The sequence below is a fragment of the Cavia porcellus genome, unplaced genomic scaffold (genome assembly GCF_034190915.1).
Source record: "Cavia porcellus strain 051 isolate PalLab524CR breed Dunkin Hartley unplaced genomic scaffold, mCavPor4.1 scaffold_23, whole genome shotgun sequence".
Lineage (NCBI taxonomy): Eukaryota > Metazoa > Chordata > Mammalia > Rodentia > Caviidae > Cavia > Cavia porcellus.
In genome coordinates this window covers 16,108,106-16,169,811 of record NW_026947506.1, presented here as the reverse complement: position 1 = coordinate 16,169,811, position 61,706 = coordinate 16,108,106, and the positions used below count along the sequence as shown (strand labels likewise).

Below are 61,706 nucleotides of genomic sequence, written 5' to 3'. Positions count from 1 at the left end.
GTGCTTGCCAAATGCAGTTGGTGATTTCCTTGTTTCAGAATGCCTGTAAAGTTATGGCAAATTCTTGTTCATCTTCTGTCATATATTTTTCTTAGAATTAAGCAGTCAAACAAGTGGTTTCTTCAAAAAAGTCTTCTGCTAGTAATGTTGGATTAGCATTAACCCCCATCGAATCCCAACATCGCAGAGGGATGATTGTTTTCTGGGAACGGGAGCACTTCAGCCTTCAAGAGTTCACAACTGTGACACCAACTGAGGGAATGAACAGGCATTCTCAGTCCTAACTCCTAATGCTTAACAGCTGGCATGTCATTCTCACAAGAGTGTTAATATAGCGCCATATCTCACTGGTTGCCCTTCAGCCACTTAAGCTGCAATTCTTGCCTGGTTCCTCTGTAGAATTGCAAGGAAAACATTCTTTTGGTCAATTTGTACATTCAATATAACTTCTGTTTCTATGAAGCACTTGACAATAAGTCACTGTAACACATATTTGTACTCAGAGAAGCTGAGAAGACCTGTGCTTGCCCTGAAAAATCTTCTGCCCTAATCCACTTTGCTCCATTCATTTCACTATGAGGAAATTACACTTTGTAAGTTATTTTCAATGTTTTTTGTTGTTCATTTGATGCAGTGATAGAAACTCATACTTTTTAATTTCCACATTTCATGTAAAAGATAATAATTATTTACATATTTTGAAAGAAAAAAATTAACATTTGAATGTTCTCCCTTGTAGGATGAACAGCGATTCCCAAGCAACTGGGATGACTCCTACATAATCAGCAAGTCAGGTATGGACAGCTGAGGAATCTGTGTTCTGAAAGTTTTCACACAAAAAATTAATAAAAATTTTCCTTTTTTCCTCCTTTAAAGCTTTTCCTGTTTTATTCTCTTTAATGAGGAGGAGAGAATGGACGTGAAATAAAACTTGAGGGTGATAATACCAAAACACATATTCCCAAAAACATCTAAGAACCATAGTTCTTTTCAAGAAATATGCACACAGAGTGAATTATTTTGTCTCATTTTCAACAATCTCAGCCGGCTTGAGGTGAGAAAGGGACACTTCTAGGAGTAAGGACACAAGAATAGGACATATGTATGCCAAATATCTGCAAAAGTCAGGCAGTAAACTGAGCCAAAGAAGCACTTGCCTGGCAATAACCAGGTTGTGAGTTGTGAGTTCAAGCCATGATAAAGACTGAGAGAGATAGAGATAGATAGACAGACATACAGACAGACAGATAGACATATATATATATATATATATATATATATATATAGAGAGAGAGAGAGAGAGAGAGAGAGAGAGAGAGAGAGGGAGAGAGAGAGAGAGAGAGAGAGACAAAACTCTTAGTGATTTTACTGCATAGTTGTTATACAGGTTGTTATCCCATATTGACATTCATGAAGATTTACACAACCAGCACATAAAGGGTTACCAGCTGTAAGCCCTGATTAAACAAATGTTTTGAAACCTGTACCTGTTCAAGACAAGGGGATCCATTTCTTTATATATTTTTAGAAGCTCTGAGCCATTACATATTCTAGGTGATTCCAGAGTAACACCACTAATGATTTTTACAAAAGCCCAAACTTAGAGATGAAACCCACTACGTTTTCATTTTTAATTTTAATTCTATTCTTCATAATACCATAGAAACATGTATTCTATTCTTATGAATATTAAATGTTCACAGTGAGAAAGCTCTTTTTGAGATTTATAGTGTGAATTTGCCAACAGCCATTTCTCAGTGCATTTGTAAGTAATAAATTTTGCTTCCTCAACATGAATTCCTCTGAAATACATAAAACACTTCTACTTTTAATTCTCTTTCATGCCATTTTCGTAAATCTGAGCATTTTCCTCTCTTTTTTCTCCAGGACCATGATTGGACTGCTCGCTCAGAGGCCTAGATTTTGCGGGAATGTGCTGTAGTGCTTGTGCTGCCTGTCTGTGTCACTGGGACAGGACAACATGAGCAAAGACTTGCTTTGTGTGATTGTCCTTTGGCTTCAGCAGCCTGAGTTCTGGGTCATTTATTTCTGCCATCTACTATGTTAATTAGTGACATTGTACATCCACTGTGTTCATCCCGTGGATGGGCCTGAAATCATCAGCACACTGAAATTTTTCTTAGCTTCTGAATCTAACATACAGAAAAAGGATGAGGAGCCAAACAACTGTACAAAGTAAGATTCAGGTTTATTTACAGAGAAAAGTGAGGGACAGCAAAAAGCCCGTGTTACAAGTGGGGTGCCCAGGGATGCATGATGGTGCAGAAAGCCAGGAAGGAGTCTTGCATTTACAGAGTGAAGTTCATGGTCCCTGCCTCTAAGGGTAGCCCCACCCCAGGTCTGCCTTCAACATTGACAGGAGTTTTGGTTTCCGTTTGGCATCGACACTGTAAAAACCCACTTTGCTCAATATTATAAAACACAGATTTGAAAATGCATGATACACGACTTCTAAATTCTCAGTATCGCATTTCCTTTTTCTGACCTTAAGACGGTGGTCCCTTCTCTCCCCTAGAGAGGCACAATTTAATATTTCCACATAGAAGAGAGAAGTTTCCACGGATTGCCCTAGCATATTATGGTTCAGGGGCAGCAAATGTGGCCAGGGTTTGGGAAGATAAATGGACATGTGGGATCTTAGGACAGTCTCACACGCTTGCATGGGGGTACCATGAATGCACACTGCATGGAAACCAGAGAGTGATAGGCTTCGGCCACCAAGTGAGGGTGGGACACCACCATGGCCTTCCACTCAGAGGTCTCCAGGATGTCAGAAACATGAAAATTGATGAAATCCAGTGTCCGGGTTTTCAACTGATGTGCACTGTGGAGGTCAGCCAAGATGAGGATTTCCACGGCATTCTCCACAGAGAGGTTGCTGCACAGGTGGTTCTCACACATGAGCTTCAGGCGCTCCAGACCAAACCTGCTTGCAGCCTCCAGCAGTTCAGTTGCCATGATCCCTAGGTTTGGTGCCTTTCCAGTGTACATAAAGTATATCATTTCCTTAAAAACTTCAGGATCCATGTCACTGATTTCAACACGATTCTTTTTGCTTCCTTGCTTTTCATGTTCCAACAACGCCATGAAAACTGGAGAGCGAGCTGCTAAGATGGCTTTGTGAGCCTGGAATTCCTGGCCAGCCACACACAAGCAACAGTCTGAGAGCTGGGATCGCTCCCACAGTCCTCCTAGATCCTCTGCCAAGCAGCCCTCAGGAACCTTAACCAGCTTCATAATATTCTGGCTGGAATGATTGGTGGGATCTTGTGCTACTTTCACTTCACAGAAGAAGGAAAGCTTGTCATTGGAGAGAAGCCCATTGTTTGGATCCAAAAGAAACTCTCTAAGGATGAAATGTTTGAATCCCCAGTCCTTTCCTCGCACAAATGTATAAGCTTGTGGACTTGAGAGCACCTTGGTTTTCTCTCCTTTGGCATTCAGAATGGAAAAGGTGAATTTTGCATGAGATACCCTCCTTGGACAGCAGATCATTCCCAGGTATAAGCACACATAATCTTTGCTTTGTTCATCAAGACCATTTGGGTAGAGTCGTAAGCACCATTTCACTTGATCATTTCCTTCAGCTGAAAAGATTGAACTTTGAATGCAGTCATCTATTTCCTTTAGGCAAAATCTAATGTTATCAATGGTCCACAAAAAGGACACGTTCACTACTTTGATGTCTGTGGTGTACCTGCTGTCCACTGCTGGCCCCTGTGACATTTCTGCTGGGCCTGCGGTACTGGAAACCCTTAACATCAGCAGAGTGAAAGTGCAGCAAGCTTGTCAAGTCACAGGAATCAAATTTCTTCTTCACCAGATGGCACAAATTTCACTGCAGTCAGCAGTTCCAAGACAGGCAGGGCAGTATGGCAATCACAAGTAGAGAGCCTAGTTTATAGATTAAAAGAAATACTTATTTAGAAATAAGCTGACTGAGATTTCCTAGTATATAAGTCAATTCTGAAAAGTTTCTTGATCACTCAAAGAAATAGCTCACCAAAATGCACAGACCTTAAAATACGAAGCCTTGTTGAGTCCCGTCTGAGTTCCTTTCAGGAGGCTAATTCATCTGGGCTGGAAGCAAGGATATGAATTCCAAGTTTCAAGCAGGGAACCACCTCATCATGGAAACAGAAAGGATTCTTCCTTCTTGGTGTCCCTTTTATAACTCTTAGGACAGGATCCACCCTATGGTGGTTCTTCCCACCCTATTCTAATCCAATTGCCCTAGGTGTGTCTCACTCAAAATGTGAGAGTCAGTCAATTTTCATCCTACCTGTCTTTTCTATATGTTTATGAAAACAGTCTGTTTGACTAGCCCAGAATTTCTTTTGTCTCATTCATATGGGGGAGTTCTCTGGTCTATCGTCTTCCTGCCATTTCCAGAAGATGAGAGGCTAGGGTGGAGGATAGTAATTCCAGCATGCCACTGTTCTCAGTAGGCCCTCTGTGTTTATACCTTTCTGGTGGTAAGGAGCAAAGCAGGACAGATCGGTCAATAAGGCACCTTTTCCCTTGGGATCACATGTGGGTGAAAGCCAGTTGCAGGGAAGTAATGTGAAGGGAGCAGATTCAAGGCTCCATGAGAAATAGGTGTGCTGGGAGTGAAGAGGTGGTTCTTCTGGGTAATCTGATACAGTGTCGGGAGCAAGGGACATGGATTTGGGACAGGCACAAACAGTGAATATTGGCAGAATGTCTCTAAACCTAAAGTCTAGTGTGGGACAACTGTAAATGCTACTTCCTCAGAGCTTTTAGATCTCCTACTAACCTAGTTCACTCCTTGGACCCAATGTTTGGAAACAGTAATATTACTGAGTTCCACTGGCATTTCCTGGGACATGGGTCATGCTGGGAGTGCCAGGAGTCCAGGCAAACCCTCTCCCCACCATGAGCAGCTGTGAGTCTGCCAGCCTGCAGGCTGAGAAACAAACATCACATCTTCTCCCCCTATCCCATTAGCATGTCGGAGCCAGTAATCTGGACGTCCCTTGAGAGGTTGACCCTAGGCAATGTAGTAAGGAGGGGATTTCCTTCGATCATCTCTTTGAAGCCCAATACTTTTATCCATGTTTTGGTTTGTTCTATAAAATATGGTCTTTTTTTTTAAAGCTGGTTGTGTTTAACTGAGTTTCCACATACATGAAAGTATGCATAGGCATTTTGAAGCAAACAACCGATTCTAGCACAGCCATTAGTGACTTCCTTTTTGTCTGATTTTAAAGACCTAAAACTCCTTTCTCAGACTGTTTGGATTAATTTTATACTAGGTTTCTCAGTATGAATTCTGTGTGGCAAGACATGGACAACTATTTGGAAGAAAAAAATAGACAACATGATAGATAGGGAAGATTTCAGATTATCTAGTTTTGAAATTTATATCTCTTACATTGCGTTATTATGTCCAATTTTGCTCTGTTTTGTTGTGTTTAATTTTATCTCCTTTCACAAAAAATAACAATGCTGATTTGCAGGGTGTGGGCGAACACATCATTAATCCCAGCACTCTCAAAGCTGAGGCAGGAATATCATTGCAGTTTCAAGGACATGTGGGATTAAATACTAACTTGAATTAAAAACCAAAAGAATGAAAGGACAGAGGGAATGAGGGATGGAAGGAAGCAAGGAACGAAAGAAGGAAGCAAGAAAGGAAGGAAGAAAGGAAGGAAGGAAGGAAGAAAACAAGGAAGGAAGGAAGGAAGGAAGGTAGACAGTAAGAAGGGCTACCACTTCAGGGATAGATATCACTGGCTTTCTTCCAAAGCTTCTCTTTTTTCTGTTTTACATACTCAGAGTGTGATCCAGTTTTCCTCCAGCCTCACAAGTGTTACATACCCTCATGTACTTGGGGACCTTATTGGAAGGAGCACAACAGTCCTCATCCCTAACAGATTTTTTTTTTCTCTTTTTCATTTTTATTGTTACCAGGGATAGAACTCAGGACTACAGCTTGCCAGGAAATTGCTTATGCTACTGAGAGAAATCCCCAGCCCATCCCTAACAGATTTTAATACTCTATTTTTATTTGAATGTCTGCAAACTTGTCTATTACACATGGGCAGGTAGAATTCTTTTAATCAGTGCTAACTGGAGAAATAATTGCCTCAATTATTGGTAGGTTAAATTCCTCTTCTGTACCAGGAAAGCTTTCTGTCATGATGTCTACAAAGTGCTTTTAATGTCATTTGTTGTCTCTCCTCGTCACTAAGTGCCAGCCTGTACTCAGTATGTGAAGTCCTTTCCTCAAACTGGCCTAAAGTGCTCTGAATTTTTAAAATGGATTTTTTTCTCTTGCATATCGGCTTGAATCTATTTAATGGGTTCATTTATTTCTTAGGTTGTGCTTCAACAGTTCTTGTAAGCTCGCCTTTTTTTTTGGGCTGTGTCTGAACTAACATCACTAAGAAGGTTGTGTATTTTGGTAATCTCTGTAGTTAGTTGTGGTTACTTGAGAGATTACTTCTGTTTTAATATATTCCACAGCCTCATTCAATTGCCTTGTTGCCACATTGAAGTAACCTACTATTGGGTTTATTGGGTTTTCAAATTTTGCAACCTCATTTCCCCCCAGGTTTGCTTTATTGGCCTGGGTGCCAGAGGATTAGTCTGATTTGTGTGTTCTCATGTCTTTTCTGTTTCAGTTGAATTCTTGGAGTGATACTTGCTAGTTTCCTAACAGTATGAACTGAATTCGGGAAGATAAAACAGAATGCAAACAATCATAAACAATATATGGATTCATGATATGTCCAATCTGTCCTCAAGGGTTAAGATTCAAAATATATTTCAGAGGAAGAAGAGTAATGGCCAAAGGGAAAGAGATTACAATACAACGGAGATGGTAGATGGATCCCACCTACTGGGGGAAACTAATGCAGAAGACTAAATGAGATTTGAAAGAGAAAAATTGAAATCCAAACAAAAGCATACCCACAGGGAAGTTAGGAATCACAGTCACCCGCAGAAATTAAGAACAAAATAAAGGAGAAATTAAAAGCAGATGAATAAAACAAGAAAATACCAAACCAAAAAGAAAAATGAATGAAAAAAAAATCGTTCTCTTCCAGGATTCTCTCTGGATTCATTATTAGATGCCCTATGGATACAGTGTTCTGAGTTCCGCCATTCTTTCCCTTCAAACCAGGCACTGCCTTATGATGGAGTAGTAGACAGCATTAACCAGCCTGCCTCAAGAGGAGGCTCATTTGAATAAGCTCATTCCAATCAATTTCCATGTGTCTGCACCCAACTAGGGTCTTCTAAAGGAAGCCAGCAGCTGTTCTGGTTAAGGTTCATCTGGCTTCACTTCAACATGGCTCCCGCCAAACATTCCCTCCCGCTGAATGACAAAATCCTTCTCCATTCTGTGCCAGACAGTAAAGACCTCGATGTCTGCTGCTTACCTACACTGCTGAGCCTCTCAGCATTGTCCACTGGCCTCACTAGCTATCACTGTTACCAGGAACAAGAGTCCCCAGGTCCAAACATCTCCCCTCACTAGTGTTGATGATTTCCTGATTCTGCAATAACTAGCATAACCAAAATAGGTTCAATGCCCCTATCAGTGCAATACCCAACAATCATCATTGCTGTGCTCTCTTAGTTAATTTTAGGTTCTGAATTTTATACAAAATATGTGCACTAGTTGTAATTCAGTTGTGTAGATTTTGATACTTCTACATTAAGAAGATACTTTCTTGTACAAAATGACAAGAAAAATAGAAATCATGGGTAATTTGTAATAAATTTTCTTCTCTATAGCTACTTTTACAAATATGAGCATAACACTCACTATTAGAGATACACACACACACACACACACGCACACAAACACACACACAAAATGTAGTAAAGCTAATGAAATGCAAGCTCTTGAATTTCCTTTTAAATAGGGTAAAATTTTTCCAAAATTAACCCTTCTTAGAATATTGTATAAGTTTCTTCCTTGGATACACTGTGGAATTCCATTTGCATGGAAAATGTCATCAGCCTTGTAGGAACATTTTGTACATTTTTTCACTAATTCTCTTTGTGTAGCAATGCCTTATAAACCAGGCTGATGAAAGGTGGGAAAATGCTGCTTTTGTTTCTAATCCAGCCCTAGAGCTGTGTTAGAACTGAATGGGCAAAAATTTTTCCACATTCTTGTGTACACATACAAGAGTATTGCCTGGCATATACCTTGTGAAACGTAGCAAGTTGCTGTTTATTGAGATTGCAAGATGACAGCATCAAGAGTAGGATGAATTACAAGTGCAAAATGGAAAGTAAAGAGGAATAGAGTCTTTAAAGATTCAGGGTTACAGTACCTAAGAATTTAGACCGAGATGTCTTCCACAGAGGTGTGATAAGGCTAATCCATGTGCCTGCTTTCAAGGTCAGGTACATTTGGCTCCTGTTGCTTCCCATTTTGGTTAGAAAACTCTAAATCTGTTCCATGTTTTCCTAGGGTTGTTGATTTTCTGAGTGAGAGATCACTACATGCTAACTATACACATAAATAATCAGTCATATTGTGATTAGACTTGAATGAAGGAAACGAAATGGTTCATGCAAGTTTACTATTTGTCACTAGTCTCCTACCACTTTCATCATCCGGGACTCCTGGATAGATATTTTATTTATTAGTGTGTTGTTTGCACATAAGAGTTGGAAGTGTCACAAGATGCCTTCACTAGTAGCTCGAGAATGTGTGACACACAACTTTGGATGATACAGGTAAATTGGTGCCTCCGGGGACTTTGGCAGGCCTTTCAGTGCTTGCCAAATGCAGTTGGTGATTTCCTTGCTTCAGAATGCCTGTAAAGTTATGGCAAATTCTTGTTCATCTTCTGTCATATATTTTTCTTAGAATTAAGCAGTCAAACAAGTGGTTTCTTCAAAAAAGTCTTCTGCTAGTAATGTTGGATTAGCATTAACCCCCATCGAATCCCAACATCGCAGAGGGATGATTGTTTTCTGGAAACGGGAGCACATCAGCCTTCAAGAGTTCACAACTGTGACACCAACTGAGGGAATGAACACCGATTCTCAGTCCTAACTCCTAATGCTTAACAGCTGGCATGCCATTCTCACAAGAGTGTTAATATAGCGCCATATCTCACTGGTTGCCCTTCAGCCACTTAAGCTGCAATTCTTGCCTGGTTCCTCTGTAGAATTGCAAGGAAAACATTCTTTTGGTCAATTTGTACATTCAATATAACATCTGTTTCTATGAAGCACTTGACAATAATTCACTGTAACACATATTTGTACTCAGAGAAGCTGAGAAGACCTGTGCTTGCCCTGAAAAATCTTCTGCCCTAATCCACTTTGCTCCATTCATTTCACTATGAGGAAATTACACTTTGTAAGTTATTTTCAATGTTTTTTATTGTTCATTTGATGCAGTGATAGAAACTCATACTTTTTAATTTCCACATTTCATGTAAAAGATAATAACTATTTACATATTTGGAAAGAAAAAAAATTAACATTTGAATGTTCTCCCTTGTAGGATGAACAGCGATTCCCAAGCAACTGGGATGACTCCTACCTAATCAGCAAGTCAGGTATGGACAGCTGAGGAATCTGTGTTCTGAAAGTTTTCACACAAAAAATTAATAAATTTTTCCTTTTTTCCTCCTTTAAAGCTTTTCCTGTTTTATTCTCTTTAATGAGGAGGAGAGAATGGACGTGAAATAAAACTTGAGGGTGATAATACCAAAACACATATTCCCACAACATCTAAGAACCATAGTTCTTTTCAAGAAATATGCACACAGAGTGAATTATTTTGTCTCATTTTCAACAATCTCAGCCAGCTTGAGGTGAGAAAGGGACACTTCTAGGAGTAAGGACACAAGAATAGGACATATGTATGCCAAATATCTGCAAAAGTCAGGCAGTAAACTGAGCCAAAGAAGCACTTGCCTGGCAATGACCAGGTTGTGAGTTGTGAGTTCAAGCCATGATAAAGACTGAGAGAGATAGAGATAGATAGACAGACATACAGAGAGACAGATAGACATATATACATATATATATATATATATATATATATATATATATATATATATATATATATATAGAGAGAGAGAGAGAGAGAGAGAGAGAGAGAGAGCCAAAACTCTTAGTGATTTTACTGCATAGTTGTTATACAGGTTGTTATCCCATATTGACATTCATGAAGATTTACACAACCAGCACATAAAGGGTTACCAGCTGTAAGCCCTGATTAAACAAATGTTTTGAAATCTGTACCTGTTCAAGACAAGGGGATCCATTTCTTTATATATTTTTAGAAGCTCTGAGCCATTACAAATTCTAGGTGATTCCAGAGTAACACCACTAATGATTTTTACAAAAGCCCAAACTTTGAGATGAAACCCACTACGTTTTCATTTTTAATTTTAATTCTATTCTTCATAATACCATAGAAACATGTATTCTATTCTTATGAATATTAAATGTTCACAGTGAGAAAGCTCTTTTTGAGATTTATAGTGTGAATTTGCCAACAGCCATTTCTCAGTGCAGTTGTAAGTAATAAATTTTGCTTCCTCAACATGAATTCCTCTGAAATACATAAAACACTTCTACTTTTAATTCTCTTTCATGCCATTTTCGTAAATCTGAGCATTTTCCTCTCTTTTTTCTCCAGGACCATGATTGGACTGCTCGCTCAGAGGCCTAGATTTTGCGGGAATGTGCTGTAGTGCTTGTGCTGCCTGTCTGTGTCACTGGGACCGGACAACATGAGCAAAGACTTGCATTGTGTGATTGTCCTTTGGCTTCAGCAGCCTGAGTTCTGGGTCATTTATTTCTGCCATCTACTATGTTAATTAGTGACATTGTACATCCACTGTGTTCATCCCGTGGATGGGCCTGAAATCATCAGCACACTGAAATTTTTCTTAGCTTCTGAATCTAACATACAGAAAAACGATGAGGAGCCAAACAACTGTACAAAGTAAGATTCAGGTTTATTTACAGAGAAAAGTGAGGGACAGCAAAAAGCCCGTGTTACAAGTGGGGTGCCCAGGGATGCATGATGGTGCAGAAAGCCAGGAAGGAGTCTTGCATTTACAGAGTGAAGTTCATGGTCCCTGTCTCTAAGGGTAGCCCCACCCCAGGTCTGCCTTCCATTGACAGGAGTTTTGGTTTCAGTTTGGCATCGACATTGTAAAAACCCACTTTGCACAATACTATAAAACACAGATTTGAAAATACATGATACACGACTTCTAAATTCTCAATATCGCATTTCCTTTTTCTGACCTTAAGACGGTGGTCCCTTCTCTCCCCTAGAGAGGCACAATTTAATATTTCCACATAGAAGAGTGAAGTTTCCACGGATTGCCCTAGCATATTATGGTTCAGGGGCAGCAAATGTGGCCAGGGTTTTGGGAAGATAAATGGAGATGTGGGATCTCAGGACAGTCTCACACGCTTGCATGGGGGTACCATGAATGCACACTGCATGGAAACCAGAGAGTGATAGGCTTCGGCCACCAAGTGAGGGTGGGACACCACCATGGCCTTCCACTCAGAGGTCTCCAGGATGTCAGAAACATGAAAATTGATGAAATCCAGTGTCCGGGTTTTCAACTGATGTGCACTGTGGAGGTCAGCCAAGATGAGGATTTCCACGGCATTCTCCACAGAGAGGTTGCTGCACAGGTGGTTCTCACACATGAGCTTCAGGCGCTCCAGACCAAACCTGCTTGCAGCCTCCAGCAGTTCAGTTGCCATGATCCCTAGGTTTGGTGCCTTTCCAGTGTACATAAAGTATATCATTTCCTTAAAAACTTCAGGATCCATGTCACTGATTTCAACACGATTCTTTTTGCTTCCTTGCTTTTCATGTTCCAACAACGCCATGAAAACTGGAGAGCGAGCTGCTAAGATGGCTTTGTGAGCCTGGAATTCCTGGCCAGCCACACACAAGCAACAGTCTGAGAGCTGGGATCGCTCCCACAGTCCTCCTAGATCCTCTGCCAAGCAGCCCTCAGGAACCTTAACCAGCTTCCTAATATTCTGGCTGGAATGATTGGTGGGATCTTGTGCTACTTTCACTTCACAGAAGAAGGAAAGCTTGTCATTGGAGAGAAGCCCATTGTTTGGATCCAAAAGAAACTCTCTAAGGATGAAATGTTTGAATCCCCAGTCCTTTCCTCGCACAAATGTATAAGCTTGTGGACTTGAGAGCACCTTGGTTTTCTCTCCTTTGGCATTCAGAATGGAAAAGGTGAATTTTGCATGAGCTACCCTCCTTGGACAGCAGATCATTCCCAGGTATAAGCACACATAATCTTTGCTTTGTTCATCAAGACCATTTGGGTAGAGTCGTAAGCACCATTTCACTTGATCATTTCCTTCAGCTGAAAAGATTGAACTTTGAATGCAGTCATCTATTTCCTTTAGGCAAAATCTAATGTTATCAATGGTCCACAAAAAGGACACGTTCACTACTTTGATGTCTGTGGTGTACCTGCTGTCCACTGCTGGCCCCTGTGACATTTCTGCTGGGCCTGCGGTACTGGAAACCCTTAACATCAGCAGAGTGAAAGTGCAGCAAGCTTGTCAAGTCACACGAATCAAATTTCTTCTTCACCAGATGGCACAAATTTCACTGCAGTCAGCAGTTCCAAGACAGGCAGGGCAGTATGGCAATCACAAGTAGAGAGCCTAGTTTATAGATTAAAAGAAATACTTATTTAGAAATAAGCTGACTGAGATTTCCTAGTATATAAGTCAATTCTGAAAAGTTTCTTGATCACTCAAAGAAATAGCTCACCAAAATGCACAGACCTTAAAATACGAAGCCTTGTTGAGTCCCGTCTGAGTTCCTTTCAGGAGGCTAATTCATCTGGGCTGGAAGCAAGGATATGAATTCCAAGTTTCAAGCAGGGAACCACCTCATCATGGAAACAGAAAGGATTCTTCCTTCTTGGTGTCCCTTTTATAACTCTTAGGACAGGATCCACCCTATGGTGGTTCTTCCCACCCTATTCTAATCCAATTGCCCTAGGTGTGTCTCACTCAAAATGTGAGAGTCAGTCAATTTTCATCCTACCTGTCTTTTCTATATGTTTATGAAAACAGTCTGTTTGACTAGCCCAGAATTTCTTTTGTCTCATTCATATGGGGGAGTTCTCTGGTCTATCGTCTTCCTGCCATTTCCAGAAGATGAGAGGCTAGGGTGGAGGATAGTAACTCCAGCATGCCACTGTTCTCAGTAGGCCCTCTGTGTTTATTCCTTTCTGGTGGTAAGGAGCAAAGCAGGACAGATCGGTCAATAAGGCACCTTTTCCCTTGGGATCACATGTGGGTGAAAGCCAGTTGCAGGGAAGTAATGTGAAGGGAGCAGATTCAAGGCTCCATGAGAAATAGGTGTGCTGGGAGTGAAGAGGTGGTTCTTCTGGGTAATCTGATACAGTGTCGGGAGCAAGGGACATGGATTTGGGACAGGCACAAACAGTGAATATTGGCAGAATGTCTCTAAACCTAAAGTCTAGTGTGGGACAACTGTAAATGCTACTTCCTCAGAGCTTTTAGATCTCCTACTAACCTAGTTCACTCCTTGGACCCAATGTTTGGAAACAGTAATATTACTGAGTTCCACTGGCATTTCCTGGGACATGGGTCATGCTGGGAGTGCCAGGAGTCCAGGCAAACCCTCTCCCCACCATGAGCAGCTGTGAGTCTGCCAGCCTGCAGGCTGAGAAACAAACATCACATCTTCTCCCCCTATCCCATTAGCATGTCGGAGCCAGTAATCTGGACGTCCCTTGAGAGGTTGACCCTAGGCAATGTAGTAAGGAGGGGATTTCCTTCGATCATCTCTTTGAAGCCCAATACTTTTATCCATGTTTTGGTTTGTTCTATAAAATATGGTCTTTTTTTTTAAAGCTGGTTGTGTTTAACTGAGTTTCCACATACATGAAAGTATGCATAGGCATTTTGAAGCAAACAACCGATTCTAGCACAGCCATTAGTGACTTCCTTTTTGTCTGATTTTAAAGACCTAAAACTCCTTTCTCAGACTGTTTGGATTAATTTTATACTAGGTTTCTCAGTATGAATTCTGTGTGGCAAGACATGGACAACTATTTGGAAGAAAAAAATAGACAACATGATAGATAGGGAAGATTTCAGATTATCTAGTTTTGAAATTTATATCTCTTACATTGCGTTATTATGTCCAATTTTGCTCTGTTTTGTTGTGTTTAATTTTATCTCCTTTCACAAAAAATAACAATGCTGATTTGCAGGGTGTGGGCGAACACATCATTAATCCCAGCACTCTCAAAGCTGAGGCAGGAATATCATTGCAGTTTCAAGGACATGTGGGATTAAATACTAACTTGAATTAAAAACCAAAAGAATGAAAGGACAGAGGGAATGAGGGATGGAAGGAAGCAAGGAACGAAAGAAGGAAGCAAGAAAGGAAGGAAGAAAGGAAGGAAGAAAAGAAGGAAGGAAGGAAGGAAGGTAGGTAGACAGTAAGAAGGGCTACCACTTCAGGGATAGATATCACTGGCTTTCTTCCAAAGCTTCTCTTTTTTCTGTTTTACATACTCAGAGTGTGATCCAGTTTTCCTCCAGCCTCACAAGTGTTACATACCCTCATGTACTTGGGGACCTTATTGGAAGGAGCACAACAGTCCTCATCCCTAACAGATTTTTTTTTTCTCTTTTTCATTTTTATTGTTACCAGGGATAGAACTCAGGACTACAGCTTGCCAGGAAATTGCTTATGCTACTGAGAGAAATCCCCAGCCCATCCCTAACAGATTTTGATACTCTATTTTTATTTGAATGTCTGCAAACTTGTCTATTACACATGGGCAGGTAGAATTCTTTTAATCAGTGCTAACTGGAGAAATAATTGCCTCAATTATTGGTAGGTTAAATTCCTCTTCTGTACCAGGAAAGCTTTCTGTCATGATGTCTACAAAGTGCTTTTAATGTCATTTGTTGTCTCTCCTCGTCACTAAGTGCCAGCCTGTACTCAGTATGTGAAGTCTTTCCTCAAACTGGCCTAAAGTGCTCTGAATTTTTAAAATGGATTTTTTTCTCTTGCATATCGGCTTGAATCTATTTAGTGGGTTCATTTATTTCTTAGGTTGTGCTTCAACAGTTCTTGTAAGCTCGCCTTTTTTTTTGGGGCTGTGTCTGAACTAACATCACTAAGAAGGTTGTGTATTTTGGTAATCTCTGTAGTTAGTTGTGGTTACTTGAGAGATTACTTCTGTTTTAATATATTCCACAGCCTCATTCAATTGCCTTGTTGCCACATTGAAGTAACCTACTATTGGGTTTATTGGGTTTTCAAATTTTGCAACATCATTTCCCCCCAGGTTTGCTTTATTGGCCTGGGTGCCAGAGGATTAGTCTGATTTGTGTGTTCTCATGTCTTTTCTGTTTCAGTTGAATTCTTGGAGTGATACTTGCTAGTTTCCTAACAGTATGAACTGAATTCGGGAAGATAAAACAGAATGCAAACAATCATAAACAATATATGAATTCATGATATGTCCAATCTGTCCTCAAGGGTTAAGATTCAAAATATATTTCAGAGGAAGAAGAGTAATGGCCAAAGGGAAACAGATTACAATACAACGGAGATGGTAGATGGATCCCACCTACTGGGGGAAACTAATGCAGAAGACTAAATGAGATTTGAAAGAGAAAAATTGAAATCCAAACAAAAGCATACCCACAGGGAAGTTAGGAATCACAGTCACCCGCAGAAATTAAGAACAAAATAAAGGAGAAATCAAAAGCAGATGAATAAAACAAGAAAATACCAAGCCAAAAAGAAAAATGAATGAAAAAAAATTGTTCTCTTCCAGGATTCTCTCTGGATTCATTATTAGATGCCCTATGGATACAGTGTTCTGAGTTCCGCCATTCTTTCCCTTCAAACCAGGCACTGCCTTATGATGGAGTAGTAGACAGCATTAGCCAGCCTGCCTCAAGAGGAGGCTCATTTGAATAAGCTCATTCCAATCAATTTCCATGTGTCTGCACCCAACTAGGGTCTTCTAAAGGAAGCCAGCAGCTGTTCTGGTTAAGGTTCATCTGGCTTCACTTCAACATGGCTCCCGCCAAACATTCCCTCCTGCTGAATGACAAAATCCTTCTCCATTCTGTGCCAGACAGTAAAGACCTCGATGTCTGCTGCTTACCTACACTGCTGAGCCTCTCAGCATTGTCCACTGGCCTCACTAGCTATCACTGTTACCAGGAACAAGAGTCCCCAGGTCCAAACATCTCCCCTCACTAGTGTTGATGATTTCCTGATTCTGCAATAACTAGCATAACCAAAATAGGTTCAATGCCCCTATCAGTGCAATACCCAACAATCATCATTGCTGTGCTCTCTTAGTTAATTTTAGGTTCTGAATTTTATACAAAATATGTGCACTAGTTGTAATTCAGTTGTGTCGATTTTGATACTTCTACATTAAGAAGATACTTTCTTGTACAAAATGACAAGAAAAATAGAAATCATGGGTAATTTGTAATAAATTTTCTTCTCTATAGCTACTTTTACAAATATGAGCATAACACTCACTATTAGAGATACACACACACACACACACACGCACACAAACACACACACAAAATGTAGTAAAGCTAATGAAATGCAAGCTCTTGAATTTCCTTTTAAATAGGGTAAAATTTTTCCAAAATTAACCCTTCTTAGAATATTGTATAAGTTTCTTCCTTGGATACACTGTGGAATTCCATTTGCATGGAAAATGTCATCAGCCTTGTAGGAACATTTTGTACATTTTTTCATGAATTCTCTTTGTGTAGCAATGCCTTTTAAACCAGGCTAATGAAAGGTGGGAAAATGCTGCTTTTGTTTCTAATCCAGCCCTAGAGCTATGTTAGAACTGAAGGGGCAAAAATTTTTCCACATTCTTGTGTACAGATACAAGAATATTGCCTGGCATATACCTTGTGATACATAGTAAGTTGCGGTTTATTGAGATTACAAGATGACAGTAGGATGAATTACAAGTGCAAAATGGAAAGTAAAGAGGAATAGAAACTTTAAAGATTCAGGGTTACAGTACCTAAGAATTTAGACCGAGATGTCTTCCACAGAGGTGTGATAAGGCTAATCCATGTGCCTGCTTTCAAGGTCAGGTACATTTGGCTCCTGTTGCTTCCCATTTTGGTTAGAAAACTCTAAATCTGTTCCATGTTTTCCTAGGGTTGTTGATTTTCTGAGTGAGAGATCACTACATGCTAACTATACACATAAATAATCAGTCATATTGTGATTAGACTTGAATGAAGGAAACGAAATGGTTCATGCAAGTTTACTATTTGTCACTAGTCTCCTACCACTTTCATCATCCGGGACTCCTCGATAGATACTTTATTTATTAGTGTGTTGTTTGCACATAAGAGTTGGAAGTGTCACAAGATGCCTTCACTAGTAGCTCGAGAATGTGTGACACACAACTTTGGATGATACAGGTAAATTGGTGCCTCCGGGGACTTTGGCAGGCCTTTCAGTGCTTGCCAAATGCAGTTGGTGATTTCCTTGTTTCAGAATGCCTGTAAAGTTATGGCAAATTCTTGTTCATCTTCTGTCATATATTTTTCTTAGAATTAAGCAGTCAAACAAGTGGTTTCTTCAAAAAAGTCTTCTGCTAGTAATGTTGGATTAGCATTAACCCCCATCGAATCCCAACATCGCAGAGGGATGATTGTTTTCTGGGAACGGGAGCACTTCAGCCTTCAAGAGTTCACAACTGTGACACCAACTGAGGGAATGAACAGGCATTCTCAGTCCTAACTCCTAATGCTTAACAGCTGGCATGTCATTCTCACAAGAGTGTTAATATAGCGCCATATCTCACTGGTTGCCCTTCAGCCACTTAAGCTGCAATTCTTGCCTGGTTCCTCTGTAGAATTGCAAGGAAAACATTCTTTTGGTCAATTTGTACATTCAATATAACTTCTGTTTCTATGAAGCACTTGACAATAAGTCACTGTAACACATATTTGTACTCAGAGAAGCTGAGAAGACCTGTGCTTGCCCTGAAAAATCTTCTGCCCTAATCCACTTTGCTCCATTCATTTCACTATGAGGAAATTACACTTTGTAAGTTATTTTCAATTTTTTTTGTTGTTCATTTGATGCAGTGATAGAAACTCATACTTTTTAATTTCCACATTTCATGTAAAAGATAATAATTATTTACATATTTTGAAAGAAAAAAATTAACATTTGAATGTTCTCCCTTGTAGGATGAACAGCGATTCCCAAGCAACTGGGATGACTCCTACATAATCAGCAAGTCAGGTATGGACAGCTGAGGAATCTGTGTTCTGAAAGTTTTCACACAAAAAATTAATAAAAATTTTCCTTTTTTCCTCCTTTAAAGCTTTTCCTGTTTTATTCTCTTTAATGAGGAGGAGAGAATGGACGTGAAATAAAACTTGAGGGTGATAATACCAAAACACATATTCCCAAAAACATCTAAGAACCATAGTTCTTTTCAAGAAATATGCACACAGAGTGAATTATTTTGTCTCATTTTCAACAATCTCAGCCGGCTTGAGGTGAGAAAGGGACACTTCTAGGAGTAAGGACACAAGAATAGGACATATGTATGCCAAATATCTGCAAAAGTCAGGCAGTAAACTGAGCCAAAGAAGCACTTGCCTGGCAATAACCAGGTTGTGAGTTGTGAGTTCAAGCCATGATAAAGACTGAGAGAGATAGAGATAGATAGACAGACATACAGACAGACAGATAGACATATATATATATATATATATATATATATATATAGAGAGAGAGAGAGAGAGAGAGAGAGAGAGAGGGAGAGAGAGAGAGAGAGAGAGAGACAAAACTCTTAGTGATTTTACTGCATAGTTGTTATACAGGTTGTTATCCCATATTGACATTCATGAAGATTTACACAACCAGCACATAAAGGGTTACCAGCTGTAAGCCCTGATTAAACAAATGTTTTGAAACCTGTACCTGTTCAAGACAAGGGGATCCATTTCTTTATATATTTTTAGAAGCTCTGAGCCATTACATATTCTAGGTGATTCCAGAGTAACACCACTAATGATTTTTACAAAAGCCCAAACTTTGAGATGAAACCCACTACGTTTTCATTTTTAATTTTAATTCTATTCTTCATAATACCATAGAAACATGTATTCTATTCTTATGAATATTAAATGTTCACAGTGAGAAAGCTCTTTTTGAGATTTATAGTGTGAATTTGCCAACAGCCATTTCTCAGTGCATTTGTAAGTAATAAATTTTGCTTCCTCAACATGAATTCCTCTGAAATACATAAAACACTTCTACTTTTAATTCTCTTTCATGCCATTTTCGTAAATCTGAGCATTTTCCTCTCTTTTTTCTCCAGGACCATGATTGGACTGCTCGCTCAGAGGCCTAGATTTTGCGGGAATGTGCTGTAGTGCTTGTGCTGCCTGTCTGTGTCACTGGGACAGGACAACATGAGCAAAGACTTGCTTTGTGTGATTGTCCTTTGGCTTCAGCAGCCTGAGTTCTGGGTCATTTATTTCTGCCATCTACTATGTTAATTAGTGACATTGTACATCCACTGTGTTCATCCCGTGGATGGGCCTGAAATCATCAGCACACTGAAATTTTTCTTAGCTTCTGAATCTAACATACAGAAAAAGGATGAGGAGCCAAACAACTGTACAAAGTAAGATTCAGGTTTATTTACAGAGAAAAGTGAGGGACAGCAAAAAGCCCGTGTTACAAGTGGGGTGCCCAGGGATGCATGATGGTGCAGAAAGCCAGGAAGGAGTCTTGCATTTACAGAGTGAAGTTCATGGTCCCTGCCTCTAAGGGTAGCCCCACCCCAGGTCTGCCTTCAACATTGACAGGAGTTTTGGTTTCCGTTTGGCATCGACACTGTAAAAACCCACTTTGCTCAATATTATAAAACACAGATTTGAAAATGCATGATACACGACTTCTAAATTCTCAGTATCGCATTTCCTTTTTCTGACCTTAAGACGGTGGTCCCTTCTCTCCCCTAGAGAGGCAATTTAATATTTCCACATAGAAGAGAGAAGTTTCCACGGATTGCCCTAGCATATTATGGTTCAGGGGCAGCAAATGTGGCCAGGGTTTGGAAAGATAAATGGACATGTGGGATCTTAGGACAGTCTCACACGCTTGCATGGGGGTACCATGAATGCACACTGCATGGAAACCAGAGAGTGATAGGCTTCGGCCACCAAGTGAGGGTGGGACACCACCATGGCCTTCCACTCAGAGGTCTTCAGGATGTCAGAAACATGAAAATTGATGAAATCCAGTGTCCGGGTTTTCAACTGATGTGCACTGTGGAGGTCAGCCAAGATGAGGATTTCCACGGCATTCTCCACAGAGAGGTTGCTGCACAGGTGGTTCTCACACATGAGCTTCAGGCGCTCCAGACCAAACCTGCTTGCAGCCTCCAGCAGTTCAGTTGCCATGATCCCTAGGTTTGGTGCCTTTCCAGTGTACATAAAGTATATCATTTCCTTAAAAACTTCAGGATCCATGTCACTGATTTCAACACGATTCTTTTTGCTTCCTTGCTTTTCATGTTCCAACAACGCCATGAAAACTGGAGAGCGAGCTGCTAAGATGGCTTTGTGAGCCTGGAATTCCTGGCCAGCCACACACAAGCAACAGTCTGAGAGCTGGGATCGCTCCCACAGTCCTCCTAGATCCTCTGCCAAGCAGCCCTCAGGAACCTTAACCAGCTTCCTAATATTCTGGCTGGAATGATTGGTGGGATCTTGTGCTACTTTCACTTCACAGAAGAAGGAAAGCTTGTCATTGGAGAGAAGCCCATTGTTTGGATCCAAAAGAAACTCTCTAAGGATGAAATGTTTGAATCCCCAGTCCTTTCCTCGCACAAATGTATAAGCTTGTGGACTTGAGAGCACCTTGGTTTTCTCTCCTTTGGCATTCAGAATGGAAAAGGTGAATTTTGCATGAGCTACCCTCCTTGGACAGCAGATCATTCCCAGGTATAAGCACACATAATCTTTGCTTTGTTCATCAAGACCATTTGGGTAGAGTCGTAAGCACCATTTCACTTGATCATTTCCTTCAGCTGAAAAGATTGAACTTTGAATGCAGTCATCTATTTCCTTTAGGCAAAATCTAATGTTATCAATGGTCCACAAAAAGGACACGTTCACTACTTTGATGTCTGTGGTGTACCTGCTGTCCACTGCTGGCCCCTGTGACATTTCTGCTGGGCCTGCGGTACTGGAAACCCTTAACATCAGCAGAGTGAAAGTGCAGCAAGCTTGTCAAGTCACACGAATCAAATTTCTTCTTCACCAGATGGCACAAATTTCACTGCAGTCAGCAGTTCCAAGACAGGCAGGGCAGTATGGCAATCACAAGTAGAGAGCCTAGTTTATAGATTAAAAGAAATACTTATTTAGAAATAAGCTGACTGAGATTTCCTAGTATATAAGTCAATTCTGAAAAGTTTCTTGATCACTCAAAGAAATAGCTCACCAAAATGCACAGACCTTAAAATACGAAGCCTTGTTGAGTCCCGTCTGAGTTCCTTTCAGGAGGCTAATTCATCTGGGCTGGAAGCAAGGATATGAATTCCAAGTTTCAAGCAGGGAACCACCTCATCATGGAAACAGAAAGGATTCTTCCTTCTTGGTGTCCCTTTTATAACTCTTAGGACAGGATCCACCCTATGGTGGTTCTTCCCACCCTATTCTAATCCAATTGCCCTAGGTGTGTCTCACTCAAAATGTGAGAGTCAGTCAATTTTCATCCTACCTGTCTTTTCTATATGTTTATGAAAACAGTCTGTTTGACTAGCCCAGAATTTCTTTTGTCTCATTCATATGGGGGAGTTCTCTGGTCTATCGTCTTCCTGCCATTTCCAGAAGATGAGAGGCTAGGGTGGAGGATAGTAACTCCAGCATGCCACTGTTCTCAGTAGGCCCTCTGTGTTTATTCCTTTCTGGTGGTAAGGAGCAAAGCAGGACAGATCGGTCAATAAGGCACCTTTTCCCTTGGGATCACATGTGGGTGAAAGCCAGTTGCAGGGAAGTAATGTGAAGGGAGCAGATTCAAGGCTCCATGAGAAATAGGTGTGCTGGGAGTGAAGAGGTGGTTCTTCTGGGTAATCTGATACAGTGTCGGGAGCAAGGGACATGGATTTGGGACAGGCACAAACAGTGAATATTGGCAGAATGTCTCTAAACCTAAAGTCTAGTGTGGGACAACTGTAAATGCTACTTCCTCAGAGCTTTTAGATCTCCTACTAACCTAGTTCACTCCTTGGACCCAATGTTTGGAAACAGTAATATTACTGAGTTCCACTGGCATTTCCTGGGACATGGGTCATGCTGGGAGTGCCAGGAGTCCAGGCAAACCCTCTCCCCACCATGAGCAGCTGTGAGTCTGCCAGCCTGCAGGCTGAGAAACAAACATCACATCTTCTCCCCCTATCCCATTAGCATGTCGGAGCCAGTAATCTGGACGTCCCTTGAGAGGTTGACCCTAGGCAATGTAGTAAGGAGGGGATTTCCTTCGATCATCTCTTTGAAGCCCAATACTTTTATCCATGTTTTGGTTTGTTCTATAAAATATGGTCTTTTTTTTTAAAGCTGGTTGTGTTTAACTGAGTTTCCACATACATGAAAGTATGCATAGGCATTTTGAAGCAAACAACCGATTCTAGCACAGCCATTAGTGACTTCCTTTTTGTCTGATTTTAAAGACCTAAAACTCCTTTCTCAGACTGTTTGGATTAATTTTATACTAGGTTTCTCAGTATGAATTCTGTGTGGCAAGACATGGACAACTATTTGGAAGAAAAAAATAGACAACATGATAGATAGGGAAGATTTCAGATTATCTAGTTTTGAAATTTATATCTCTTACATTGCGTTATTATGTCCAATTTTGCTCTGTTTTGTTGTGTTTAATTTTATCTCCTTTCACAAAAAATAACAATGCTGATTTGCAGGGTGTGGGCGAACACATCATTAATCCCAGCACTCTCAAAGCTGAGGCAGGAATATCATTGCAGTTTCAAGGACATGTGGGATTAAATACTAACTTGAATTAAAAACCAAAAGAATGAAAGGACAGAGGGAATGAGGGATGGAAGGAAGCAAGGAACGAAAGAAGGAAGCAAGAAAGGAAGGAAGAAAGGAAGGAAGAAAAGAAGGAAGGAAGGAAGGAAGGTAGGTAGACAGTAAGAAGGGCTACCACTTCAGGGATAGATATCACTGGCTTTCTTCCAAAGCTTCTCTTTTTTCTGTTTTACATACTCAGAGTGTGATCCAGTTTTCCTCCAGCCTCACAAGTGTTACATACCCTCATGTACTTGGGGACCTTATTGGAAGGAGCACAACAGTCCTCATCCCTAACAGATTTTTTTTTTCTCTTTTTCATTTTTATTGTTACCAGGGATAGAACTCAGGACTACAGCTTGCCAGGAAATTGCTTATGCTACTGAGAGAAATCCCCAGCCCATCCCTAACAGATTTTGATACTCTATTTTTATTTGAATGTCTGCAAACTTGTCTATTACACATGGGCAGGTAGAATTCTTTTAATCAGTGCTAACTGGAGAAATAATTGCCTCAATTATTGGTAGGTTAAATTCCTCTTCTGTACCAGGAAAGCTTTCTGTCATGATGTCTACAAAGTGCTTTTAATGTCATTTGTTGTCTCTCCTCGTCACTAAGTGCCAGCCTGTACTCAGTATGTGAAGTCTTTCCTCAAACTGGCCTAAAGTGCTCTGAATTTTTAAAATGGATTTTTTTCTCTTGCATATCGGCTTGAATCTATTTAGTGGGTTCATTTATTTCTTAGGTTGTGCTTCAACAGTTCTTGTAAGCTCGCCTTTTTTTTTGGGGCTGTGTCTGAACTAACATCACTAAGAAGGTTGTGTATTTTGGTAATCTCTGTAGTTAGTTGTGGTTACTTGAGAGATTACTTCTGTTTTAATATATTCCACAGCCTCATTCAATTGCCTTGTTGCCACATTGAAGTAACCTACTATTGGGTTTATTGGGTTTTCAAATTTTGCAACATCATTTCCCCCCAGGTTTGCTTTATTGGCCTGGGTGCCAGAGGATTAGTCTGATTTGTGTGTTCTCATGTCTTTTCTGTTTCAGTTGAATTCTTGGAGTGATACTTGCTAGTTTCCTAACAGTATGAACTGAATTCGGGAAGATAAAACAGAATGCAAACAATCATAAACAATATATGAATTCATGATATGTCCAATCTGTCCTCAAGGGTTAAGATTCAAAATATATTTCAGAGGAAGAAGAGTAATGGCCAAAGGGAAACAGATTACAATACAACGGAGATGGTAGATGGATCCCACCTACTGGGGGAAACTAATGCAGAAGACTAAATGAGATTTGAAAGAGAAAAATTGAAATCCAAACAAAAGCATACCCACAGGGAAGTTAGGAATCACAGTCACCCGCAGAAATTAAGAACAAAATAAAGGAGAAATCAAAAGCAGATGAATAAAACAAGAAAATACCAAGCCAAAAAGAAAAATGAATGAAAAAAAAATTGTTCTCTTCCAGGATTCTCTCTGGATTCATTATTAGATGCCCTATGGATACAGTGTTCTGAGTTCCGCCATTCTTTCCCTTCAAACCAGGCACTGCCTTATGATGGAGTAGTAGACAGCATTAGCCAGCCTGCCTCAAGAGGAGGCTCATTTGAATAAGCTCATTCCAATCAATTTCCATGTGTCTGCACCCAACTAGGGTCTTCTAAAGGAAGCCAGCAGCTGTTCTGGTTAAGGTTCATCTGGCTTCACTTCAACATGGCTCCCGCCAAACATTCCCTCCTGCTGAATGACAAAATCCTTCTCCATTCTGTGCCAGACAGTAAAGACCTCGATGTCTGCTGCTTACCTACACTGCTGAGCCTCTCAGCATTGTCCACTGGCCTCACTAGCTATCACTGTTACCAGGAACAAGAGTCCCCAGGTCCAAACATCTCCCCTCACTAGTGTTGATGATTTCCTGATTCTGCAATAACTAGCATAACCAAAATAGGTTCAATGCCCCTATCAGTGCAATACCCAACAATCATCATTGCTGTGCTCTCTTAGTTAATTTTAGGTTCTGAATTTTATACAAAATATGTGCACTAGTTGTAATTCAGTTGTGTCGATTTTGATACTTCTACATTAAGAAGATACTTTCTTGTACAAAATGACAAGAAAAATAGAAATCATGGGTAATTTGTAATAAATTTTCTTCTCTATAGCTACTTTTACAAATATGAGCATAACACTCACTATTAGAGATACACACACACACACACACGCACACAAACACACACACAAAATGTAGTAAAGCTAATGAAATGCAAGCTCTTGAATTTCCTTTTAAATAGGGTAAAATTTTTCCAAAATTAACCCTTCTTAGAATATTGTATAAGTTTCTTCCTTGGATACACTGTGGAATTCCATTTGCATGGAAAATGTCATCAGCCTTGTAGGAACATTTTGTACATTTTTTCATGAATTCTCTTTGTGTAGCAATGCCTTTTAAACCAGGCTAATGAAAGGTGGGAAAATGCTGCTTTTGTTTCTAATCCAGCCCTAGAGCTATGTTAGAACTGAAGGGGCAAAAATTTTTCCACATTCTTGTGTACAGATACAAGAATATTGCCTGGCATATACCTTGTGATACATAGTAAGTTGCGGTTTATTGAGATTACAAGATGACAGTAGGATGAATTACAAGTGCAAAATGGAAAGTAAAGAGGAATAGAAACTTTAAAGATTCAGGGTTACAGTACCTAAGAATTTAGACCGAGATGTCTTCCACAGAGGTGTGATAAGGCTAATCCATGTGCCTGCTTTCAAGGTCAGGTACATTTGGCTCCTGTTGCTTCCCATTTTGGTTAGAAAACTCTAAATCTGTTCCATGTTTTCCTAGGGTTGTTGATTTTCTGAGTGAGAGATCACTACATGCTAACTATACACATAAATAATCAGTCATATTGTGATTAGACTTGAATGAAGGAAACGAAATGGTTCATGCAAGTTTACTATTTGTCACTAGTCTCCTACCACTTTCATCATCCGGGACTCCTCGATAGATACTTTATTTATTAGTGTGTTGTTTGCACATAAGAGTTGGAAGTGTCACAAGATGCCTTCACTAGTAGCTCGAGAATGTGTGACACACAACTTTGGATGATACAGGTAAATTGGTGCCTCCGGGGACTTTGGCAGGCCTTTCAGTGCTTGCCAAATGCAGTTGGTGATTTCCTTGTTTCAGAATGCCTGTAAAGTTATGGCAAATTCTTGTTCATCTTCTGTCATATATTTTTCTTAGAATTAAGCAGTCAAACAAGTGGTTTCTTCAAAAAAGTCTTCTGCTAGTAATGTTGGATTAGCATTAACCCCCATCGAATCCCAACATCGCAGAGGGATGATTGTTTTCTGGGAACGGGAGCACTTCAGCCTTCAAGAGTTCACAACTGTGACACCAACTGAGGGAATGAACAGGCATTCTCAGTCCTAACTCCTAATGCTTAACAGCTGGCATGTCATTCTCACAAGAGTGTTAATATAGCGCCATATCTCACTGGTTGCCCTTCAGCCACTTAAGCTGCAATTCTTGCCTGGTTCCTCTGTAGAATTGCAAGGAAAACATTCTTTTGGTCAATTTGTACATTCAATATAACTTCTGTTTCTATGAAGCACTTGACAATAAGTCACTGTAACACATATTTGTACTCAGAGAAGCTGAGAAGACCTGTGCTTGCCCTGAAAAATCTTCTGCCCTAATCCACTTTGCTCCATTCATTTCACTATGAGGAAATTACACTTTGTAAGTTATTTTCAATTTTTTTTGTTGTTCATTTGATGCAGTGATAGAAACTCATACTTTTTAATTTCCACATTTCATGTAAAAGATAATAATTATTTACATATTTTGAAAGAAAAAAATTAACATTTGAATGTTCTCCCTTGTAGGATGAACAGCGATTCCCAAGCAACTGGGATGACTCCTACATAATCAGCAAGTCAGGTATGGACAGCTGAGGAATCTGTGTTCTGAAAGTTTTCACACAAAAAATTAATAAAAATTTTCCTTTTTTCCTCCTTTAAAGCTTTTCCTGTTTTATTCTCTTTAATGAGGAGGAGAGAATGGACGTGAAATAAAACTTGAGGGTGATAATACCAAAACACATATTCCCAAAAACATCTAAGAACCATAGTTCTTTTCAAGAAATATGCACACAGAGTGAATTATTTTGTCTCATTTTCAACAATCTCAGCCGGCTTGAGGTGAGAAAGGGACACTTCTAGGAGTAAGGACACAAGAATAGGACATATGTATGCCAAATATCTGCAAAAGTCAGGCAGTAAACTGAGCCAAAGAAGCACTTGCCTGGCAATAACCAGGTTGTGAGTTGTGAGTTCAAGCCATGATAAAGACTGAGAGAGATAGAGATAGATAGACAGACATACAGACAGACAGATAGACATATATATATATATATATATATATATATATATATATATAGAGAGAGAGAGAGAGAGAGAGAGAGAGAGAGAGGGAGAGAGAGAGAGAGAGAGAGAGACAAAACTCTTAGTGATTTTACTGCATAGTTGTTATACAGGTTGTTATCCCATATTGACATTCATGAAGATTTACACAACCAGCACATAAAGGGTTACCAGCTGTAAGCCCTGATTAAACAAATGTTTTGAAACCTGTACCTGTTCAAGACAAGGGGATCCATTTCTTTATATATTTTTAGAAGCTCTGAGCCATTACATATTCTAGGTGATTCCAGAGTAACACCACTAATGATTTTTACAAAAGCCCAAACTTTGAGATGAAACCCACTACGTTTTCATTTTTAATTTTAATTCTATTCTTCATAATACCATAGAAACATGTATTCTATTCTTATGAATATTAAATGTTCACAGTGAGAAAGCTCTTTTTGAGATTTATAGTGTGAATTTGCCAACAGCCATTTCTCAGTGCATTTGTAAGTAATAAATTTTGCTTCCTCAACATGAATTCCTCTGAAATACATAAAACACTTCTACTTTTAATTCTCTTTCATGCCATTTTCGTAAATCTGAGCATTTTCCTCTCTTTTTTCTCCAGGACCATGATTGGACTGCTCGCTCAGAGGCCTAGATTTTGCGGGAATGTGCTGTAGTGCTTGTGCTGCCTGTCTGTGTCACTGGGACAGGACAACAGGAGCAAAGACTTGCTTTGTGTGATTGTCCTTTGGCTTCAGCAGCCTGAGTTCTGGGTCATTTATTTCTGCCATCTACTATGTTAATTAGTGACATTGTACATCCACTGTGTTCATCCCGTGGATGGGCCTGAAATCATCAGCACACTGAAATTTTTCTTAGCTTCTGAATCTAACATACAGAAAAAGGATGAGGAGCCAAACAACTGTACAAAGTAAGATTCAGGTTTATTTACAGAGAAAAGTGAGGGACAGCAAAAAGCCCGTGTTACAAGTGGGGTGCCCAGGGATGCATGATGGTGCAGAAAGCCAGGAAGGAGTCTTGCATTTACAGAGTGAAGTTCATGGTCCCTGCCTCTAAGGGTAGCCCCACCCCAGGTCTGCCTTCAACATTGACAGGAGTTTTGGTTTCCGTTTGGCATCGACACTGTAAAAACCCACTTTGCTCAATATTATAAAACACAGATTTGAAAATGCATGATACACGACTTCTAAATTCTCAGTATCGCATTTCCTTTTTCTGACCTTAAGACGGTGGTCCCTTCTCTCCCCTAGAGAGGCACAATTTAATATTTCCACATAGAAGAGTGAAGTTTCCACGGATTGCCCTAGCATATTATGGTTCAGGGGCAGCAAATGTGGCCAGGGTTTGGGAAGATAAATGGACATGTGGGATCTTAGGACAGTCTCACACGCTTGCATGGGGGTACCATGAATGCACACTGCATGGAAACCAGAGAGTGATAGGCTTCGGCCACCAAGTGAGGGTGGGACACCACCATGGCCTTCCACTCAGAGGTCTCCAGGATGTCAGAAACATGAAAATTGATGAAATCCAGTGTCCGGGTTTTCAACTGATGTGCACTGTGGAGGTCAGCCAAGATGAGGATTTCCACGGCATTCTCCACAGAGAGGTTGCTGCACAGGTGGTTCTCACACATGAGCTTCAGGCGCTCCAGACCAAACCTGCTTGCAGCCTCCAGCAGTTCAGTTGCCATGATCCCTAGGTTTGGTGCCTTTCCAGTGTACATAAAGTATATCATTTCCTTAAAAACTTCAGGATCCATGTCACTGATTTCAACACGATTCTTTTTGCTTCCTTGCTTTTCATGTTCCAACAACGCCATGAAAACTGGAGAGCGAGCTGCTAAGATGGCTTTGTGAGCCTGGAATTCCTGGCCAGCCACACACAAGCAACAGTCTGAGAGCTGGGATCGCTCCCACAGTCCTCCTAGATCCTCTGCCAAGCAGCCCTCAGGAACCTTAACCAGCTTCCTAATATTCTGGCTGGAATGATTGGTGGGATCTTGTGCTACTTTCACTTCACAGAAGAAGGAAAGCTTGTCATTGGAGAGAAGCCCATTGTTTGGATCCAAAAGAAACTCTCTAAGGATGAAATGTTTGAATCCCCAGTCCTTTCCTCGCACAAATGTATAAGCTTGTGGACTTGAGAGCACCTTGGTTTTCTCTCCTTTGGCATTCAGAATGGAAAAGGTGAATTTTGCATGAGCTACCCTCCTTGGACAGCAGATCATTCCCAGGTATAAGCACACATAATCTTTGCTTTGTTCATCAAGACCATTTGGGTAGAGTCGTAAGCACCATTTCACTTGATCATTTCCTTCAGCTGAAAAGATTGAACTTTGAATGCAGTCATCTATTTCCTTTAGGCAAAATCTAATGTTATCAATGGTCCACAAAAAGGACACGTTCACTACTTTGATGTCTGTGGTGTACCTGCTGTCCACTGCTGGCCCCTGTGACATTTCTGCTGGGCCTGCGGTACTGGAAACCCTTAACATCAGCAGAGTGAAAGTGCAGCAAGCTTGTCAAGTCACAGGAATCAAATTTCTTCTTCACCAGATGGCACAAATTTCACTGCAGTCAGCAGTTCCAAGACAGGCAGGGCAGTATGGCAATCACAAGTAGAGAGCCTAGTTTATAGATTAAAAGAAATACTTATTTAGAAATAAGCTGACTGAGATTTCCTAGTATATAAGTCAATTCTGAAAAGTTTCTTGATCACTCAAAGAAATAGCTCACCAAAATGCACAGACCTTAAAATACGAAGCCTTGTTGAGTCCCGTCTGAGTTCCTTTCAGGAGGCTAATTCATCTGGGCTGGAAGCAAGGATATGAATTCCAAGTTTCAAGCAGGGAACCACCTCATCATGGAAACAGAAAGGATTCTTCCTTCTTGGTGTCCCTTTTATAACTCTTAGGACAGGATCCACCCTATGGTGGTTCTTCCCACCCTATTCTAATCCAATTGCCCTAGGTGTGTCTCACTCAAAATGTGAGAGTCAGTCAATTTTCATCCTACCTGTCTTTTCTATATGTTTATGAAAACAGTCTGTTTGACTAGCCCAGAATTTCTTTTGTCTCATTCATATGGGGGAGTTCTCTGGTCTATCGTCTTCCTGCCATTTCCAGAAGATGAGAGGCTAGGGTGGAGGATAGTAATTCCAGCATGCCACTGTTCTCAGTAGGCCCTCTGTGTTTATACCTTTCTGGTGGTAAGGAGCAAAGCAGGACAGATCGGTCAATAAGGCACCTTTTCCCTTGGGATCACATGTGTGTGAAAGCCAGTTGCAGGGAAGTAATGTGAAGGGAGCAGATTCAAGGCTCCATGAGAAATAGGTGTGCTGGGAGTGAAGAGGTGGTTCTTCTGGGTAATCTGATACAGTGTCGGGAGCAAGGGACATGGATTTGGGACAGGCACAAACAGTGAATATTGGCAGAATGTCTCTAAACCTAAAGTCTAGTGTGGGACAACTGTAAATGCTACTTCCTCAGAGCTTTTAGATCTCCTACTAACCTAGTTCACTCCTTGGACCCAATGTTTGGAAACAGTAATATTACTGAGTTCCACTGGCATTTCCTGGGACATGGGTCATGCTGGGAGTGCCAGGAGTCCAGGCAAACCCTCTCCCCACCATGAGCAGCTGTGAGTCTGCCAGCCTGCAGGCTGAGAAACAAACATCACATCTTCTCCCCCTATCCCATTAGCATGTCGGAGCCAGTAATCTGGACGTCCCTTGAGAGGTTGACCCTAGGCAATGTAGTAAGGAGGGGATTTCCTTCGATCATCTCTTTGAAGCCCAATACTTTTATCCATGTTTTGGTTTGTTCTATAAAATATGATCTTTTTTTTTAAAGCTGGTTGTGTTTAACTGAGTTTCCACATACATGAAAGTATGCATAGGCATTTTGAAGCAAACAACCGATTCTAGCACAGCCATTAGTGACTTCCTTTTTGTCTGATTTTAAAGACCTAAAACTCCTTTCTCAGACTGTTTGGATTAATTTTATACTAGGTTTCTCAGTATGAATTCTGTGTGGCAAGACATGGACAACTATTTGGAAGAAAAAAATAGACAACATGATAGATAGGGAAGATTTCAGATTATCTAGTTTTGAAATTTATATCTCTTACATTGCGTTATTATGTCCAATTTTGCTCTGTTTTGTTGTGTTTAATTTTATCTCCTTTCACAAAAAATAACAATGCTGATTTGCAGGGTGTGGGCGAACACATCATTAATCCCAGCACTCTCAAAGCTGAGGCAGGAATATCATTGCAGTTTCAAGGACATGTGGGATTAAATACTAACTTGAATTAAAAACCAAAAGAATGAAAGGACAGAGGGAATGAGGGATGGAAGGAAGCAAGGAACGAAAGAAGGAAGCAAGAAAGGAAGGAAGAAAGGAAGGAAGGAAGGAAGAAAACAAGGAAGGAAGGAAGGAAGGAAGGTAGACAGTAAGAAGGGCTACCACTTCAGGGATAGATATCACTGGCTTTCTTCCAAAGCTTCTCTTTTTTCTGTTTTACATACTCAGAGTGTGATCCAGTTTTCCTCCAGCCTCACAAGTGTTACATACCCTCATGTACTTGGGGACCTTATTGGAAGGAGCACAACAGTCCTCATCCCTAACAGATTTTTTTTTTCTCTTTTTCATTTTTATTGTTACCAGGGATAGAACTCAGGACTACAGCTTGCCCGGAAATTGCTTATGCTACTGAGAGAAATCCCCAGCCCATCCCTAACAGATTTTAATACTCTATTTTTATTTGAATGTCTGCAAACTTGTCTATTACACATGGGCAGGTAGAATTCTTTTAATCAGTGCTAACTGGAGAAATAATTGCCTCAATTATTGGTAGGTTAAATTCCTCTTCTGTACCAGGAAAGCTTTCTGTCATGATGTCTACAAAGTGCTTTTAATGTCATTTGTTGTCTCTCCTCGTCACTAAGTGCCAGCCTGTACTCAGTATGTGAAGTCCTTTCCTCAAACTGGCCTAAAGTGCTCTGAATTTTTAAAATGGATTTTTTTCTCTTGCATATCGGCTTGAATCTATTTAATGGGTTCATTTATTTCTTAGGTTGTGCTTCAACAGTTCTTGTAAGCTCGCCTTTTTTTTTTGGGCTGTGTCTGAACTAACATCACTAAGAAGGTTGTGTATTTTGGTAATCTCTGTAGTTAGTTGTGGTTACTTGAGAGATTACTTCTGTTTTAATATATTCCACAGCCTCATTCAATTGCCTTGTTGCCACATTGAAGTAACCTACTATTGGGTTTATTGGGTTTTCAAATTTTGCAACCTCATTTCCCCCCAGGTTTGCTTTATTGGCCTGGGTGCCAGAGGATTAGTCTGATTTGTGTGTTCTCATGTCTTTTCTGTTTCAGTTGAATTCTTGGAGTGATACTTGCTAGTTTCCTAACAGTATGAACTGAATTCGGGAAGATAAAACAGAATGCAAACAATCATAAACAATATATGGATTCATGATATGTCCAATCTGTCCTCAAGGGTTAAGATTCAAAATATATTTCAGAGGAAGAAGAGTAATGGCCAAAGGGAAAGAGATTACAATACAACGGAGATGGTAGATGGATCCCACCTACTGGGGGAAACTAATGCAGAAGACTAAATGAGATTTGAAAGAGAAAAATTGAAATCCAAACAAAAGCATACCCACAGGGAAGTTAGGAATCACAGTCACCCGCAGAAATTAAGAACAAAATAAAGGAGAAATTAAAAGCAGATGAATAAAACAAGAAAATACCAAACCAAAAAGAAAAATGAATGAAAAAAAAATCGTTCTCTTCCAGGATTCTCTCTGGATTCATTATTAGATGCCCTATGGATACAGTGTTCTGAGTTCCGCCATTCTTTCCCTTCAAACCAGGCACTGCCTTATGATGGAGTAGTAGACAGCATTAACCAGCCTGCCTCAAGAGGAGGCTCATTTGAATAAGCTCATTCCAATCAATTTCCATGTGTCTGCACCCAACTAGGGTCTTCTAAAGGAAGCCAGCAGCTGTTCTGGTTAAGGTTCATCTGGCTTCACTTCAACATGGCTCCCGCCAAACATTCCCTCCCGCTGAATGACAAAATCCTTCTCCATTCTGTGCCAGACAGTAAAGACCTCGATGTCTGCTGCTTACCTACACTGCTGAGCCTCTCAGCATTGTCCACTGGCCTCACTAGCTATCACTGTTACCAGGAACAAGAGTCCCCAGGTCCAAACATCTCCCCTCACTAGTGTTGATGATTTCCTGATTCTGCAATAACTAGCATAACCAAAATAGGTTCAATGCCCCTATCAGTGCAATACCCAACAATCATCATTGCTGTGCTCTCTTAGTTAATTTTAGGTTCTGAATTTTATACAAAATATGTGCACTAGTTGTAATTCAGTTGTGTAGATTTTGATACTTCTACATTAAGAAGATACTTTCTTGTACAAAATGACAAGAAAAATAGAAATCATGGGTAATTTGTAATAAATTTTCTTCTCTATAGCTACTTTTACAAATATGAGCATAACACTCACTATTAGAGATACACACACACACACACACACGCACACAAACACACACACAAAATGTAGTAAAGCTAATGAAATGCAAGCTCTTGAATTTCCTTTTAAATAGGGTAAAATTTTTCCAAAATTAACCCTTCTTAGAATATTGTATAAGTTTCTTCCTTGGATACACTGTGGAATTCCATTTGCATGGAAAATGTCATCAGCCTTGTAGGAACATTTTGTACATTTTTTCATGAATTCTCTTTGTGTAGCAATGCCTTTTAAACCAGGCTAATGAAAGGTGGGAAAATGCTGCTTTTGTTTCTAATCCAGCCCTAGAGCTATGTTAGAACTGAAGGGGCAAAAATTTTTCCACATTCTTGTGTACAGATACAAGAGTATTGCCTGGCATATACCTTGTGATACATAGTAAGTTGCGGTTTATTGAGATTACAAGATGACAGTAGGATGAATTACAAGTGCAAAATGGAAAGTAAAGAGGAATAGAAACTTTAAAGATTCAGGGTTACAGTACCTAAGAATTTAGACCGAGATGTCTTCCACAGAGGTGTGATAAGGCTAATCCATGTGCCTGATTTCAAGGTCAGGTACATTTGGCTCCTGTTGCTTCCCATTTTGGTTAGAAAACTCTAAATCTGATCCATGTTTTCCTAGGGTTGTTGATTTTCTGAGTGAGAGATCACTACATGCTAACTATACACATAAATAATCAGTCATATTGTGATTAGACTTGAATGAAGGAAACAAAATGGTTCATGCAAGTTTACTATTTGTCACTAGTCTCCTACCACTTTCATCATCCGGGACTCCTGGATAGATACTTTATTTATTAGTGTGTTGTTTGCACATAAGAGTTGGAAGTGTCACAAGATGCCTTCACTAGTAGCTCGAGAATGTGTGACACACAACTTTGGATGATACAGGTAAATTGGTGCCTCCGGGGACTTTGGCAGGCCTTTCAGTGCTTGCCAAATGCAGTTGGTGATTTCCTTGCTTCAGAATGCCTGTAAAGTTATGGCAAATTCTTGTTCATCTTCTGTCATATATTTTTCTTAGAATTAAGCAGTCAAACAAGTGGTTTCTTCAAAAAAGTCTTCTGCTAGTAATGTTGGATTAGCATTAACCCCCATCGAATCCCAACATTGCAGAGGGATGATTGTTTTCTGGGAACGGGAGCACTTCAGCCTTCAAGAGTTCACAACTGTGACACCAACTGAGGGAATGAACAGGCATTCTCAGTCCTAACTCCTAATGCTTAACAGCTGGCATGTCATTCTCACAAGAGTGTTAATATAGCGCCATATCTCACTGGTTGCCCTTCAGCCACTTAAGCTGCAATTCTTGCCTGGTTCCTCTGTAGAATTGCAAGGAAAACATTCTTTTGGTCAATTTGTACATTCAATATAACTTCTGTTTCTATGAAGCACTTGACAATAAGTCACTGTAACACATATTTGTACACAGAGAAGCTGAGAAGACCTGTGCTTGCCCTGAAAAATCTTCTGCCCTAATCCACTTTGCTCCATTCATTTCACTATGAGGAAATTACACTTTGTAAGTTATTTTCAATGTTTTTTGTTGTTCATTTGATGCAGTGATAGAAACTCATACTTTTTAATTTCCACATTTCATGTAAAAGATAATAATTATTTACATATTTGGAAAGAAAAAAAATTAACATTTGAATGTTCTCCCTTGTAGGATGAACAGCGATTCCCAAGCAACTGGGATGACTCCTACCTAATCAGCAAGTCAGGTATGGACAGCTGAGGAATCTGTGTTCTGAAAGTTTTCACACAAAAAATTAATAAAAATTTTCCTTTTTTCCTCCTTTAAAGCTTTTCCTGTTTTATTCTCTTTAATGAGGAGGAGAGAATGGACGTGAAATAAAACTTGAGGGTGATAATACCAAAACACATATTTCCACAACATCTAAGAACCATAGTTCTTTTCAAGAAATATGCACAGAGTGAATTATTTTGTCTCATTTTCAACAATCTCAGCCAGCTTGAGGTGAGAAAGGGACACTTCTAGGAGTAAGGACACAAGAATAGGACATATGTATGCCAAATATCTGCAAAAGTCAGGCAGTAAACTGAGCCAAAGAAGCACTTGCCTGGCAATGACCAGGTAGTGAGTTGTGAGTTCAAGCCATGATAAAGACTGAGAGAGAAAGAGATAGATAGACAGACATACAGACAGACAGATAGACATATATATATATATATATATATAGAGAGAGAGAGAGAGAGAGAGAGAAAGAGAGAGAGAGAGAGAGAGAAAGAGAGAGAGACAAAATTCTTAGTGATTTTACTGCATAGTTGTTATACAGGTTGTTATCCCATATTGACATTCATGAAGATTTACACAACCAGCACATAAAGGGTTACCAGCTGTAAGCCCTGATTAAACAAATGTTTTGAAATCTGTACCTGTTCAAGACAAGGGGATCCATTTCTTTATATATTTTTAGAAGCTCTGAGCCATTACAGATTCTAGGTGATTCCAGAGTAACACCACTAATGATTTTTACAAAAGCCCAAACTTTGAGATGAAACCCACTACGTTTTCATTTTTAATTTTAATTCTATTCTTCATAATACCATAGAAACATGTATTCTATTCTTATGAATATTAAATGTTCACAGTGAGAAAGCTCTTTTTGAGATTTATAGTGTGAATTTGCCAACAGCCATTTCTCAGTGCAGTTGTAAGTAATAAATTTTGCTTCCTCAACATGAATTCCTCTGAAATACATAAAACACTTCTACTTTTAATTCTCTTTCATGCCATTTTCGTAAATCTGAGCATTTTCCTCTCTTTTTTCTCCAGGACCATGATTGGACTGCTCGCTCAGAGGCCTAGATTTTGCGGGAATGTGCTGTAGTGCTTGTGCTGCCTGTCTGTGTCACTGGGACAGGACAACATGAGCAAAGACTTGCATTGTGTGATTGTCCTTTGGCTTCAGCAGCCTGAGTTCTGGGTCATTTATTTCTGCCATCTACTATGTTAATTAGTGACATTGTACATCCACTGTATTCATCCCGTGGATGGGCCTGAAATCATCAGCACACTGAAATTTTTCTTAGCTTCTGAATCTAACAGACAGAAAAAGGATGAGGAGCCAAACAACTGTACAAAGTAAGATTCAGGTTTATTTACAGAGAAAAGTGAGGGACAGCAAAAAGCCCGTGTTACAAGTGGGGTGCCCAGGGATGCATGATGGTGCAGAAAGCCAGGAAGGAGTCTTGCATTTACAGAGTGAAGTTCATGGTCCCTGCCTCTAAGGGTAGCCCCACCCCAGGTCTGCCTTCAACATTGACAGGAGTTTTGGTTTCCGTTTGGCATCGACACTGTAAAAACCCACTTTGCTCAATATTATAAAACACAGATTTGAAAATGCATGATACACGACTTCTAAATTCTCAGTATCGCATTTCCTTTTTCTGACCTTAAGACGGTGGTCCCTTCTCTCCCCTAGAGAGGCACAATTTAATATTTCCACATAGAAGAGTGAAGTTTCCACGGATTGCCCTAGCATATTATGGTTCAGGGGCAGCAAATGTGGCCAGGGTTTTGGGAAGATAAATGGAGATAGATGTGGGATCTCAGGACAGTCTCACACGCTTGCATGGGGGTACCATGAATGCACACTGCATGGAAACCAGAGAGTGATAGGCTTCGGCCACCAAGTGAGGGTGGGACACCACCATGGCCTTCCACTCAGAGGTCTCCAGGATGTCAGAAACATGAAAATTGATGAAATCCAGTGTCCGGGTTTTCAACTGATGTGCACTGTGGAGGTCAGCCAAGATGAGGATTTCCACGGCATTCTCCACAGAGAGGTTGCTGCACAGGTGGTTCTCACACATGAGCTTCAGGCGCTCCAGACCAAACCTGCTTGCAGCCTCCAGCAGTTCAGTTGCCATGATCCCTAGGTTTGGTGCCTTTCCAGTGTACATAAAGTATATCATTTCCTTAAAAACTTCAGGATCCATGTCACTGATTTCAACACAATTCTTTTTGCTTCCTTGCTTTTCATGTTCCAACAACGCCATGAAAACTGGAGAGCGAGCTGCTAAGATGGCTTTGTGAGCCTGGAATTCCTGGCCAGCCACACACAAGCAACAGTCTGAGAGCTGGGATCGCTCCCACAGTCCTCCTAGATCCTCTGCCAAGCAGCCCTCAGGAACCTTAACCAGCTTCCTAATATTCTGGCTGGAATGATTGGTGGGATCTTGTGCTACTTTCACTTCACAGAAGAAGGAAAGCTTGTCATTGGAGAGAAGCCCATTGTTTGGATCCAAAAGAAACTCTCTAAGGATGAAATGTTTGAATCCCCAGTCCTTTCCTCGCACAAATGTATAAGCTTGTGGACTTGAGAGCACCTTGGTTTTCTCTCCTTTGGCATTCAGAATGGAAAAGGTGAATTTTGCATGAGCTACCCTCCTTGGACAGCAGATCATTCCCAGGTATAAGCACACATAATCTTTGCTTTGTTCATCAAGACCATTTGGGTAGAGTCGTAAGCACCATTTCACTTGATCATTTCCTTCAGCTGAAAAGATTGAACTTTGAATGCAGTCATCTATTTCCTTTAGGCAAAATCTAATGTTATCAATGGTCCACAAAAAGGACACGTTCACTACTTTGATGTCTGTGGTGTACCTGCTGTCCACTGCTGGCCCCTGTGACATTTCTGCTGGGCCTGCGGTACTGGAAACCCTTAACATCAGCAGAGTGAAAGTGCAGCAAGCTTGTCAAGTCACAGGAATCAAATTTCTTCTTCACCAGATGGCACAAATTTCACTGCAGTCAGCAGTTCCAAGACAGGCAGGGCAGTATGGCAATCACAAGTAGAGAGCCTAGTTTATAGATTAAAAGAAATACTTATTTAGAAATAAGCTGACTGAGATTTCCTAGTATATAAGTCAATTCTGAAAAGTTTCTTGATCACTCAAAGAAATAGCTCACCAAAATGCACAGACCTTAAAATACGAAGCCTTGTTGAGTCCCGTCTGAGTTCCTTTCAGGAGGCTAATTCATCTGGGCTGGAAGCAAGGATATGAATTCCAAGTTTCAAGCAGGGAACCACCTCATCATGGAAACAGAAAGGATTCTTCCTTCTTGGTGTCCCTTTTATAACTCTTAGGACAGGATCCACCCTATGGTGGTTCTTCCCACCCTATTCTAATCCAATTGCCCTAGGTGTGTCTCACTCAAAATGTGAGAGTCAGTCAATTTTCATCCTACCTGTCTTTTCTATATGTTTATGAAAACAGTCTGTTTGACTAGCCCAGAATTTCTTTTGTCTCATTCATATGGGGGAGTTCTCTGGTCTATCGTCTTCCTGCCATTTCCAGAAGATGAGAGGCTAGGGTGGAGGATAGTAATTCCAGCATGCCACTGTTCTCAGTAGGCCCTCTGTGTTTATACCTTTCTGGTGGTAAGGAGCAAAGCAGGACAGATCGGTCAATAAGGCACCTTTTCCCTTGGGATCACATGTGTGTGAAAGCCAGTTGCAGGGAAGTAATGTGAAGGGAGCAGATTCAAGGCTCCATGAGAAATAGGTGTGCTGGGAGTGAAGAGGTGGTTCTTCTGGGTAATCTGATACAGTGTCGGGAGCAAGGGACATGGATTTGGGACAGGCACAAACAGTGAATATTGGCAGAATGTCTCTAAACCTAAAGTCTAGTGTGGGACAACTGTAAATGCTACTTCCTCAGAGCTTTTAGATCTCCTACTAACCTAGTTCACTCCTTGGACCCAATGTTTGGAAACAGTAATATTACTGAGTTCCACTGGCATTTCCTGGGACATGGGTCATGCTGGGAGTGCCAGGAGTCCAGGCAAACCCTCTCCCCACCATGAGCAGCTGTGAGTCTGCCAGCCTGCAGGCTGAGAAACAAACATCACATCTTCTCCCCCTATCCCATTAGCATGTCGGAGCCAGTAATCTGGACGTCCCTTGAGAGGTTGACCCTAGGCAATGTAGTAAGGAGGGGATTTCCTTCGATCATCTCTTTGAAGCCCAATACTTTTATCCATGTTTTGGTTTGTTCTATAAAATATGGTCTTTTTTTTTAAAGCTGGTTGTGTTTAACTGAGTTTCCACATACATGAAAGTATGCATAGGCATTTTGAAGCAAACAACCGATTCTAGCACAGCCATTAGTGACTTCCTTTTTGTCTGATTTTAAAGACCTAAAACTCCTTTCTCAGACTGTTTGGATTAATTTTATACTAGGTTTCTCAGTATGAATTCTGTGTGGCAAGACATGGACAACTATTTGGAAGAAAAAAATAGACAACATGATAGATAGGGAAGATTTCAGATTATCTAGTTTTGAAATTTATATCTCTTACATTGCGTTATTATGTCCAATTTTGCTCTGTTTTGTTGTGTTTAATTTTATCTCCTTTCACAAAAAATAACAATGCTGATTTGCAGGGTGTGGGCGAACACATCATTAATCCCAGCACTCTCAAAGCTGAGGCAGGAATATCATTGCAGTTTCAAGGACATGTGGGATTAAATACTAACTTGAATTAAAAACCAAAAGAATGAAAGGACAGAGGGAATGAGGGATGGAAGGAAGCAAGGAACGAAAGAAGGAAGCAAGAAAGGAAGGAAGAAAGGAAGGAAGGAAGGAAGAAAACAAGGAAGGAAGGAAGGAAGGAAGGTAGACAGTAAGAAGGGCTACCACTTCAGGGATAGATATCACTGGCTTTCTTCCAAAGCTTCTCTTTTTTCTGTTTTACATACTCAGAGTGTGATCCAGTTTTCCTCCAGCCTCACAAGTGTTACATACCCTCATGTACTTGGGGACCTTATTGGAAGGAGCACAACAGTCCTCATCCCTAACAGATTTTTTTTTTCTCTTTTTCATTTTTATTGTTACCAGGGATAGAACTCAGGACTACAGCTTGCCAGGAAATTGCTTATGCTACTGAGAGAAATCCCCAGCCCATCCCTAACAGATTTTAATACTCTATTTTTATTTGAATGTCTGCAAACTTGTCTATTACACATGGGCAGGTAGAATTCTTTTAATCAGTGCTAACTGGAGAAATAATTGCCTCAATTATTGGTAGGTTAAATTCCTCTTCTGTACCAGGAAAGCTTTCTGTCATGATGTCTACAAAGTGCTTTTAATGTCATTTGTTGTCTCTCCTCGTCACTAAGTGCCAGCCTGTACTCAGTATGTGAAGTCCTTTCCTCAAACTGGCCTAAAGTGCTCTGAATTTTTAAAATGGATTTTTTTCTCTTGCATATCGGCTTGAATCTATTTAATGGGTTCATTTATTTCTTAGGTTGTGCTTCAACAGTTCTTGTAAGCTCGCCTTTTTTTTTGGGCTGTGTCTGAACTAACATCACTAAGAAGGTTGTGTATTTTGGTAATCTCTGTAGTTAGTTGTGGTTACTTGAGAGATTACTTCTGTTTTAATATATTCCACAGCCTCATTCAATTGCCTTGTTGCCACATTGAAGTAACCTACTATTGGGTTTATTGGGTTTTCAAATTTTGCAACCTCATTTCCCCCCAGGTTTGCTTTATTGGCCTGGGTGCCAGAGGATTAGTCTGATTTGTGTGTTCTCATGTCTTTTCTGTTTCAGTTGAATTCTTGGAGTGATACTTGCTAGTTTCCTAACAGTATGAACTGAATTCGGGAAGATAAAACAGAATGCAAACAATCATAAACAATATATGGATTCATGATATGTCCAATCTGTCCTCAAGGGTTAAGATTCAAAATATATTTCAGAGGAAGAAGAGTAATGGCCAAAGGGAAAGAGATTACAATACAACGGAGATGGTAGATGGATCCCACCTACTGGGGGAAACTAATGCAGAAGACTAAATGAGATTTGAAAGAGAAAAATTGAAATCCAAACAAAAGCATACCCACAGGGAAGTTAGGAATCACAGTCACCCGCAGAAATTAAGAACAAAATAAAGGAGAAATTAAAAGCAGATGAATAAAACAAGAAAATACCAAACCAAAAAGAAAAATGAATGAAAAAAAAATCGTTCTCTTCCAGGATTCTCTCTGGATTCATTATTAGATGCCCTATGGATACAGTGTTCTGAGTTCCGCCATTCTTTCCCTTCAAACCAGGCACTGCCTTATGATGGAGTAGTAGACAGCATTAACCAGCCTGCCTCAAGAGGAGGCTCATTTGAATAAGCTCATTCCAATCAATTTCCATGTGTCTGCACCCAACTAGGGTCTTCTAAAGGAAGCCAGCAGCTGTTCTGGTTAAGGTTCATCTGGCTTCACTTCAACATGGCTCCCGCCAAACATTCCCTCCCGCTGAATGACAAAATCCTTCTCCATTCTGTGCCAGACAGTAAAGACCTCGATGTCTGCTGCTTACCTACACTGCTGAGCCTCTCAGCATTGTCCACTGGCCTCACTAGCTATCACTGTTACCAGGAACAAGAGTCCCCAGGTCCAAACATCTCCCCTCACTAGTGTTGATGATTTCCTGATTCTGCAATAACTAGCATAACCAAAATAGGTTCAATGCCCCTATCAGTGCAATACCCAACAATCATCATTGCTGTGCTCTCTTAGTTAATTTTAGGTTCTGAATTTTATACAAAATATGTGCACTAGTTGTAATTCAGTTGTGTAGATTTTGATACTTCTACATTAAGAAGATACTTTCTTGTACAAAATGACAAGAAAAATAGAAATCATGGGTAATTTGTAATAAATTTTCTTCTCTATAGCTACTTTTACAAATATGAGCATAACACTCACTATTAGAGATACACACACACACACACACACGCACACAAACACACACACAAAATGTAGTAAAGCTAATGAAATGCAAGCTCTTGAATTTCCTTTTAAATAGGGTAAAATTTTTCCAAAATTAACCCTTCTTAGAATATTGTATAAGTTTCTTCCTTGGATACACTGTGGAATTCCATTTGCATGGAAAATGTCATCAGCCTTGTAGGAACATTTTGTACATTTTTTCATGAATTCTCTTTGTGTAGCAATGCCTTTTAAACCAGGCTAATGAAAGGTGGGAAAATGCTGCTTTTGTTTCTAATCCAGCCCTAGAGCTATGTTAGAACTGAAGGGGCAAAAATTTTTCCACATTCTTGTGTACAGATACAAGAGTATTGCCTGGCATATACCTTGTGATACATAGTAAGTTGCGGTTTATTGAGATTACAAGATGACAGTAGGATGAATTACAAGTGCAAAATGGAAAGTAAAGAGGAATAGAAACTTTAAAGATTCAGGGTTACAGTACCTAAGAATTTAGACCGAGATGTCTTCCACAGAGGTGTGATAAGGCTAATCCATGTGCCTGATTTCAAGGTCAGGTACATTTGGCTCCTGTTGCTTCCCATTTTGGTTAGAAAACTCTAAATCTGATCCATGTTTTCCTAGGGTTGTTGATTTTCTGAGTGAGAGATCACTACATGCTAACTATACACATAAATAATCAGTCATATTGTGATTAGACTTGAATGAAGGAAACAAAATGGTTCATGCAAGTTTACTATTTGTCACTAGTCTCCTACCACTTTCATCATCCGGGACTCCTGGATAGATACTTTATTTATTAGTGTGTTGTTTGCACATAAGAGTTGGAAGTGTCACAAGATGCCTTCACTAGTAGCTCGAGAATGTGTGACACACAACTTTGGATGATACAGGTAAATTGGTGCCTCCGGGGACTTTGGCAGGCCTTTCAGTGCTTGCCAAATGCAGTTGGTGATTTCCTTGCTTCAGAATGCCTGTAAAGTTATGGCAAATTCTTGTTCATCTTCTGTCATATATTTTTCTTAGAATTAAGCAGTCAAACAAGTGGTTTCTTCAAAAAAGTCTTCTGCTAGTAATGTTGGATTAGCATTAACCCCCATCGAATCCCAACATCGCAGAGGGATGATTGTTTTCTGGGAACGGGAGCACTTCAGCCTTCAAGAGTTCACAACTGTGACACCAACTGAGGGAATGAACAGGCATTCTCAGTCCTAACTCCTAATGCTTAACAGCTGGCATGTCATTCTCACAAGAGTGTTAATATAGCGCCATATCTCACTGGTTGCCCTTCAGCCACTTAAGCTGCAATTCTTGCCTGGTTCCTCTGTAGAATTGCAAGGAAAACATTCTTTTGGTCAATTTGTACATTCAATATAACTTCTGTTTCTATGAAGCACTTGACAATAAGTCACTGTAACACATATTTGTACTCAGAGAAGCTGAGAAGACCTGTGCTTGCCTTGAAAAATCTTCTGCCCTAATCCACTTTGCTCCATTCATTTCACTATGAGGAAATTACACTTTGTAAGTTATTTTCAATGTTTTTTGTTGTTCATTTGAGGCAGTGACAGAAACTCATACTTTTTAATTTCCACATTTCATGTAAAAGATAATAACTCTTTACATATTTGGAAAGAAAAAAAATTAACATTTGAATGTTCTCCCTTGTAGGATGAACAGCGATTCCCAAGCAACTGGGATGACTCCTACCTAATCAGCAAGTCAGGTATGGACAGCTGAGGAATCTGTGTTCTGAAAGTTTTCACACAAAAAATTAATAAATTTTTCCTTTTTTCCTCCTTTAAAGCTTTTCCTGTTTTATTCTCTTTAATGAGGAGGAGAGAATGGACGTGAAATAAAACTTGAGGGTGATAATACCAAAACACATATTCCCACAACATCTAAGAACCATAGTTCTTTTCAAGAAATATGCACACAGAGTGAATTATTTTGTCTCATTTTCAACAATCTCAGCCAGCTTGAGGTGAGAAAGGGACACTTCTAGGAGTAAGGACACAAGAATAGGACATATGTATGCCAAATATCTGCAAAAGTCAGGCAGTAAACTGAGCCAAAGAAGCACTTGCCTGGCAATGACCAGGTTGTGAGTTGTGAGTTCAAGCCATGATAAAGACTGAGAGAGATAGAGATAGATAGACAGACATACAGACAGACAGATAGACATATATATATATATATATATATAGAGAGAGAGAGAGAGAGAGAGAGAGAGAAAGAGAGAGAGACAAAACTCTTAGTGATTTTACTGCATAGTTGTTATACAGGTTGTTATCCCATATTGACATTCATGAAGATTTACACAACCAGCACATAAAGGGTTACCAGCTGTAAGCCCTGATTAAACAAATGTTTTGAAATCTGTACCTGTTCAAGACAAGGGGATCCATTTCTTTATATATTTTTAGAAGCTCTGAGCCATTACAAATTCTAGGTGATTCCAGAGTAACACCACTAATGATTTTTACAAAAGCCCAAACTTTGAGATGAAACCCACTACGTTTTCATTTTTAATTTTAATTCTATTCTTCATAATACCATAGAAACATGTATTCTATTCTTATGAATATTAAATGTTCACAGTGAGAAAGCTCTTTTTGAGATTTATAGTGTGAATTTGCCAACAGCCATTTCTCAGTGCAGTTGTAAGTAATAAATTTTGCTTCCTCAACATGAATTCCTCTGAAATACATAAAACACTTCTACTTTTAATTCTCTTTCATGCCATTTTCGTAAATCTGAGCATTTTCCTCTCTTTTTTCTCCAGGACCATGATTGGACTGCTCGCTCAGAGGCCTAGATTTTGCGGGAATGTGCTGTAGTGCTTGTGCTGCCTGTCTGTGTCACTGGGACAGGACAACATGAGCAAAGACTTGCATTGTGTGATTGTCCTTTGGCTTCAGCAGCCTGAGTTCTGGGTCATTTATTTCTGCCATCTACTATGTTAATTAGTGACATTGTACATCCACTGTGTTCATCCCGTGGATGGGCCTGAAATCATCAGCACACTGAAATTTTTCTTAGCTTCTGAATCTAACATACAGAAAAAGGATGAGGAGCCAAACAACTGTACAAAGTAAGATTCAGGTTTATTTACAGAGAAAAGTGAGGGACAGCAAAAAGCCCGTGTTACAAGTGGGGTGCCCAGGGATGCATGATGGTGCAGAAAGCCAGGAAGGAGTCTTGCATTTACAGAGTGAAGTTCATGGTCCCTGCCTCTAAGGGTAGCCCCACCCCAGGTCTGCCTTCAACATTGACAGGAGTTTTGGTTTCCGTTTGGCATCGACACTGTAAAAACCCACTTTGCTCAATATTATAAAACACAGATTTGAAAATGCATGATACACGACTTCTAAATTCTCAGTATCGCATTTCCTTTTTCTGACCTTAAGACGGTGGACCCTTCTCTCCCCTAGAGAGGCACAATTTAATATTTCCACATAGAAGAGTGAAGTTTCCACGGATTGCCCTAGCATATTATGGTTCAGGGGCAGCAAATGTGGCCAGGGTTTTGGGAAGATAAATGGAGATAGATGTGGGATCTCAGGACAGTCTCACACGCTTGCATGGGGGTACCATGAATGCACACTGCATGGAAACCAGAGAGTGATAGGCTTCGGCCACCAAGTGAGGGTGGGACACCACCATGGCCTTCCACTCAGAGGTCTCCAGGATGTCAGAAACATGAAAATTGATGAAATCCAGTGTCCGGGTTTTCAACTGATGTGCACTGTGGAGGTCAGCCAAGATGAGGATTTCCACGGCATTCTCCACAGAGAGGTTGCTGCACAGGTGGTTCTCACACATGAGCTTCAGGCGCTCCAGACCAAACCTGCTTGCAGCCTCCAGCAGTTCAGTTGCCATGATCCCTAGGTTTGGTGCCTTTCCAGTGTACATAAAGTATATCATTTCCTTAAAAACTTCAGGATCCATGTCACTGATTTCAACACGATTCTTTTTGCTTCCTTGCTTTTCATGTTCCAACAACGTCATGAAAACTGGAGAGCGAGCTGCTAAGATGGCTTTGTGAGCCTGGAATTCCTGGCCAGCCACACACAAGCAACAGTCTGAGAGCTGGGATCGCTCCCACAGTCCTCCTAGATCCTCTGCCAAGCAGCCCTCAGGAACCTTAACCAGCTTCATAATATTCTGGCTGGAATGATTGGTGGGATCTTGTGCTACTTTCACTTCACAGAAGAAGGAAAGCTTGTCATTGGAGAGAAGCCCATTGTTTGGATCCAAAAAAAACTCTCTAAGGATGAAATGTTTGAATCCCCAGTCCTTTCCTCGCACAAATGTATAAGCTTGTGGACTTGAGAGCACCTTGGTTTTCTCTCCTTTGGCATTCAGAATGGAAAAGGTGAATTTTGCATGAGCTACCCTCCTTGGACAGCAGATCATTCCCAGGTATAAGCACACATAATCTTTGCTTTGTTCATCAAGACCATTTGGGTAGAGTCGTAAGCACCATTTCACTTGATCATTTCCTTCAGCTGAAAAGATTGAACTTTGAATGCAGTCATCTATTTCCTTTAGGCAAAATCTAATGTTATCAATGGTCCACAAAAAGGACACGTTCACTACTTTGATGTCTGTGGTGTACCTGCTGTCCACTGCTGGCCCCTGTGACATTTCTGCTGGGCCTGCGGTACTGGAAACCCTTAACATCAGCAGAGTGAAAGTGCAGCAAGCTTGTCAAGTCACAGGAATCAAATTTCTTCTTCACCAGATGGCACAAATTTCACTGCAGTCAGCAGTTCCAAGACAGGCAGGGCAGTATGGCAATCACAAGTAGAGAGCCTAGTTTATAGATTAAAAGAAATACTTATTTAGAAATAAGCTGACTGAGATTTCCTAGTATATAAGTCAATTCTGAAAAGTTTCTTGATCACTCAAAGAAATAGCTCACCAAAATGCACAGACCTTAAAATACGAAGCCTTGTTGAGTCCCGTCTGAGTTCCTTTCAGGAGGCTAATTCATCTGGGCTGGAAGCAAGGATATGAATTCCAAGTTTCAAGCAGGGAACCACCTCATCATGGAAACAGAAAGGATTCTTCCTTCTTGGTGTCCCTTTTATAACTCTTAGGACAGGATCCACCCTATGGTGGTTCTTCCCACCCTATTCTAATCCAATTGCCCTAGGTGTGTCTCACTCAAAATGTGAGAGTCAGTCAATTTTCATCCTACCTGTCTTTTCTATATGTTTATGAAAACAGTCTGTTTGACTAGCCCAGAATTTCTTTTGTCTCATTCATATGGGGGAGTTCTCTGGTCTATCGTCTTCCTGCCATTTCCAGAAGATGAGAGGCTAGGGTGGAGGATAGTAACTCCAGCATGCCACTGTTCTCAGTAGGCCCTCTGTGTTTATACCTTTCTGGTGGTAAGGAGCAAAGCAGGACAGATCGGTCAATAAGGCACCTTTTCCCTTGGGATCACATGTGTGTGAAAGCCAGTTGCAGGGAAGTAATGTGAAGGGAGCAGATTCAAGGCTCCATGAGAAATAGGTGTGCTGGGAGTGAAGAGGTGGTTCTTCTGGGTAATCTGATACAGTGTCGGGAGCAAGGGACATGGATTTGGGACAGGCACAAACAGTGAATATTGGCAGAATGTCTCTAAACCTAAAGTCTAGTGTGGGACAACTGTAAATGCTACTTCCTCAGAGCTTTTAGATCTCCTACTAACCTAGTTCACTCCTTGGACCCAATGTTTGGAAACAGTAATATTACTGAGTTCCACTGGCATTTCCTGGGACATGGGTCATGCTGGGAGTGCCAGGAGTCCAGGCAAACCCTCTCCCCACCATGAGCAGCTGTGAGTCTGCCAGCCTGCAGGCTGAGAAACAAACATCACATCTTCTCCCCCTATCCCATTAGCATGTCGGAGCCAGTAATCTGGACGTCCCTTGAGAGGTTGACCCTAGGCAATGTAGTAAGGAGGGGATTTCCTTCGATCATCTCTTTGAAGCCCAATACTTTTATCCATGTTTTGGTTTGTTCTATAAAATATGGTCTTTTTTTTTAAAGCTGGTTGTGTTTAACTGAGTTTCCACATACATGAAAGTATGCATAGGCATTTTGAAGCAAACAACCGATTCTAGCACAGCCATTAGTGACTTCCTTTTTGTCTGATTTTAAAGACCTAAAACTCCTTTCTCAGACTGTTTGGATTAATTTTATACTAGGTTTCTCAGTATGAATTCTGTGTGGCAAGACATGGACAACTATTTGGAAGAAAAAAATAGACAACATGATAGATAGGGAAGATTTCAGATTATCTAGTTTTGAAATTTATATCTCTTACATTGCGTTATTATGTCCAATTTTGCTCTGTTTTGTTGTGTTTAATTTTATCTCCTTTCACAAAAAATAACAATGCTGATTTGCAGGGTGTGGGCGAACACATCATTAATCCCAGCACTCTCAAAGCTGAGGCAGGAATATCATTGCAGTTTCAAGGACATGTGGGATTAAATACTAACTTGAATTAAAAACCAAAAGAATGAAAGGACAGAGGGAATGAGGGATGGAAGGAAGCAAGGAACGAAAGAAGGAAGCAAGAAAGGAAGGAAGAAAGGAAGGAAGGAAGGAAGAAAACAAGGAAGGAAGGAAGGAAGGAAGGTAGACAGTAAGAAGGGCTACCACTTCAGGGATAGATATCACTGGCTTTCTTCCAAAGCTTCTCTTTTTTCTGTTTTACATACTCAGAGTGTGATCCAGTTTTCCTCCAGCCTCACAAGTGTTACATACCCTCATGTACTTGGGGACCTTATTGGAAGGAGCACAACAGTCCTCATCCCTAACAGATTTTTTTTTCTCTTTTTCATTTTTATTGTTACCAGGGATAGAACTCAGGACTACAGCTTGCCAGGAAATTGCTTATGCTACTGAGAGAAATCCCCAGCCCATCCCTAACAGATTTTAATACTCTATTTTTATTTGAATGTCTGCAAACTTGTCTATTACACATGGGCAGGTAGAATTCTTTTAATCAGTGCTAACTGGAGAAATAATTGCCTCAATTATTGGTAGGTTAAATTCCTCTTCTGTACCAGGAAAGCTTTCTGTCATGATGTCTACAAAGTGCTTTTAATGTCATTTGTTGTCTCTCCTCGTCACTAAGTGCCAGCCTGTACTCAGTATGTGAAGTCCTTTCCTCAAACTGGCCTAAAGTGCTCTGAATTTTTAAAATGGATTTTTTTCTCTTGCATATCGGCTTGAATCTATTTAATGGGTTCATTTATTTCTTAGGTTGTGCTTCAACAGTTCTTGTAAGCTCGCCTTTTCTTTTGGGCTGTGTCTGAACTAACATCACTAAGAAGGTTGTGTATTTTGGTAATCTCTGTAGTTAGTTGTGGTTACTTGAGAGATTACTTCTGTTTTAATATATTCCACAGCCTCATTCAATTGCCTTGTTGCCACATTGAAGTAACCTACTATTGGGTTTATTGGGTTTTCAAATTTTGCAACCTCATTTCCCCCCAGGTTTGCTTTATTGGCCTGGGTGCCAGAGGATTAGTCTGATTTGTGTGTTCTCATGTCTTTTCTGTTTCAGTTGAATTCTTGGAGTGATACTTGCTAGTTTCCTAACAGTATGAACTGAATTCGGGAAGATAAAACAGAATGCAAACAATCATAAACAATATATGGATTCATGATATGTCCAATCTGTCCTCAAGGGTTAAGATTCAAAATATATTTCAGAGGAAGAAGAGTAATGGCCAAAGGGAAACAGATTACAATACAACGGAGATGGTAGATGGATCCCACCTACTGGGGGAAACTAATGCAGAAGACTAAATGAGATTTGAAAGAGAAAAATTGAAATCCAAACAAAAGCATACCCACAGGGAAGTTAGGAATCACAGTCACCCGCAGAAATTAAGAACAAAATAAAGGAGAAATCAAAAGCAGATGAATAAAACAAGAAAATACCAAGCCAAAAAGAAAAATGAATGAAAAAAAAAATTGTTCTCTTCCAGGATTCTCTCTGGATTCATTATTAGATGCCCTATGGATACAGTGTTCTGAGTTCCGCCATTCTTTCCCTTCAAACCAGGCACTGCCTTATGATGGAGTAGTAGACAGCATTAGCCAGCCTGCCTCAAGAGGAGGCTCATTTGAATAAGCTCATTCCAATCAATTTCCATGTGTCTGCACCCAACTAGGGTCTTCTAAAGGAAGCCAGCAGCTGTTCTGGTTAAGGTTCATCTGGCTTCACTTCAACATGGCTCCCGCCAAACATTCCCTCCCGCTGAATGACAAAATCCTTCTCCATTCTGTGCCAGACAGTAAAGACCTCGATGTCTGCTGCTTACCTACACTGCTGAGCCTCTCAGCATTGTCCACTGGCCTCACTAGCTATCACTGTTACCAGGAACAAGAGTCCCCAGGTCCAAACATCTCCCCTCACTAGAGTTGATGATTTCCTGATTCTGCAATAACTAGCATAACCAAAATAGGTTCAATGCCCCTATCAGTGCAATACCCAACAATCATCATTGCTGTGCTCTCTTAGTTAATTTTAGGTTCTGAATTTTATACAAAATATGTGCACTAGTTGTAATTCAGTTGTGTCGATTTTGATACTTCTACATTAAGAAGATACTTTCTTGTACAAAATGACAAGAAAAATAGAAATCATGGGTAATTTGTAATAAATTTTCTTCTCTATAGCTACTTTTACAAATATGAGCATAACACTCACTATTAGAGATACACACACACACACACACACGCACACAAACACACACACAAAATGTAGTAAAGCTAATGAAATGCAAGCTCTTGAATTTCCTTTTAAATAGGGTAAAATTTTTCCAAAATTAACCCTTCTTAGAATATTGTATAAGTTTCTTCCTTGGATACACTGTGGAATTCCATTTGCATGGAAAATGTCATCAGCCTTGTAGGAACATTTTGTACATTTTTTCATGAATTCTCTTTGTGTAGCAATGCCTTTTAAACCAGGCTAATGAAAGGTGGGAAAATGCTGCTTTTGTTTCTAATCCAGCCCTAGAGCTATGTTAGAACTGAAGGGGCAAAAATTTTTCCACATTCTTGTGTACAGATACAAGAATATTGCCTGGCATATACCTTGTGATACATAGTAAGTTGCGGTTTATTGAGATTACAAGATGACAGTAGGATGAATTACAAGTGCAAAATGGAAAGTAAAGAGGAATAGAAACTTTAAAGATTCAGGGTTACAGTACCTAAGAATTTAGACCGAGATGTCTTCCACAGAGGTGTGATAAGGCTAATCCATGTGCCTGCTTTCAAGGTCAGGTACATTTGGCTCCTGTTGCTTCCCATTTTGGTTAGAAAACTCTAAATCTGTTCCATGTTTTCCTAGGGTTGTTGATTTTCTGAGTGAGAGATCACTACATGCTAACTATACACATAAATAATCAGTCATATTGTGACTAGACTTGAATGAAGGAAACGAAATGGTTCATGCAAGTTTACTATTTGTCACTAGTCTCCTACCACTTTCATCATCCGGGACTCCTCGATAGATACTTTATTTATTAGTGTGTTGTTTGCACATAAGAGTTGGAAGTGTCACAAGATGCCTTCACTAGTAGCTCGAGAATGTGTGACACACAACTTTGGATGATACAGGTAAATTGGTGCCTCCGGGGACTTTGGCAGGCCTTTCAGTGCTTGCCAAATGCAGTTGGTGATTTCCTTGTTTCAGAATGCCTGTAAAGTTATGGCAAATTCTTGTTCATCTTCTGTCATATATTTTTCTTAGAATTAAGCAGTCAAACAAGTGGTTTCTTCAAAAAAGTCTTCTGCTAGTAATGTTGGATTAGCATTAACCCCCATCGAATCCCAACATCGCAGAGGGATGATTGTTTTCTGGGAACGGGAGCACTTCAGCCTTCAAGAGTTCACAACTGTGACACCAACTGAGGGAATGAACAGGCATTCTCAGTCCTAACTCCTAATGCTTAACAGCTGGCATGTCATTCTCACAAGAGTGTTAATATAGCGCCATATCTCACTGGTTGCCCTTCAGCCACTTAAGCTGCAATTCTTGCCTGGTTCCTCTGTAGAATTGCAAGGAAAACATTCTTTTGGTCAATTTGTACATTCAATATAACTTCTGTTTCTATGAAGCACTTGACAATAAGTCACTGTAACACATATTTGTACTCAGAGAAGCTGAGAAGACCTGTGCTTGCCCTGAAAAATCTTCTGCCCTAATCCACTTTGCTCCATTCATTTCACTATGAGGAAAGTACACTTTGTAAGTTATTTTCAATGTTTTTTGTTGTTCATTTGAGGCAGTGACAGAAACTCATACTTTTTAATTTCCACATTTCATGTAAAAGATAATAACTATTTACATATTTGGAAAGAAAAAAAATTAACATTTGAATGTTCTCCCTTGTAGGATGAACAGCGATTCCCAAGCAACTGGGATGACTCCTACATAATCAGCAAGTCAGGTATGGACAGCTGAGGAATCTGTGTTCTGAAAGTTTTCACACAAAAAATTAATAAAAATTTTCCTTTTTTCCTCCTTTAAAGCTTTTCCTGTTTTATTCTCTTTAATGAGGAGGAGAGAATGGACGTGAAATAAAACTTGAGGGTGATAATACCAAAACACATATTCCCAAAAACATCTAAGAACCATAGTTCTTTTCAAGAAATATGCACACAGAGTGAATTATTTTGTCTCATTTTCAACAATCTCAGCCGGCTTGAGGTGAGAAAGGGACGCTTCTAGGAGTAAGGACACAAGAATAGGACATATGTATGCCAAATATCTGCAAAAGTCAGGCAGTAAACTGAGCCAAAGAAGCACTTGCCTGGCAATAACCAGGTTGTGAGTTGTGAGTTCAAGCCATGATAAAGACTGAGAGAGATAGAGATAGATAGACAGACATACAGACAGACAGATAGACATATATATATATATATATATATATAGAGAGAGAGAGAGAGAGAGAGAGAGAGAGAAAGAGAGAGAGACAAAACTCTTAGTGATTTTACTGCATAGTTGTTATACAGGTTGTTATCCCATATTGACATTCATGAAGATTTACACAACCAGCACATAAAGGGTTACCAGCTGTAAGCCCTGATTAAACAAATGTTTTGAAATCTGTACCTGTTCAAGACAAGGGGATCCATTTCTTTATATATTTTTAGAAGCTCAGAGCCATTACAAATTCTAGGTGATTCCAGAGTAACACCACTAATGATTTTTACAAAAGCCCAAACTTTGAGATGAAACCCACTACGTTTTCATTTTTAATTTTAATTCTATTCTTCATAATACCATAGAAACATGTATTCTATTCTTATGAATATTAAATGTTCACAGTGAGAAAGCTCTTTTTGAGATTTATAGTGTGAATTTGCCAACAGCCATTTCTCAGTGCAGTTGTAAGTAATAAATTTTGCTTCCTCAACATGAATTCCTCTGAAATACATAAAACACTTCTACTTTTAATTCTCTTTCATGCCATTTTTGTAAATCTGAGCATTTTCCTCTCTTTTTTCTCCAGGACCATGATTGGACTGCTCGCTCAGAGGCCTAGATTTTGCGGGAATGTGCTGTAGTGCTTGTGCTGCCTGTCTGTGTCACTGGGACAGGACAACATGAGCAAAGACTTGCATTGTGTGATTGTCCTTTGGCTTCAGCAGCCTGAGTTCTGGGTCATTTATTTCTGCCATCTACTATGTTAATTAGTGACATTGTACATCCACTGTGTTCATCCCGTGGATGGGCCTGAAATCATCAGCACACTGAAATTTTTCTTAGCTTCTGAATCTAACATACAGAAAAAGGATGAGGAGCCAAACAACTGTACAAAGTAAGATTCAGGTTTATTTACAGAGAAAAGTGAGGGACAGCAAAAAGCCCGTGTTACAAGTGGGGTGCCCAGGGATGCATGATGGTGCAGAAAGCCAGGAAGGAGTCTTGCATTTACAGAGTGAAGTTCATGGTCCCTGCCTCTAAGGGTAGCCCCACCCCAGGTCTGCCTTCAACATTGACAGGAGTTTTGGTTTCCGTTTGGCATCGACACTGTAAAAACCCACTTTGCTCAATATTATAAAACACAGATTTGAAAATGCATGATACACGACTTCTAAATTCTCAGTATCGCATTTCCTTTTTCTGACCTTAAGACGGTGGACCCTTCTCTCCCCTAGAGAGGCACAATTTAATATTTCCACATAGAAGAGTGAAGTTTCCACGGATTGCCCTAGCATATTATGGTTCAGGGGCAGCAAATGTGGCCAGGGTTTTGGGAAGATAAATGGAGATAGATGTGGGATCTCAGGACAGTCTCACACGCTTGCATGGGGGTACCATGAATGCACACTGCATGGAAACCAGAGAGTGATAGGCTTCGGCCACCAAGTGAGGGTGGGACACCACCATGGCCTTCCACTCAGAGGTCTCCAGGATGTCAGAAACATGAAAATTGATGAAATCCAGTGTCCGGGTTTTCAACTGATGTGCACTGTGGAGGTCAGCCAAGATGAGGATTTCCACGGCATTCTCCACAGAGAGGTTGCTGCACAGGTGGTTCTCACACATGAGCTTCAGGCGCTCCAGACCAAACCTGCTTGCAGCCTCCAGCAGTTCAGTTGCCATGATCCCTAGGTTTGGTGCCTTTCCAGTGTACATAAAGTATATCATTTCCTTAAAAACTTCAGGATCCATGTCACTGATTTCAACACGATTCTTTTTGCTTCCTTGCTTTTCATGTTCCAACAACGTCATGAAAACTGGAGAGCGAGCTGCTAAGATGGCTTTGTGAGCCTGGAATTCCTGGCCAGCCACACACAAGCAACAGTCTGAGAGCTGGGATCGCTCCCACAGTCCTCCTAGATCCTCTGCCAAGCAGCCCTCAGGAACCTTAACCAGCTTCATAATATTCTGGCTGGAATGATTGGTGGGATCTTGTGCTACTTTCACTTCACAGAAGAAGGAAAGCTTGTCATTGGAGAGAAGCCCATTGTTTGGATCCAAAAAAAACTCTCTAAGGATGAAATGTTTGAATCCCCAGTCCTTTCCTCGCACAAATGTATAAGCTTGTGGACTTGAGAGCACCTTGGTTTTCTCTCCTTTGGCATTCAGAATGGAAAAGGTGAATTTTGCATGAGCTACCCTCCTTGGACAGCAGATCATTCCCAGGTATAAGCACACATAATCTTTGCTTTGTTCATCAAGACCATTTGGGTAGAGTCGTAAGCACCATTTCACTTGATCATTTCCTTCAGCTGAAAAGATTGAACTTTGAATGCAGTCATCTATTTCCTTTAGGCAAAATCTAATGTTATCAATGGTCCACAAAAAGGACACGTTCACTACTTTGATGTCTGTGGTGTACCTGCTGTCCACTGCTGGCCCCTGTGACATTTCTGCTGGGCCTGCGGTACTGGAAACCCTTAACATCAGCAGAGTGAAAGTGCAGCAAGCTTGTCAAGTCACAGGAATCAAATTTCTTCTTCACCAGATGGCACAAATTTCACTGCAGTCAGCAGTTCCAAGACAGGCAGGGCAGTATGGCAATCACAAGTAGAGAGCCTAGTTTATAGATTAAAAGAAATACTTATTTAGAAATAAGCTGACTGAGATTTCCTAGTATATAAGTCAATTCTGAAAAGTTTCTTGATCACTCAAAGAAATAGCTCACCAAAATGCACAGACCTTAAAATACGAAGCCTTGTTGAGTCCCGTCTGAGTTCCTTTCAGGAGGCTAATTCATCTGGGCTGGAAGCAAGGATATGAATTCCAAGTTTCAAGCAGGGAACCACCTCATCATGGAAACAGAAAGGATTCTTCCTTCTTGGTGTCCCTTTTATAACTCTTAGGACAGGATCCACCCTATGGTGGTTCTTCCCACCCTATTCTAATCCAATTGCCCTAGGTGTGTCTCACTCAAAATGTGAGAGTCAGTCAATTTTCATCCTACCTGTCTTTTCTATATGTTTATGAAAACAGTCTGTTTGACTAGCCCAGAATTTCTTTTGTCTCATTCATATGGGGGAGTTCTCTGGTCTATCGTCTTCCTGCCATTTCCAGAAGATGAGAGGCTAGGGTGGAGGATAGTAACTCCAGCATGCCACTGTTCTCAGTAGGCCCTCTGTGTTTATTCCTTTCTGGTGGTAAGGAGCAAAGCAGGACAGAGAGGTCAATAAGGCACCTTTTCCCTTGGGATCACATGTGGGTGAAAGCCAGTTGCAGGGAAGTAATGTGAAGGGAGCAGATTCAAGGCTCCATGAGAAATAGGTGTGCTGGGAGTGAAGAGGTGGTTCTTCTGGGTAATCTGATACAGTGTCGGGAGCAAGGGACATGGATTTGGGACAGGCACAAACAGTGAATATTGGCAGAATGTCTCTAAACCTAAAGTCTAGTGTGGGACAACTGTAAATGCTACTTCCTCAGAGCTTTTAGATCTCCTACTAACCTAGTTCACTCCTTGGACCCAATGTTTGGAAACAGTAATATTACTGAGTTCCACTGGCATTTCCTGGGACATGGGTCATGCTGGGAGTGCCAGGAGTCCAGGCAAACCCTCTCCCCACCATGAGCAGCTGTGAGTCTGCCAGCCTGCAGGCTGAGAAACAAACATCACATCTTCTCCCCCTATCCCATTAGCATGTCGGAGCCAGTAATCTGGACGTCCCTTGAGAGGTTGACCCTAGGCAATGTAGTAAGGAGGGGATTTCCTTCGATCATCTCTTTGAAGCCCAATACTTTTATCCATGTTTTGGTTTGTTCTATAAAATATGGTCTTTTTTTTTAAAGCTGGTTGTGTTTAACTGAGTTTCCACATACATGAAAGTATGCATAGGCATTTTGAAGCAAACAACCGATTCTAGCACAGCCATTAGTGACTTCCTTTTTGTCTGATTTTAAAGACCTAAAACTCCTTTCTCAGACTGTTTGGATTAATTTTATACTAGGTTTCTCAGTATGAATTCTGTGTGGCAAGACATGGACAACTATTTGGAAGAAAAAAATAGACAACATGATAGATAGGGAAGATTTCAGATTATCTAGTTTTGAAATTTATATCTCTTACATTGCGTTATTATGTCCAATTTTGCTCTGTTTTGTTGTGTTTAATTTTATCTCCTTTCACAAAAAATAACAATGCTGATTTGCAGGGTGTGGGCGAACACATCATTAATCCCAGCACTCTCAAAGCTGAGGCAGGAATATCATTGCAGTTTCAAGGACATGTGGGATTAAATACTAACTTGAATTAAAAACCAAAAGAATGAAAGGACAGAGGGAATGAGGGATGGAAGGAAGCAAGGAACGAAAGAAGGAAGCAAGAAAGGAAGGAAGAAAGGAAGGAAGGAAGGAAGAAAACAAGGAAGGAAGGAAGGAAGGAAGGTAGACAGTAAGAAGGGCTACCACTTCAGGGATAGATATCACTGGCTTTCTTCCAAAGCTTCTCTTTTTTCTGTTTTACATACTCAGAGTGTGATCCAGTTTTCCTCCAGCCTCACAAGTGTTACATACCCTCATGTACTTGGGGACCTTATTGGAAGGAGCACAACAGTCCTCATCCCTAACAGATTTTTTTTTCTCTTTTTCATTTTTATTGTTACCAGGGATAGAACTCAGGACTACAGCTTGCCAGGAAATTGCTTATGCTACTGAGAGAAATCCCCAGCCCATCCCTAACAGATTTTAATACTCTATTTTTATTTGAATGTCTGCAAACTTGTCTATTACACATGGGCAGGTAGAATTCTTTTAATCAGTGCTAACTGGAGAAATAATTGCCTCAATTATTGGTAGGTTAAATTCCTCTTCTGTACCAGGAAAGCTTTCTGTCATGATGTCTACAAAGTGCTTTTAATGTCATTTGTTGTCTCTCCTCGTCACTAAGTGCCAGCCTGTACTCAGTATGTGAAGTCCTTTCCTCAAACTGGCCTAAAGTGCTCTGAATTTTTAAAATGGATTTTTTTCTCTTGCATATCGGCTTGAATCTATTTAATGGGTTCATTTATTTCTTAGGTTGTGCTTCAACAGTTCTTGTAAGCTCGCCTTTTCTTTTGGGCTGTGTCTGAACTAACATCACTAAGAAGGTTGTGTATTTTGGTAATCTCTGTAGTTAGTTGTGGTTACTTGAGAGATTACTTCTGTTTTAATATATTCCACAGCCTCATTCAATTGCCTTGTTGCCACATTGAAGTAACCTACTATTGGGTTTATTGGGTTTTCAAATTTTGCAACCTCATTTCCCCCCAGGTTTGCTTTATTGGCCTGGGTGCCAGAGGATTAGTCTGATTTGTGTGTTCTCATGTCTTTTCTGTTTCAGTTGAATTCTTGGAGTGATACTTGCTAGTTTCCTAACAGTATGAACTGAATTCGGGAAGATAAAACAGAATGCAAACAATCATAAACAATATATGGATTCATGATATGTCCAATCTGTCCTCAAGGGTTAAGATTCAAAATATATTTCAGAGGAAGAAGAGTAATGGCCAAAGGGAAACAGATTACAATACAACGGAGATGGTAGATGGATCCCACCTACTGGGGGAAACTAATGCAGAAGACTAAATGAGATTTGAAAGAGAAAAATTGAAATCCAAACAAAAGCATACCCACAGGGAAGTTAGGAATCACAGTCACCCGCAGAAATTAAGAACAAAATAAAGGAGAAATCAAAAGCAGATGAATAAAACAAGAAAATACCAAGCCAAAAAGAAAAATGAATGAAAAAAAAAATTGTTCTCTTCCAGGATTCTCTCTGGATTCATTATTAGATGCCCTATGGATACAGTGTTCTGAGTTCCGCCATTCTTTCCCTTCAAACCAGGCACTGCCTTATGATGGAGTAGTAGACAGCATTAGCCAGCCTGCCTCAAGAGGAGGCTCATTTGAATAAGCTCATTCCAATCAATTTCCATGTGTCTGCACCCAACTAGGGTCTTCTAAAGGAAGCCAGCAGCTGTTCTGGTTAAGGTTCATCTGGCTTCACTTCAACATGGCTCCCGCCAAACATTCCCTCCCGCTGAATGACAAAATCCTTCTCCATTCTGTGCCAGACAGTAAAGACCTCGATGTCTGCTGCTTACCTACACTGCTGAGCCTCTCAGCATTGTCCACTGGCCTCACTAGCTATCACTGTTACCAGGAACAAGAGTCCCCAGGTCCAAACATCTCCCCTCACTAGAGTTGATGATTTCCTGATTCTGCAATAACTAGCATAACCAAAATAGGTTCAATGCCCCTATCAGTGCAATACCCAACAATCATCATTGCTGTGCTCTCTTAGTTAATTTTAGGTTCTGAATTTTATACAAAATATGTGCACTAGTTGTAATTCAGTTGTGTCGATTTTGATACTTCTACATTAAGAAGATACTTTCTTGTACAAAATGACAAGAAAAATAGAAATCATGGGTAATTTGTAATAAATTTTCTTCTCTATAGCTACTTTTACAAATATGAGCATAACACTCACTATTAGAGATACACACACACACACACACACGCACACAAACACACACACAAAATGTAGTAAAGCTAATGAAATGCAAGCTCTTGAATTTCCTTTTAAATAGGGTAAAATTTTTCCAAAATTAACCCTTCTTAGAATATTGTATAAGTTTCTTCCTTGGATACACTGTGGAATTCCATTTGCATGGAAAATGTCATCAGCCTTGTAGGAACATTTTGTACATTTTTTCATGAATTCTCTTTGTGTAGCAATGCCTTTTAAACCAGGCTAATGAAAGGTGGGAAAATGCTGCTTTTGTTTCTAATCCAGCCCTAGAGCTATGTTAGAACTGAAGGGGCAAAAATTTTTCCACATTCTTGTGTACAGATACAAGAATATTGCCTGGCATATACCTTGTGATACATAGTAAGTTGCGGTTTATTGAGATTACAAGATGACAGTAGGATGAATTACAAGTGCAAAATGGAAAGTAAAGAGGAATAGAAACTTTAAAGATTCAGGGTTACAGTACCTAAGAATTTAGACCGAGATGTCTTCCACAGAGGTGTGATAAGGCTAATCCATGTGCCTGCTTTCAAGGTCAGGTACATTTGGCTCCTGTTGCTTCCCATTTTGGTTAGAAAACTCTAAATCTGTTCCATGTTTTCCTAGGGTTGTTGATTTTCTGAGTGAGAGATCACTACATGCTAACTATACACATAAATAATCAGTCATATTGTGACTAGACTTGAATGAAGGAAACGAAATGGTTCATGCAAGTTTACTATTTGTCACTAGTCTCCTACCACTTTCATCATCCGGGACTCCTCGATAGATACTTTATTTATTAGTGTGTTGTTTGCACATAAGAGTTGGAAGTGTCACAAGATGCCTTCACTAGTAGCTCGAGAATGTGTGACACACAACTTTGGATGATACAGGTAAATTGGTGCCTCCGGGGACTTTGGCAGGCCTTTCAGTGCTTGCCAAATGCAGTTGGTGATTTCCTTGTTTCAGAATGCCTGTAAAGTTATGGCAAATTCTTGTTCATCTTCTGTCATATATTTTTCTTAGAATTAAGCAGTCAAACAAGTGGTTTCTTCAAAAAAGTCTTCTGCTAGTAATGTTGGATTAGCATTAACCCCCATTGAATCCCAACATCGCAGAGGGATGATTGTTTTCTGGGAACGGGAGCACTTCAGCCTTCAAGAGTTCACAACTGTGACACCAACTGAGGGAATGAACAGGCATTCTCAGTCCTAACTCCTAATGCTTAACAGCTGGCATGTCATTCTCACAAGAGTGTTAATATAGCGCCATATCTCACTGGTTGCCCTTCAGCCAC

At 40.2% G+C, this 61,706-nt stretch overlaps 5 protein-coding genes across 5 annotated transcripts; all 5 read right to left on the bottom strand.

Annotated features, from left to right (window-relative positions):
* Positions 1 to 2,658: 2,658 nt before the first annotated feature.
* LOC134472331 (speckle-type POZ protein-like) lies at positions 2,659 to 3,783 on the bottom strand. The gene has a single exon (XM_063233654.1). It carries the CDS (start codon positions 3,781 to 3,783, stop codon positions 2,659 to 2,661), a length of 1,125 nt encoding a protein of 374 aa, XP_063089724.1.
* A 7,656-nt stretch (positions 3,784 to 11,439) lies between these two features.
* LOC134472330 (speckle-type POZ protein-like) lies at positions 11,440 to 12,564 on the bottom strand. The gene has a single exon (XM_063233653.1). The coding sequence runs from the start codon at positions 12,562 to 12,564 to the stop codon at positions 11,440 to 11,442; it is 1,125 nt and encodes a 374-aa protein (XP_063089723.1).
* A 16,398-nt stretch (positions 12,565 to 28,962) lies between these two features.
* LOC134472329 (speckle-type POZ protein-like) lies at positions 28,963 to 30,087 on the bottom strand. The gene has a single exon (XM_063233652.1). The coding sequence runs from the start codon at positions 30,085 to 30,087 to the stop codon at positions 28,963 to 28,965; it is 1,125 nt and encodes a 374-aa protein (XP_063089722.1).
* A 16,385-nt stretch (positions 30,088 to 46,472) lies between these two features.
* Positions 46,473 to 47,597, bottom strand: LOC134472328 (speckle-type POZ protein-like). Its single transcript, XM_063233651.1, has one exon. It carries the CDS (start codon positions 47,595 to 47,597, stop codon positions 46,473 to 46,475), a length of 1,125 nt encoding a protein of 374 aa, XP_063089721.1.
* Positions 47,598 to 55,224: 7,627 nt separating this feature from the next.
* Positions 55,225 to 56,349, bottom strand: LOC134472327 (speckle-type POZ protein-like). The gene has a single exon (XM_063233650.1). It carries the CDS (start codon positions 56,347 to 56,349, stop codon positions 55,225 to 55,227), a length of 1,125 nt encoding a protein of 374 aa, XP_063089720.1.
* Positions 56,350 to 61,706: the final 5,357 nt, after the last annotated feature.

Coding starts and splice junctions, on each gene's coding strand:
- LOC134472331 (XM_063233654.1), bottom strand. CDS start 3,783: ATGTTAAGGGTTTCCAGTACCGCAGGCCCAGCAGAAATGTCACAGGGG.
- LOC134472330 (XM_063233653.1), bottom strand. CDS start 12,564: ATGTTAAGGGTTTCCAGTACCGCAGGCCCAGCAGAAATGTCACAGGGG.
- LOC134472329 (XM_063233652.1), bottom strand. CDS start 30,087: ATGTTAAGGGTTTCCAGTACCGCAGGCCCAGCAGAAATGTCACAGGGG.
- LOC134472328 (XM_063233651.1), bottom strand. CDS start 47,597: ATGTTAAGGGTTTCCAGTACCGCAGGCCCAGCAGAAATGTCACAGGGG.
- LOC134472327 (XM_063233650.1), bottom strand. CDS start 56,349: ATGTTAAGGGTTTCCAGTACCGCAGGCCCAGCAGAAATGTCACAGGGG.